The 72089-nt window shown below is 33.3% G+C and overlaps 1 protein-coding gene across 1 annotated transcript; it reads right to left on the minus strand.

Annotated features, from left to right (window-relative positions):
* Window positions 1–15007: 15007 nt before the first annotated feature.
* LOC132716462 (uncharacterized) lies at window positions 15008–43625 on the minus strand. The gene is made up of 9 exons (XM_060699745.1): window positions 43472–43625; window positions 39407–40316; window positions 38896–39064; window positions 37792–37929; window positions 35376–35486; window positions 33678–33881; window positions 25825–26060; window positions 22780–22943; window positions 15008–17423 (listed from the first exon to the last, which is right to left on the minus strand). Exons 2-9 carry the CDS (start codon window positions 40301–40303, stop codon window positions 17264–17266), a joined length of 2079 nt encoding a protein of 692 aa, XP_060555728.1. The 5' UTR covers window positions 40304–40316; window positions 43472–43625; the 3' UTR covers window positions 15008–17263.
* Window positions 43626–72089: the final 28464 nt, after the last annotated feature.

Genomic DNA, 72089 nt, shown 5'->3' on the forward strand with positions numbered 1-72089 from the left:
GTGTTTGTATATTTTACGCCTTTCCCAACAGTGTTTCAGTCATATAGGCGGTAGTTTCCTAACCATCGTTCCTGGAGAGTAACACCAGTACTAGACTACACTCCTCTGTGCTAAACGACAAAGCATCTCCCGAGGATCGAACCACGCCAGAGAGGTAACTGGATTAGAAGTCATAGACTCTAACCCCTCGACCACGGAGGCGGTTCTGACACTTCTGAAAGTAAAGGTGTTAGAACACCTATAAAACAATGACTTTGCAATGACAATGTGACCGGCAAGTCTGAAACAAAAACAAGCAAACTTTCAAAGACACAGATAGCTGAACTTGACAAAAATTGGTCTAAATGCACTGTTATTCATCCTAGAGGAAGAAATGCAGAATTCAAAACAGAATTCCTAAAAACAGGATAAAAAAATTCTCTGAGAAAAACTGTCATCAAACCAAAGCCAAAAAAAAATAGTGAAACCATCAGAGATGATATATCAGATATAAAGAAGAAAATTCAGATTTCATATTGATTCCTGAAATTTTAAGGAAACAAACAGAAAAATTACCATCAAATGCCGATATGTATCAACTATACAGTGAAGTGAGGTATATAAAAAATGCACAGCAAACCTTACAAACCTCTAAACAAATACAGAGCAATGCAGCCTCAGCTACAGAGACAACTGTCATATATATCAGCATGCAAGAAAAGTAAGTACAGACTTGTGTACAAAATACAGAAAAACAAAAAACGAGACCAATAGGCATTTAAAAACCCAGCAAGATATGAAACAAGTATTGATCCTTGGTGACTCTGTGACAAAAGGATTACGTAAAGTCAAAATGAGCACAAATTTAATTACAGTAGATACCAAATCAAATCGTGGAGCAACTGTTAAAAGCATGCAGGACCGGGTTGTTCAAAACATTGGTTAAAATTAACCAATGGATAGCTTATCCACTGGCTAAATCCTTAACCAGCGGCCAGCTATCCAGTGGATAAAATTTCATTGTATTGGTACGCGTTTAATATTTGATGCATGGAGGAGCACGTGACCTGTTTTCGGTACCTGGAGGAGCATGTGATCTATTAACCGTACATGATTGGTTAATTGACCTTTCCGAAAACCTAGCTAAATGCCGTTAGCCGGTACGTGATATTTCCAATTTTCTACAATTATCTTACCGTTTACGGTGGAAAAATTTGCATGATGTGTTTGAAAAAAAATATTATCAATGATCAATGTTTCTTTAACATCTATCTCAAATTTTACAAACAATAAATTGTTAATACTGAGTGAAAATCTACAAACATTCGTAGTGGCATCTGCCATAATAAATAGAGATATTTTCTGCGTAAATTTGTGTAAATTTTGCATGGAATTATTCATACAATGGTATTTAATCATTTTCTTAAAAAGAAATACCGTAATTGTTTTATGTTCGACATTCTCTCGGGCCTCCGGTCTTCAACGGTCACCAGTCTCCATAGACCTCCTTCTATTGATCGATTATTTTCAACTATATTCCTGATACAAACGTTTATTTTTTTTTCCCCAAACAATGTTGAAAATAGTTTCATGAAATATCTTTATATCATTAAAAATGTTTCCCGCAGGAAACCATTTATCTTGTTCAATAGTTGGATAGTACACTGGCTACCTAACCATTTATCCACTGGTTAAGTACCACAATGCAACAGGGTTGGTTAGTGATTCTGGAAACAAAATGGCTGATTTTTTGATGAATAATAAATTTATTAGAATCGAAAAGCTCCCAAAAAATAGTTTTGCATGTTTTGTGCTTTCTTGTTTTTGGAATTAAACAAAAAGTATATCAGAGGCCTTAAAGTATTGATAGATTTATTTTTTCCTTAGAACACACATAAGAAAAAAATTCCAAAACAACTTTTTTTTTTAAATTTTGAATTGAAATTACTTCCATTAGATGAGTTATGTTCTTACTAAGAAAATGAGTACTGACACTTGTATGTTTTATTAAAGAATAAGAAAGTTATGACTGTTTAACTGAATTTTCTGAACTACAACAACAACAAATTAACATTGAAAAAGGGTTCTAAAAGCACCTTTTCAGAAATGTTTCAATTTAATCCTATGCATTTTATATGAAATGTTCTAGTGAAAAAGAAACATATATTTGCAACAAAAATCTTGTTTTAAACAAGTTTTAATGATTTTTACTGCTTTAATGGTGATGACTAACCACTGGTTAAGGGCATTATCCGGTGGTCATAGGACTGGTTAAAGTTAACCGCTGGATAACGCATTTTATCCATTGGATAAGTTTTGAGCAACAGAATTTATCCAACAGACAAAATTTAACCAGTGGGTAATGAATTTGACCACTGGTTAACACTAACCAATGTTTTGAACAGCCGGATCCTGGCAGCTACAACAGACCCAAGAATGGAACCCAAAACAATTGAACAATTAAAGATGCAGATATAGTCATCATACATGCTGGTATAGACAATATATCAAATGCAGACAAACCAACTGATATATGTGATGAGTTTCATAACCGTACTCGCACACTTCAAGGAATCAAATCAAAGGCAAAAATAATGATTTCATCAGTTCTACCTTTTGTCCACTGAAAACATATCTGTCACAAACAAGCTTCTACAGATAAAGGGTTTATGGTTATTGACAATGACAGTATTATGCTAAAGGATAGAAAAGTGGATCAAACTCTCTTCTATAGACACTTTCCGTGGTACTCACATAAATGTCATTTAAACAAAGTTATTTTAGTAATAATTGTTATTTATTTAATCTTAGTGCATTAAATGTCGTTGATCATCATAAGAAATAACATATTTGAAAAAAATGCCTTTGTAAATGATTGATTTTGAACAAAAATCCTAAAATTTTAAATCGTCATATCAAAGTCATTTTTTAATTTTTTGTCATCAAATTTTTGGAAAATAACCTTACTTATATTATCTGGGGAACCATGTCTCAAATTTTTTTCTATCTTTTCTCAAAAAAATATTACGTAACGTCAAACATTTTATGCGACTTTTTTCACCATACATATTACGTAATTAAAGATAATTAAGTCGCTGATTGAGCAAACAAAAAATCCCTGACACGGTTCCCTCAGTAATTGAATTTCCTTTCATGTGCTTTAAACCGCATGTTTATTGCTTGATTATTAAAAAAGTTATGCCGATTCAAAGTTAGTCCGACCCGCATCAAACGAAGTGTCATAAATCGGCTGTTCTCTCTCGGACCCCTACGTTTCACGCTAAATAATTGCATAATACACAAATATCGCACCAGAGAGGGTCACAAGTTGCGGTAACATACTCTAACAACATTTTATGACCCAGTGACATCTGATCAATTAAAAAGCTGCTGATTAATATCAGTTTATAGCCGAAATTTCTTCAATTCTTAACGTGATTTACTGTCGCACATGTCACGTGACTATCGGTAAAATTTGAGGCACTCAGTGGGGGGAAATGGAACACATTTACGCACCGCTAGCGGAGTATTTAATTGTTTCCTTTTTGAAGTTTATTATTATTACCATCAGCATTATTATTGTATTATACCAGTGTCACTCTGCCTGTGTATTCGTGTATGAAATTCCGTTAAAATATAAAATAAAATAACAAAAAACTGAGCTTCTGACAGTCTTTTAAAGTCCATGGTAGATGTACAAATAAGAACGGGATATTATATATTTTTTCCTCCAAATTGAAAATGCTTCACATATTTTAATAGAAATAAAAGGTATTACTCGATCATCATGATTTGGCCTTCTTTACTTCTATTATGAATATCATCTATGCACGGCATAAAGATCGAGTTTCTACCGGGATAGACAATAAATTTCATACTTTGTCCCAGATTTATTAGTACTGTGTCCGATTTACTGGCGAACAATTTATTTTCACTGAGAATATATTTTAATATCTTTTTTTATTCATAGAGAAATAATCATCCTTAGACAATCTAAAATTGTTTAGAAATTTGTCAGGGACACCTTACCACAAGTCATATAGGCGTTCACATAAAAATGTTGTCTGTTTTTGTTGATGTTTTACTTGACATTGTTAGGAAAACGAGGTTGAATGTAAAGTAAGCCCTTGAATCCGTACAAAAGTCTATCAACTCAATGTAATATCTATCAGATTAACGGGACAGACAAATTATTTTCACACATTATGGATATTTTAGCAACTACATTTTTAATCAACCACGTGGTCGTGCGATTTGCCGCTATGCTTAATTATTTATGTTTCATACATTATGTTACGTACATTGACCGAAAATTTCTTAATTTATAAAAAAGGCTAAATGTTAAGATATTCATAAAAGATGTACGTTATTGTACGATACATGTATTACGAGAAGTATGGACCAGTATGGACCTGTTATTCACGGATATATGGAACTACCGATTTCCCTCATTGATGCCTCAACAGGGGGCGGAGCGTTATCGATAATCGACAGGTTACGCGAATAGCAGATACAAATAGTAAAGGTACCGTTTTAAAACGTTTAAAAACACATTTTTTGGACTAACTGCTTCCAAAATTAATTCACGAATGTGTTCAGAAAAGGTTGATAAATCTAATTAGCAAAAAATCTCACTTTAGGTATTTTCAGTGATAATTGACTCCGTTGTCACCTTAAAGGATCAGTTGTATAAGGGAAACAATTAATAAAGCTATTCGCACATCTATTGGATTGCCACCGAATTCTTCATGAAACCCCGTAAATTTGCAAAAGGCTTAACATCACCAAAACCTTGATCCAAACCGGTGATACAATACACGCAACAGGGGCTTTCCAGTAGCATTGGCCATGGAATCCCTGGATGTATCCAAAATGGTAGATGACACTGTCAAATATCTCGAAAAATGATAAAACTACATGTGAAAATGTATCGAATAATATTCAATACAGTGTTTACAATGTAGATAATATCAATATGAAAAAGAGACGTTCTAGAATCAATAGTGATGCTTGTAGAAATGCTACAATTGTAGAATTGATCCAAATGCTAAGCAATAAGATATCAATATGGATTCACCATATGTTGATTTGATGCTTAAAGACTTCAAAGGGAATTACCTTTATGCACCTGAACATATATCATTTATCATTAATTAATTCAAAATGCTGAAAATATTACAACACTAACCAGTCTAAATTAATGTATACTCAAAGAAATGTAAAACATCAAATTACCAAAATACACAAAAATTTTATAACAAAGTCATGTCAAACAAGCATATGATTCTTTTGATGTTACAAAAGCTACTGGACTAAATATCATTAATGCATATTTCTAAAAACTGCATCCCCTGTAGATCGATTTCTACTATTATCAATCTGAACATCAAAACAGGTAAGTTTCCCAGAAAAGTAAAACAGTCTGAGGTCACACCATTTTACAAAAAAAGGACACAAAAAAGGAATTTCACAGAAGTACCTTGATTTTTTTGTTTGTTTTGTTTTACGTCACATCGACACAGTACATTGTATAGGTCATATCGCGACGTTCCAGCTTTACTGGTGGAGGAAGACCTCAGGTGCCCTTTCGTGCATTATTTCAGGCACGAACGGGCACCTGAGTAGAACCACCGACGTTCCATAAGCTAGCTGGATAGCTTCCTCACATGAAAAAATCCAAAGTCTCTCCTGATTCGAACCCACAGCGGTGAGGGGCAAGTGGTTTGAAGTCAACGACTTTAACCAATCGGCCACGGACACCCCCATAAGTACCTTGATATAGCATATATGGATTTAGTGTAAAGCTGGAACATACGATACGTTATAGTACATCCCAGTGTAAAGTAAAGTTGTTTTTTTTTGTTTTTTTGTTGTTGTTGTTGTTGTTTCTTTGTTTGTTTTTGTTGTGTTTTTTTTTGTTGTTGTAACCATGATGTAAATTATGTTTAGTTTATGTACATTTATATATATGTGTATGATCCTCTGTGTTCCTTAAATGTTGTTACATACAGTTTTGGTGACACTTTTGTTTGTGTCTCTTGTTGTTTTCTCGTCTACGGTAAGTATCTTCCCTTTTGCCCCTTGTTTTTTTTTTAATTTTACCCCTCCCTTCCCCGAATCTTGTTTACCCCTTCCCTTGAGCCCTTTTACTTTGTGTGCCTATTAATTAATTAATTATTTGTTTTCTTTAATTTCCTTAATTGTCGGTTACTATTATTTACTTTTAAGATTATGCTATCCGTGCTCGCCCTGCCTTGCGTTCTGTCCTATTTTCGTTTGGGTTCCTCCTGGGCTCCTTGCCGCTGGTTCTTGTTTGCTGGGTCGTGTGAGGGTTTCGTTCATTTAACGCTGCCTGTCTTTGTTGATCTTGTCTGTCATATTTTGAGGCCCACATGTAAGATTGGTAAGAAAATGTGTAGCCTGAGTAAATAATTAAAGAATACAATTTGTTATCTTCATGTTTCTCTAAATAATGGAAGAAGTAGGCATGCAAACGATCACAAGGCGAAAAATAATTGAAAATGAGGGTAAATAATAAAAAAATGTCAACAACAACAAATATATCAAGAAATACATTTATCCCTCCATGCAGATGGAAGATAAGCTCTGGACAAAACAATAATTGATTGTTAAACGTATGGCATGTGGGCTACAGATGAATGTTGTCTGTATTTGCTGTCTTTTTCAGGGGCAAAAATGAATTTACAGCTCACTAAAATTGCACTGCCTTATTGCCGACTTATACTTCAATAAGAGACACAATATTTATTATTTATAAAGTTGAAGCCCCTGCTTGGCAGTTTTGTCAATTTAATTCCATTCAGGGGCAATAACTGCAGTACAAGACAGATATAAAAAAAATCACTAAAATGTGAACACAAATGATTTCAATGTGGTTGGTCACATGTACAACCAATTTTGGGGGAAAACTAAATTTGTTACCATTTGCAATTCTAATGGAGGGACATCTGAAATTTTCTCAAAGGAATCATGGTGCTATCAAGGCTCTTCGACTGGAAAATTGTTTTATCATCATAATCCTCAAAAGCCAAAAGCTTCCATTCTTCTGAAATGAAACTGGTGATTTATGGGATTGAATGAACCAGTGTTAACAGCTGGTTAAATTTTAACATAGTGTTAACTAACACTCCTGTTAAATTATTTTGAGCAACAAATTTTAACAGACTTTTAAGTAACAGTTGATAAGCTATTTTAACGGACGTTTAAATATAATAGAGCTTTGAGCAACTGATCCCAGTTTTCAATTTTATCAATATCAATTATGGACAACAATAGGACAAGTGTTTTATTTTCTTCAAAATGTGCACAAATGCAAAAAAAAATGCATCTAGTATTACAATAAACTGAGGCTGTCTTAAACAGGGACAACACCCTTTGCCTATTTAGGTCCCTGTCTAAATTTATTTTTTAGTTTAATTCACAAAATCACTAGTGTGTTTGCAATTTTCAGAATTTGAAAAACCGTGCTACCTCTGCAGTGGTCCTTTACAACAACATCAATTCTTCAGAAAGTGCAAATTCACAATACACATAACCTCTCTTAGAGAAACACCTGTGTTAAAAACAAAACATTCAATACGGTTAACCCTTAGCTTGCTGAAGGCAATTGAACCTACCTTAAAGTAGCCGGCACATCAGGAACATTTGATTATGGTCTGCACTGTTCACTATTCAGTAAGATAATATTTTGAAATGTTCACACACAAAAAATAATGAACATTAAAAAAAAACTATATGAAATAGTTCATATAAAAATATGACAGAGTTCATTAGAAAACAACAAATTAATTTTATCATGATTTTATTAACATCATATCTAATTCTTAACATTACTAAAAATACAAACTATAAAATCTGAAAATGTATACAGTGTGCGCCAACTTGAAATAAAGTAAATATATATTTGTGAACAAGTGGCATAAAATTACAATAAATAGTAAAAATGATCAAGAGCAATCTGTTATTACATGTGTCACCTCATGAAAGCCATTTGCATGTTGCACTGTAGCAGGAGACACAAAAATCATTAACAGGGCAGAACACGTTTTTTCTTGAATGGCCATACATCAGCCAAAAATCATCCAACCAAAAAACCTGTGTACTATGCACAAGTACTTGAGCTACCGCTCAATCCTATAAAATTTGATTCAAATTGCATCAGTGGTATAAGAAGAGTGGTATGGATAAAAATCATTAAAGGGTCATTACTCAAAAATCATTGAACCAAAAAAATTCCAATGATATGCACAACTAGACTTGGTATTGATCACTGAAGTTTGGATGAAATTGGACCAGTTGTTTCTGAACAGTAGTCTTGACAAGCTTCTGTGTAGCTCGCAACACAAAAAAAACATCTTTTTTATTCAAGGACCATAACCCGGCAATTAAACATTCAAGTGGAAAACCTGTGTTACATGGCAAAGAACTTGAGATACAATCAATCCTGTAAAGTGTTATTAAACTTGGAGAAGTAATCCCTATATGTCACCACTACTTAGTAGATGTGACACAAAAATTACTCTTTTTTACTTTTAACAATGTGAATCCCTTTTGGGATTTAAATCCAAAAAGGTGAGAGGCAAGTGATTTCAAGTCAATGACTTTAATCAGACAGCCACTGGCACACCCAAAACCAAACATAAAATGTTTAAAAATAATTCCAATATTAGCCTAAAACAATATTAGCCTAAAACATAAGAGATTAGTTAGATATATATCTATATGGATCAAAATATATTTAGAGAAGTGCACCTGTAAATTTGTGTCAATGTTAATGGAACCTTGAAGGTTGTTCTTAAAAGTGATGAAAGTGACAATATGCTCTGTATGCAATTTTGCTTTGAGCTTGGACATGTGATACCATATTATGTTCTGGTTTTGATCCACAACTTAAATTAGATTAAACAAGCAATTATCATAGTATTACAAGCAATTCATAAATCCCGTACCAGTTAGAACCCCAGCAACATTCTGAAGGGTCATAATGGCCATTCAATTATGCCACTGAATGAATGAATAACATGAATGACCTTAAATATTTTGAGTTCTTAGTTTGTTTGTACCAAAGTAATGCGTTATAATTCCCTGCCTAGTACTGAAATTATGTGATAATCAAAGGTCCAATTTTCTCAATATAACTAATGTTTCAACCTTTCTCTATTTTAAATAAATTTGTTGGAAAAGTTCCAATTTTTTTAAAGTGATCTCAGGAAAAAGTTTTTAGGAACAGACAGACAGACGGCCTGAAGGATACTTAAGATAATTCTTTAAACATCCCTGGTTTTTGCCAAAATATAACATGCTTCAAAGAAAATTCTTAAAAAGGAGATAACTCTTGAAATAAAGATGCTAGACTGATGAACATTGTCATTCATGATGTGAGTGTAACAAAGAACAATTATCTTAAGTTTAAAGAAGATACCATTTGTAGTCACAAAGAAGGAAAGTGAAAAAATAACAATGTTCAAATATTATAACCATTTAAATGTATAGTAACAAAGACGAAAATTTTTTTTTTAAAAAAGTAAAAATTTCAAATAAATTTCAAATTCAAAATGAAAATAATGATGGAAACCCATGACACATATAATGTAGGTGTTAATAATGAAAGTTTATTTTAAATTTGAAGTAAATCTATGAAAAAATAAGGAAGTTTAAGAATGAATAAGGAAAATTGAAAGTTTAAGGCAATAATTCTATACTAATTTCTCGAGAAAAAAAATTCAAGGACATAATTCTTGAAATAGTCTTGCTAGAGTATTGAACCTTCTCACAAATGATTTAAGTGATGATAAGAAACATACATGTATATATGGATACATTAAGAAATAAAGAATAACAATTTTTTTTCATGAAAATTCTTAGTTCAAGGGAGGTAATTCTGATCATTTTTGTGCTTAAGTGGTAAACCTTATCACATATTAGGTATCACATATGATGTGGTTGATGACCAGAAACTTATATTTATAGTTTGAAGTAAATACTTTCAGAAATATTAGGAACCTTTAGTGAAAATCGTGACAAATAGAATAAAAAATCTTGACAAGGTCGCCAACGGTCGGTAAGTTTGTCAGGTCTCAATATACCCCTATAGTCAGGATTAAAATGATGTGTATAACCTCCATACTGACATCTATCCATATTGTTATCATAAAAATGTTTTCAGTTCTGTTTGACTAATCACAAATATTGTTATATTTGCCATGTTTTAAGCCTATTTATTGTCATAGCAGCCAATTTTTTCAACAAAGGAAGAAAAGAAAAATAGTGCATAATTTTCAGACTGCCATCTTCCCATATTTCAAGTTTCATAAAAAAATATTTTAGTTCTGTTTGACTTATCACAAATATTGTTATATTTGAAATGTTTTAAGCCTATTTATTGTCATAGCAGCCAATTTTTTCAACAAAGGAAGAAAAGAAAAATAGTTCATAATTTCCAGACTGCCATCTTCCCATATTTCAAGTTTCATAAAAAAATATTTTAGTTCTGTTTGACTTATCACAAATATTGTTATATTTGCCATGTTTTAAGCCTATTTATTGTCATAGCAGCCAATTTTTTCAACAAAGGAAGAAAAGAAAAATAGTGCATAATTTCTAGACTACCATCTTCCCATATTTCAAGTTTCATAAAAAAATATTTTCAGTACTTTATGCGGTATCGCTGGATCCAGTATATGTGTTAAATATGCATTATTTCCATTCTATTTGCTGCCAAAGCAACCAGAATTTTCAACATGGAAGCAAAAGAAAAAGAAGTGCATAATTTCCTTACTGCCATCTATCCACATATCAAGTTTCATAAAAATAATTTCAGTACTTTTGTGTTATCATGGGATTCAGTTTTGTGGACAGACGGAAGGACGGATGGACAGACGGACGGAAGGTAAACCTAAAATCCCCTCCAGTTAAACCGGTAGGGGACTAAAAGCAAAATAAATATCAATAAATAGTAACAATGTACAATTAATACTAAAAAAGTAAAAAAATATATTAAGCATCAAGTAATAAGTATCAAGTGAAAAAGAAGATTACAAAATAATTGAATTACTGGCTTTCAATTGAGCTTTAAACTAGAAATGTGTCCACGGATGCCCCCACACGCCACTGTTCTGTCAATCTTATGACTCTAGGTCAAATATTTTTGGGACAACATGTGCCACAAGTTGAAAACTAAAAATCAACAAAGGGCCATAATTCTGTTAAATTTGTTCGCAGCAAAAATTCCTTCCTTTACTACCATCTACACATTAAGGTTGTTCATCCCTGGAAGTTTAAGCAAAATCTGCCATCTGGTTTAAGAGGAGTTGCGTTCACAAAATTTCTACATAGTATATAGTGAAAAAATCAACAAAGGGCCATAATTCTGTTAAATTTGGTCGCAGCAAAAATTCCTTTCTTTACTACCATCTACACATTAAGGTTGTTCATCCCTGGAAGTTTAAGCAAAATCTGCCATCTGGTTTAAGAGGAGTTGCGTTCACAAAATTTCTACATAGTATATAGTGAAAAAATCAACAAAGGGCCATAATTCTGTTAAATTTGGTCGCAGCAAAAATTCCTTTCTTTACTACCATCTACACATTAAGGTTGTTCATCCCTGGAAGTTTAAGCAAAATCTGCCATCTGGTTTAAGAGGAGTTGCGTTCACAAAATTTCTACATAGTATATAGTGAAAAAATCAACAAAGGGCCATAATTCTGATAAATTTGGTCGCAGCAAAAATTCCTTCCTTTACTACCATCTACACATTAAGGTTGTTCATCCCTGGAAGTTTAAGCAAAGTCTGCCATCCGGTTTAAGAGGAGTTGCGTTCACAAGATTTCGGGACGTAAGGACGGTCAGACGGACGGACGGATGGACATTCGGACGGACAAATGCAACGCTATATGCTTCCACTCTGTGGGAGCATAAAAATCATGTAAAACAAAACAATTTATAGATTAATATCATAACAAATATATGTATATGTAATAAATTTTACTAGCTTATTTCAGCCTCAACAGAGGCAGGCCTGCCTACATTCAGTTAGTCATACTTGCCCAGACCTAAAAGAAATTTTCTTTTAAAATTCAATTTTAACTTTAAACTTCTTGTTGTGTGAAGTATAAGTAATAACAGACAATGTGATAGAACATGTCATAAAAAACAATGTGATAATAACAGACAATGTAATTGAACATGTCATAAAAAACAATGTGATAATAACAGACAATGTGATAATAACAGTCAATGTGATAATAACAGTCAATGTGACAATAACATATAATGTGATAATAACAGAAAATGTGATAATAACAGTCAATGTGATAATAACAGACAATGTGATAATAACAGTCAATGTGATAATAACAGTCAATGTAATTTTACATGTTATAACAGACAATGTGACAATAACATATAATGTGATAATAATAGAAAATGTGATAATAACAGTCAATGTGATAATAACAGACAATGTGATAATAACAGTCAATGTGATAATAACAGTCAATGTAATTTTACATGTTATAACAGACAATGTGACAATAACATATAATGTGATAATAATAGAAAATGTGATAATAACAGTCAATGTGATAATAACAGACAATGTGATAATAACAGTCAATGTGATAATAACAGTCAATGTAATTTTACATGTTATAACAGACAATGTGACAATAACATATAATGTGATGATAATAGAAAATGTGATAATAACAGAGAATGTGATAGAACATGTAACAACATACAATGTGATAGAGTCTGTAAAAATAAACACTGTTATAGAACATGAAATAACATACTATTTGATAGAGCATGTATTAGCAGACAATGTTTTAGAACATGTTATAACAGACAATGTGCTGTAAAAACAGACAGTATGTTCTAACAGACAATGTTATAAATTGGTAATAATTACATATTTAATCACATTGTCAGTTATAACATGTTTCATATAAATTGTTGACAATTTGATAGAATGTGCTAGAACAAACAATGAAATAAAGTGTTTTAAAACAGAAAATGTAAAGGAGCATATAGTATTAGAAAATGAGACTGAATATGTAATAATATATATTATTATATGATCTAAATATAGCTGCAATCTCATTGGTCCAAACAGTAGTCAACAGAATTTCTTATAGAATCATATTCACTGGGTGTAGTATCATATTCACTTTTCCCAGTCTAACAAGAGCTGTCGGTAGGACAGCAACGCTCGACTATTCTAAGTGCTTGATAGTAAAAAAATGCTTGATACAGTTACCTCCTCCTGTTTACAGGTTGGGGTAATGATGGTGAACAAGTGTGCAAAGTTTCAAAGCCATATGTCAATGGACTTTGAAAATATTTTAACTATTACAAAAACTTTAACGTAAATTCTAAGTCGAAAAAGGGGCATAATTCTGTCAAAATGCTTGGTAGAGTTACCTCCTCCTGTCTACAGGTTGGGGTCATGATGGTGAACAAGTGTGCAAAGTTTCAAAGCCATATGTCAATGGACTTTGAAAATATTTTAACTATTACAAAAACTTTAACGTAAATTCTAAGTCGAAAAAGGGGCATAATTCTGTCAAAACGCTTGATAGAGTTACCTCCTCCTGTCTACAGATTGGGGTCATGATGGTGAACAAGGTGCAAAGTTTCAAAGCCATATGTCAATGGACTTGGAAAATATTTGAACTATTACAAAAACTTTAACGTAAATTCTAAGTCGAAAAAAGGGCATAATTCTGTCAAAATGCTTGATAGAGTTACCTCCTCCTGTCTACAGATTGGGGTCATGATGGTGAACAAGTGTGCAAAGTTTCAAAGCCATATGTCAATGGACTTTGAAAATATTTTAACTATTACAAAAACTTTAACGTAAATTCTAAGTCGAAAAAGGGGCATAATTCTGTCAAAATGCTTGATAGAGTTACCTCCTCCTGTCTACAGATTGGGGTCATGATGGTGAACAAGTGTGCAAAGTTTCAAAGCCATATGTCAATGGACTTTGAAAATATTTGAACTATTACAAAAACTTTAACATAAGTGGTTACGCTGACGCCGACGCTCGGGTGACTGCAATAGCTCTACTTATTCTTATCGAATAGTCAAGCTAAAAATAGATTGAGACTCTTATTCAATGACTATGTGTGATTATTAAAAAATAATTGTTGCGTTTTGTTCTTTATGGTATACCTCGATTGAAATATCACTATTTTACTATTATAGTTAAAAGTTACACTGCCATGATGAGTATAAACTTGAATTACTTTTGTATGCGCAGCGTTCGCATAGTTGTTGCACGCCTTCCATGTATGTCTTTTTTCCCGCGCTTCAACAAAACAGACAAAAGTTGTACATGTATAAGGTTGTACTTTCTGTGAATTTTCCTATTCATATAATAAAATAATTATTGACTAGTGTGCCATTAAATATGATGTGGTATTCACCAGCAGAAAGTCATATTGACCTCGGTCAATATGTCATCTGCCGGTGAATATCACATCATATTCAATGGCATACTATTCAATAATTGTATAATATAAGACAACCCAATATAATGTAACAGAACATGTAATCAATGACATTGAACGGGAAATAACAGACAATGATATTGGACACGATATAACAGACAATAAGACTTATAACATGTTATAACAGAAAATGGTACTTAACATATTATGACAGACAATGATACTTGTCATGTTATAAGAGACAATGTGATTGGGACATGTTATAACAGACAATGAGACTGAGCATGATATAACAGACAATGTGATTGGACATATAATGACAGACAATGTGATTGAACAAGTTATATCAGACAATGTGATTGGACATGTGATAACAGACAATGTGATTGGACATGTTATAACAGACAATGTAATTGGACATGTGATAACAATGTAATTGGACATGTGATAACAATGTGATTGGACATGTGATAACAATGTAATTGGACATGTGATAACAATGTGATTGGACATGTGATAACAATGTAATTGAACATGTTATAACAGACAATGTGATTGAACAAGTTATAACAGACAATGTGATTGAACAAGTTATATCAGACAATGTGACTGAACATGTTATAACAGACAATGTAATTGGACATGTTATAACAGACAATGTGATTGAACAAGTTATATCAGACAATGTGACTGAACATGTTATAACAGACAATGTAATTGGACATGATATAACAGACAATGTGATTGAACATGTTATAACAGACAATGTGACTGAACATGTTATAACAGACAATGTGATTGAACATGTTATAACAGACAATGTGATTGGACATGTTATAACAGACAATGTAATTGGACATGTTATAACAGACAATGTAATTGGACATTTTATAACAGACAATGTGATTGGACATGTGATAACAGACAATGTGGTTGAACATGATATAACAGACAATGTGATTGAACATGTTATAACAGACAATGTGATTGAACATGTTATAACAATGTGATTGGACATGTGATAACAATGTGATTGAACATGATATAACAGACAATGTGATTGAACATGTTATAACAGACAATGATACTGAACAAGTAATAACAAGGCAGTTTGACAGACAGCGCAATTCCTTCTGCTGTGTTTTATAATTGTCACAGTGACACAAAAATGCCAACTTAACTATTGGCAACAACACAGCTGGAGCTTAGGCACACAGTTTGAGTTTGAACACAGTTTTAGCTTTCAAGAAAATCAAAATTAAATATAAGATGTTCAATTTTAAAAATAGCCTATGACAATAGCCTAAAACTATCACAGCTCCCACATAAGGTATACACATCTTCTCTATGTGGTGAAATAAGCATACACTTAACAGCAAATCTTGTAAAAGACATAAGTTATGACACAATGTATGGTGAATTGGACTGTTGAACTTACTGTATTAGTATCTGAGTATGAAGTTGTATCACAAGGTATTTTAATAGTGTTATGTACATCAGGGAAATATATATCCACCCAGTGACGGCAAACTAAAACAGAAAAAAACATACAGCATATTGAGCTAATTACCATGCTAATAAATATAGTTTTTCGTTCTCCATTGTTTGCTTGTTAATTTGTTGGGTTTTTTTACCCTGATTACAATACATTATATAATTGTGGTCATATCTTGCCGCTCAGTCCACCCAACTGACTTTACTGAATAACTAACCAGTCCTTGCCAATTTCTACGCAAGTGACTGACTATTTATCCAATATGATTTCTAAATCAACCAACAACCCATTGATTACAAATCTGATGCTCTCTTTATTGCACTAATCAGGTAAACAAGTCCAAATTTAGATACCTGTATTGTACATAACACTATTTTACAATCTCTATATTGTATACATATTTATTGATTGAAATAAATGCAGAAATATAAAGTATGAAAGATTGTGCCAATATAGATTGTTTACAACATGATTGACATGTTTATGTTAACATTTATAAAGATTTTTTTTGACAGGTTATATGACCAAGTATAAATGATTGTAATCTTATATAACCAAAGCAGCTAGACAAGTTATATTGCAAACAAACATTTATATATGGCCATATAACCTGTCAAAAAAAAAATTTATTACAAATTGACAATACAAGTTTAACAACATGATTTTTTTATCAAAATAGAAATTATATGCAGTTCATAAATTCACAAAAATTATGTATAAAGATATATAAACGTCATTGATTATCCAATGAAAACTGACGATACAAATGTGTAGACTGAAGTATTATATAAATGCAAACTAAAGTGAGATCATGACTGGAAAAAAATCTTTCACAAAATAATTAATAAAGAGTATAAACATGACTGGAAAGGTCAAACCTGAAGTTGATAGCTACAAGATTTTTATCATTACAATGAGAATTTAGTCTTTAATTCAGAATTATGTTCTTATGAGAGTTCATATACAAGATTAGTTTAAAGTAGTAACTGAAGGTTCTTAAACATATTGTTTGACCATTAATTATACAAAATGATTTGAATAGACTGTAGTCATAAAATATATGCTGTGATAATTAAATATCCACAACTAAGACCATCCTGCAATTAAGACCACTTTAATCTAGTCCCATTGGTGGTCTTAATTGAGGGCTTTCAATCTAATTCTGGATCATGAAAATATTGACATAAAGGACAGAAAATTATGTTGTTTTAAAAAATGGTCTTAATATCGGAATGGTCTTATTCCAGGGTGGTCTTAAGTAGGGATTCTACAAAGGGTTAAAAATGATGAAAACTAAATATGTAAGCCCATGCAATATCTAAGATAAATCATGTAATGCCCAGACTATTTTTGACATTGTTAACAAATCTTTAACCCTGAGCATATCTTGAAGGCACTTGTAGAAAAAATCGGGACATTCTACTCGCATAGTAGCCAGGAGTGCGATCTCTCCACCTGTTAAACTGCTGATTCCACACCTGTAACAACATATTGCAATGGTGTTAGAGTGTTACAACTTACAGGAAAACATATTATTAACTTCTCTTTTCTGTCCAATGACAAACATCCATTATAAGAGAAATATATATTAAAAGAAGTTACAATGGCTGTTGATATAGTCAGGTTGTTCTTGCTGAGGGTAAATTAACAGCTAAGTTTCTCCTATATAAGTTATTCAAGTGCACAATGTTCCCACCTGTGAGAGCCAGTGTTTGATCTTTTTTTTTTTTTTTTTTTTTTTGCAGCATATGACATATTGATTATAAATCAAAAAGCAAAAAGAACAATAGCTGTCTGTGAAACGGCAATCTTGACGGTGCATGACAGAAAAAACAAGAGCTGTCACAGGAGACAGCCAAGCTCGACTAATAAAATACTGGACGCAGTAAGGAGGACAAAACTATGAAAGAACAAGGGTGCAATAGTCACAAAATACGCCCGTTTACGAAAGCTTTAGATGGAGATGGGGGCATTATGGATAAGTGTTATCTAGCAAGCAAGTTTTTATTCTTGGCACTGTGTTGTTAAATGAACCTTAAAACAAATCAGTAGGGAAGATATGCACAGGATGTGTGACCTTGACCTTGGTCGCAGGGACCTGAATTTTATGCACGGCACTCAGCCTCACAATGATGAACATTTGTGCCAAATTATTTTGAAATCCCTCTATGCATGTAGAAGTTTTGCTCCAGACAAGCGTTTTTCTATGAGCTCTAACTGTGACCTTCACCTTTGACCTAGAGACTTGGTTCATGTGCAGGGCACTACGTCTCATGGTGGTGAACAATTCTATTAAGTAACATTAAAAATCCTCCATGCATGTAGAAAATATGCTCCGGACAACATCTGGATATTTAATCATCTCCAGTGACCTTGACCTTGCAAATATTAAGTTAATTAAGTTAAATGTGTCACACCTGTAGTCATGATAGTTACCATTTGTGCTACAATCCATCTATAAATGATGACTAAATGGTCCCTATACACATCTTCAAATTTTTATCTGAACTTTGACCTCTATGTGTAACCTTGACTTTGGTCGCAGGGATCTGAATTTTGTGTGCCACACTCAGCCTCACAATGGAGAACATTTGTGCCAAGTTATATTGAAATCCCCCCATGAATGTAGAAGTTTTGCTCCGGACAAGCGTTTTTCAATGAGCTCTAAGTGTGACCTTGACCTTTGACCTGGAGACCTGGATCATGCATGGAGCAATACATATCATGGTGGTGAACATTTCCATAAAGTATTATAAAAATTCTTCCATACATGTAGGAGATATGCTCCAGACAAAATCTGGATATTTCACCATCTTTAGTGACCTTGACCTTGCATATATTGACCTAAAGTACATGTGTCACAGCCGTAGTCATGATAATGACCATTTGTGTTACAATCCCTCAATAAATGATGATTAAATCGTCCCTATACACATCTTCATATTTTTATCTAAACTTTGACCTCTATGTGTGACCTTGACCTTGGCTGCAGGGACCTGAATTTTGTGCGCGACAATCCGCCTCACAATGGTGAACATTTGTGCCAAGTTATATTGAAATCTCTCTATGCATGTGGAAGTTTTGCTCCGGACAAGCGTTTTTCAATGAGCTCTAAGTGTGACCTTGACCTTTGACCTAGAGACCTAGTTCATGTGCGTGACATGGCTTCTCATAATGGTGAACATTTCTATGAAATTTCATTAAAATCCCTCCATGCGTGTAGGAGATATGCTCCGGACAAAATCTGGATATTTCATCATCTTTAGTGACCTTGACCTTGTATATATTGACCTAAATTATATGTATCACAGCCATAGTCTTGATAATGACCATTTGTGTTACAATCCCTCAATAAATGATGACTAAATGGTCCATATACACATCTTCATATTTTTATCTGAACTTTGACCTCTATGTGTGACCTTGACCTTGGCCGCAAGGACCTGAATCTTGCGCGCGACAGTCCGCCTCACAATGGTGAACATTTGTGCCAAGTAATATTGAAATCCCTCTATACATGTGGAAGTTTTGCTCCGGACAAGCATTTTTCAATGAGCTCTAAGTGTGACCTTGACCTTTGACCTAGAGACCTGGTTCTTGTGCGGGACACTGCTCCTCATAGTGGTGAACATTTCTATGAAGTTTCATTAAAATCCCTCCATACATGTACGAAATATGCTCCGGACAAAATTGGACGCCGCCCGCCCGCCAGGGGCGTTCCCATAATACGTCCCGTTTTTCAAACGGGCGTATAAAAATCAATTATGTATAATTATGTATTAAGTTATAGTAAAAAAATAACATTTGTTAACATAAATTCCAAGATCAAGAGAAATAATTCTAGAAAAAGTCATGCTAGAGTTATGAACCTTTTCACACAACATGTGTGTAATGATAAGAAATATATATTTGAAGTTTGAAGTAGATACCTTAAAAAGTAAAGAAGTTATAATATTTCTTAAAGAAAATCCTAAGTTCAAAGAGAGATAAATCTGTAAATATTGCTTCAAAAGTTATGAACATTGTCACATAAAATGTAATTGATGATAAGGAATAAGTATTTGAAGTTTGAGGTACCTTTAAAACTTAAAAAGTTATAGTACAAATAACATTTTTCTTGTAAAAAAAAATCTAGTTTATGGGGAGATAATTCTTGCAATATTGGTGCTAGAGTTATGAACCTTGTCACATAAGATGTGAATGATGATAAGGTACATATATTTGAAGTATGAAGTTGATCCCTTTAGAAATAAATAAGTTACAGTAAAAATAATATTTTTTAAGGAAAAGAGATAAATCTGAAAATATTGGTGCTAAAGTTATGAACCTCAAGACATAAGATGGAGATGTTGATAAGGTACATATATTTGAAGTATGAGGTTGATCCCTTAAGAAATAAAGAAGTAACAGTAAAAAATAGTATTTTTTAAGGAAAATTCTAAGTTCAAGGGGAGATAAATCTGAAAATATTGGTGCTAGAGTTATGAACCTTGTCACATAAAATGGGGATGATGATAAGGTACATATATTTGAAGTATTGAGGTTGATCCCTTCAGAAATAAAGAAGAAACAGTAAACAAGAGGGCCATGATGGCCCTGAGGTCGCTCACCTGTATATAGGCCCCCCCCCAACACCCCCCACCCCCCAATGTTGCAGGGCCAATTTAACCCAAGGGCTTTTATTTGCATAAACTTGGTAGACACGTATAAGAAGATGTTTCATGCTAAACATCTAAGCTCTAGCTCATTGGGCTTTTTAAAAGAAGATTTTTTTTAAAGTTTTTACTATACACATACAGTTAAAAACAATGAAACAATGACACCCCTGGGGCCGGGCCAGGGCTTTTATTTGAACAAACTTTGTAGACACTTACTAGAAGATGCTTCATGCTTAATATCTAAACTCTAGCTATTTGGGCTTTCATCAAAGAAGATTTTAAGTTTTTGCTATACACATATAAAGAAAATCAATGACCCCCGGGGCGGGGCCAATTTTGACCCCAGGTCTTTTATTTGAACAAACTTTGTAGACACTCACTAAAAGATGTTTCATGCTTAATATCTTAACTCTAGCTATTTGGGTTTTTTCAAAGAAGATTTTTTAAGTTTTTGCTATACACATATAAGGAAAATCAATGACCCCCGGGGCGGGGCCAATTTTGACCTCAGGTCTTTTATTTGAACAAACTTTGTAGACACTCACTAAAAGATGTTTCATGCTTAATATCTTAACTCTAGCTATTTGGGTTTTTTCAAAGAAGATTTTTTAAGTTTTTGCTATACACATATAAGGAAAATCAATGACCCCCGGGGCTGTGCCAATTTTGACCCCAGGGCTTTTATTTGAACAAACTTGGTAGACACCTATTAGAACATGTTTGATGCTAAATATCTATGCCATAGCTCTTTGAGTTCTTTAAAAGAAGATTTTTAAGTTTTTACTATATGCATATAGGGAAAATCAATGACCCCCCGGGGCGGGGCCAATTTTGACCCCAGGGCTTTTATTTGAACAAACTTGGTAGACAATTATTAGAACATGTTTCATGCTAAATATCTTAGCTCTAACTCTTTTGGTTCCTTAAAAGAAGATTTTTTAAGTTTTTACTATATGCATATAGGGAAAAATCAATGACCCCCGGGGCGGGGCCAATTTTGACCCGAGGGCTTTTATTTGAACAAACTTGGTAGACACCTATTAGAACATGTTTGATGCTCAATATCTTAGCCATAGCTCTTTGAGTTCTTTAAAAGAAGATTTTTTAAGTTTTTACTATATGCATAAAGGAAATCAATAACCCCCCGGGGCGGGGCCAATTTTGACCCCAGGGCTTTTATTTGAACAAACTTGGTAGACACCCATTAGAACATATTTCATGCTAAATATCTTAGCTCTAGCTCTTTGGGTTCTTTAAAAGAAGATTTTTTAAGTTTTTACTATATGCATATAGGGAAAAGCAATGACCCCCCGGGGCGGGGCCAATTTTGACCCCAGGGCTTTTAGTTGAACAAACTTGGTAGACACTCACTAGAAGATGTTTCATGCCAAATATCTAAGCTCTAGCTCTTATGGTTTTTTAAAAGAAGATATTTAAAGTTTTTTCTTTTGGTTGCCATGGCAACCAGAGTTCTGCATGGAATTAAATTCTTTGAACAATTTTTAAAGGTGACCACCGAAGGAACATTCCTGTGAAGTTTGGATGAAATTGGCTTAGTGGTTTATGAGGAGATGTCATTTAAAGTAAAAGTTTACGGACGGACGACGGACGGACGACGGACGGACGACGGACGAAAAGCGATCACAAAAGCTCACCCTGTCACTTTGTGACAGGTGAGCTAAAAATAGTATTTTTTAAGGAAAATTCTAAGTTCAAGGGGAGATAAATCTGAAAATATTGGTGCTAGAGTTATGAACCTTGTCACATAAGATGTGGTTAATGATAAGGAGCATATATTTGAAGTTTGAAGTTGATACCTTAAGAAATGGCAAAGATATAGTGAAAAATATTTTACTGCACAAAAACTTTAATCTGAAATCTAGACGCGGACGCCGACGCCGGGGCGAGTAGGACAGCTCTCCATATACTTCGTATAGTCGAGCTAAAAAGGCATAACTCTAAAAAGGTGACTCAGATATATTGGACCTGTAATCAGTAATTTCCTCCCTTTTGCACTCATAAATTTTCTATTCTTAGCTAAGCTTAAGTATGACATGACTCAGGTGCTTAAAACAACTGCCAAACGAAACAGTTCTCAGACTGCATTAATATTAAATTATTGTAAAATACATGTATTATTGGAATTTAAAACGTGTACCCATTTTAATGTACTTACTTCTCCAGCCCATTCTTGACAATCCATTTTTTAACATCGTCTACCGTCCACTTTCTCACATTATCAATGGTTGTCTTAGAAACTGATATCCTAGCAACTGTATTACTCGCAGAAGAAGCTGTGTCTGCATAATCTACAGAATGGGCACCTGCTGCCTCCGTCACCTACAAGAATAATTGACATCCTCTACAGAATAGCTTTTGGAAGCATATTAACCTCTTAACAAAAGTTTGTCTCAATGTAAGATTTCACAATAAATTTAACCACTCCAGGGAAAAAAACATCTCAGCAATAGCTTTTTGTTTCCCAAAGGGTGTTGCACTGCAGGGGTTGTAGTATAATATTACAACATGAATGACAACAAACATTTAAGAAATAATATATCCCTAACAGAGATTTTATCAATCTAAAATCACTGCTTGGGATATATAGTTTTGATTCTAACGCATCAACAATTAAGGGCTGTCATACCTGATATCAAGTTTAATTGTGCGTGATATGATTCCATACTTATTTTCAGCATGTTTACTTTTTTCAATGGTTTTGTCACATGTCTAAATATAGATTGTCAACAGTGATTTTATTACATATTTACACACACTTTCGTTCTTTCTATGTTCAATAGGGAAAACTGCTGGTCCTATTAGAATTAGTTTCTATGTTAAATAGGGAAAACTGCTGGTCCTATTATAATTAGTTTCTATGTTCAATAGGGAAAACTGCTGGTCCTATTAGAATTAGTCATAATAATCTTTGATATCTAGTGAAATAAATTATTTGTCAAAAGTGTTTTTATATAGGTAAGGGAAGAGGCTGTTAATTTAAGGGAAATTTTTTTTTCAATATTCCATTGCATGTTCATTTAGTTTATACAAATTTATTTAATTTGTGTCGGAAGCTATAAGCTTATTGAAACACTCTCGAATCCGTTCCCTGAACCAAGCAGTACTTAGCAATGAATGTAAAGTTTCTTGCTCAAGAAAACAACAGTTGCCCCTGACAGGGTTTGAACATATGCAGTCAGCAATCCTTAAATGACTATTCAAAGACGTTAACCACTCTGCCACACCGCCACTTAATTTAAATATTGTAATTTTTTTCAGACACATAATTGCATGTATGTTACTATTGGAATTCATCATAATTTTTGATAAAATGTTTGTAAATTCATCATACATTTTTTGTTTTTATAATTTATATACAAGATTGATGTAGATTTATCAATTAATGTTCAGTTCTCTTTAAATAAAGGAATTCACAGTGCTGTATTTAGATTGTATGGACGTGTAAACGGCCATGTATAACAGCTGTTTACAAAATAACCACCATATACCCTTACAGTCATTCATACTTGATCATACAACCTGTAAAAACTATTTATGTCTTAAAACATTATAATACTGCATTCATAATTAGATTATCAAGAGGTTTATGTTATTAGTTATAAATTTTTTTTGACAGGTTATATGGCACTCTGTAAACAGCTGTTTGGAAATATAACCCAAGCCACTAGGCGGGTGTTATATAACAAACAACTGTTTATATAGTCATTTAACCTGTCATGAATATTTGTAACAAATTTATAAAACAGAAAACTTCCTTTTTTTTTTAAAGTGAGATTTCTTAGACAATTGACAGTAAGCAGTATATAAAACTATATAAACGTTACGAAATTTAATGAAACATTTTATATACACTGCTGCTGTCATTCATAAACAAGGGCAGTCTGAAGGACAGCTAAATACGTTTCCGCAGTGAACATAAATGTGTACTTCTTGGACCTTTTACCAACCATGACCTTGATGTTGTGCCATGTATATCATAAACACATAGTCCTCATGATAGTGTTTATTTGTGCCAAGTTATTTAAAAATCTTCCATAAAGTCAAATCGTTATGATCGAGAACAAATAACTTTGACCTTTGGGGTGGCAACCTGGATGTTAAGCTGTGCAGATTGTGTCATGGTGGGCATCATTTGTGCCAAGTAATTTAAAACCTTTAAATTGTCAATAAGTTATAAACTGGACATCAAAATTAGATGTTTTTACATTGGACCTTTGAGTTTGACGATTGGTCACCTAATGGTGATCATTTCTACACTTTCTTAAAAACATTGCAGCGGTATAAATGTTATGGACAGACACAAAATGTAGACTTTTAACACGTGACCTTTAGTGTGGCCTTGATCATGGTGGTAGCAACCCAATTATTGTGCTGTGCATTTCGTCTCATAATGGTGAACATTTTTGTCAAGTCATTCAAAAAAATTTCTGCGGTTTAAAAGAACATTTTTGACAAGTCATTCAAAAGATTTTCTGCGGTTTAAAAGTTATTAAGTGGAAATGAAATGTAGACCTTCTAACACTTGACCTTTAAGTGTGACCTTGACCTTGGGGGTAGCAACCAAATAATGGCGCTCTGCACATGTTCTTATAATGGCGATCAATTGTGTCATGTTATTTTTTAAAAATTTCAGTGGTTAAAATTATGGAGTGGACACAAAATGTAGACTTTTTATTATGAAATGGAAAGTTTTTTACATTTGACTTTTAAGTGTGACCTTGACCTTAGGGGAAGCAATCCAATTATTGCGTTCTGCATATAGTCTCTTTATGGTGATCACTTGTGCCAAGTTATTTCAAAATTTGTTCACAGTTTAAAGGTTATGGAGCAGACACGAAGGTGTTACAGACTGACAGACGGAAGGACAGAATGGATGGACTAACAGACAGAGGCCATTCCTGTAATCCCCTTTCCGCTATGCCGAAGGGGATCAATAAATCACATTATTATTTTTCCTCTAAAAAAAGTAAGTTTGTTGTTTATAAATTCGTCTAGCAGCTCAAGTTATACCTACAAACCACCATTTTTTTAAGACAATGTAACCTGAGAAAAATCTCTAAAACTAACGATACAGACTAACACATAACTACACATGTGCCAATGCCACGGACACAATTGTCCAAACATTCAATTGATTTGTCAGTCTACCAACAGAGTGACAGTAGGATGTACAAGGGACCTATAAATCCTAGAAACTTACAGAAGCAACCTGAGGTTTAATTATCTCCCCTGAATCAGGAATATCTCCTGAACCTCCGAGTACACCATCTATCTCCCTTAGCAAGGCCTTCATTTTGTCTTCAAATGGATACTTTGGACTGAACTCAAAGAACAACTTGGCGCCCACTATAAAACCGAGCCACCCATCAGGAGTATACCCTCTCTCCATCTTTAATGGAATAACCTTTTTACGTAGTTGAAATGCATATTCTGCCTCTGAAATGAAAAAGAAACAAAACATTCCGTACATCAGCGTGCTTGACTATCCTCAGTGAATGATAGTAAAAGAGCCTATGTTGAATTCTAGTTAAAAAAGGCCATAAATCTATGCTATCAAATCCATTCCTGAGTATGGCTGACATTGACTCCTTTCAGCACAAGAATGTGTAAGTTTCAACCTCTCCCTTCAAGTTTCAGTAGTTGGAGATCAAAAACTTGGCTCAATAAACATAAAATTCCATAGTAAGAGCTAAAACGCAAATCAGAAGAGATAATGCACCGTCCAAAATAACAATATAGTGTGGTGTTATCATAATTCCATAGCAGTAGCATTAGCTTCATACTTTGGCCAATAGAAAAATAGCCGGTTTAAAATAGTTGTAAAACATGCAATAACTAACCTGCCCTCAAGCAGGACTAGTTGTAACTTGTTGCATAACACATGAGGAAGCACATCAGCACCTTCCACAGCCCTGCCAAATGCTGAAAGTGGATCTCCCATCTGTCATATCGCATCCAAACCTAATTAACTGAAGCAGCATTCTGTCCAAAACATTACTGCAAACCGCTTTGCTAAAACCACCTCCAAAAAATATCACCCCTGTAAATAAGGCAACTCTTGACCAACCATCATGATCCTAAATAAAGAGGTTACCCGTCCCTCAAGCGGACTTTTTTTTACTTTTATCTAGAGGCAAACAAATGCAAACAAATAAACAGTTTAAACAAACTGTAAAGTAAAAAGTTAAGTTTTCCTTTTACAGCAGGGGCAACAGCAACGCCGACATGACTATAACAATACCTTTACATTTTTTACAAAAAATGCTGAGCTAAAAAAACAATCTTACATAGATAAAGGCCCTGTTACTGTTAGAAAAAAAACATGTAACTCCTAATAAGGACAGTTAGTCTTGATGGCATAGAAAGGGGACTTTTTCTTGATTATATATTAAGACACTAAGGCTTGATAACAAAGTGAGGATGGTAGAGTGAGGACACTAAGTCTTGATGGAATATTGAGGACATTTAGTGTTGATGACATAATAAGGGCACTGAAATAGTGAGAACACTTACTGTTGATGGCATAGCAAGGACACATAGTCTTGATGACATAGAGGGGACACTTAGTGTTTATGACATAGTGAGGACACATAGTCTTGATGACATAGAGGGGACACTTAGTGTTGATGACATAGAGGGGACACTTAGTGTTGATGACATAGTGAGGACACATAGTGTTGATAGCATAGTGAGGACACTTAGTGTTGATGACATAGTGAGGACACTTAGTGTTGATGACATAGTGAGGACACACTTAGCTGTGAGACATAGTGAAGGACACTTAGTGTGATCGGACATAGTGAGGACACATAGTCTTTGATTAACATAGGGGGACACTTAGTGTTGATGACATAGTGAGAGGACATTAGTGTTGAATGACATAGAGGAGAACACTTAGTTGTTGATGAACAAGTGAGGACAAAATAGTCTGATGACATAGAGGGACACTTAGTGTTGATGACATAGTGAGCGACACATAGTCTTATGGACATAGAGGGGAACACTTAGTGTTGATGACATAGAGGGGACACAAGTTGTTGATGACATAGTGAGGACAAATAGTCTTGATGACAATAGAGGACACTAGTGTTGATGACATTAGAGGGGACACTTAGTGTTGATGACATAGAGGGACACTTAGTGTGAATGACATAGAAGGGGACAAAATATGTCTTGATGACAAGGTGAGGCACACTTAGTGTTGATGACATAGAGGACACACTGTAGTGTTGATGACATAGAGGGAAACAAATAGTCGCTGATGAACCATAGTGACGGACACATATGTCTGAATGACAATAGTGAGACACTGTAGTGTGATGACATAGTGAGGACACTTAGTGTGATGCATAGTGAGGACACTCATGGATGACATAGTGAGGACCACTTAGTGTTGATGAAACAATAGTGAGGGACCACTTAAGTCTTGATGACAAGAGGGACACTAAGTGGTTGAATGACATAGTGAGGACACTATGTGTTGACAATGAACATAGTGAGACACTTAGTGTTGATGACCAAAGTGAGGACACTTAGTGTTGATGACATAGTGAGGACACATAGTCTTGACACTTGATGTTGATGACATAGTGAGGACACTTAGTGTTGATGACATAGTGAGGACACTTAGTCTTGACACTTGATGTTGATGACATAGTGAGGACACTTAGTCTTGACACTTGATGTTGATGACATAGTACATTTAAGTCTTTATACAAGTGAGGACACTTTTTTTTGGGATGACATATCGGGAAACAAAAATTGTTTTTGATACATATTTTGGGTAAAAATTTAATTTGAAGGCAATAGAAAAAAGACACCTTTTCAAAATATATTTGGTAAAATTGAGCTATAAGGGGCAAAAGGGAACCCTTTTCCAAACTTTTTCCCTGGTTTTTCAAGTTTTTTTGATTATTTTGGCAAATTGAAATTCCACACCATACTTTTGAAATTGAAATTTTGTAAGCATCCCTTTATACCCCCTTTTTTTGGGATGTTTTTCTCGTACTTTTTTAAGAAACCTGCGGGTCTGCCCTTTGGTAAAAATTCATACATGACCTCAATATACCTTCTCCTTTTCCCGATGTGGCGAATTTCTACCGAAAAAATTTCTGCCCTTTTATTTTTGTTACCCAAACTGTTCCCCCTTTTTCAAAATAAGGGCAATGTTAAATTTTACCCGCTGAATTGGGAAGGGGGACTTCCCAGTTTTTAAATTTTGGGGAACAGCCCTTTTTCCCCACCCATTTTTTAAAATATTTCAATTTTTAAATTAAAAAAAAACACATAAAACTGAGATTCAATTTTTAAAAATTTGGGTCATTTTTGCGGAATTGCGGGCGGGGGCCAGCTCTATACTTGTGGCAAAGGCTTATCACTTACGTTTCCAGAAAGATTAAAACTTAGAGTTTATATGGTTTTACTTATTTATTTTAATAAATAAAGCCTTAGGCAAAATATAAGCTCTGTTTCAGATTCTGGTTCAGTGTTATGTTATATAGAATATATATAAATGGTTAAATGTTCTAGTGGAATAAACATAAACCAAATACTTTCAATCTAGCTAATGTGTGGGAAAGTAAAACAATATGTTTCGAAAAGTAAAAAACAATTCAATGTTCATCCTGAAATATATTCTTGTTCTAAAAGCATTTGAGACGCGTCATTACAAGTAAGAAACTGATACAACAGCATTTGGATCCAATCAGACTGCGCCGAGCACAGGCTGGTCTGGATTCCATGCTGGTCGCAAACTCACATGTTGGGTTTGTCGTGACACGGCTCAAATATGTTCATTGTGATAGAAAATATTATGTCTTTGGGTTTTACATAGCGGCTAACATAGTAAAGTTAATATTTCAATATTCCCCAGCTTCACTTGTGGTTTCAGGCACAAAGTGGACACCTGAATAAACCATCAACTTTCTGTAAGCTAACTGGAAAGTCCCCTCATGAAAGAATCGAAAGTCTAAATGCTATGACATTTGGTTTTTATTTCATACAGTTATTATGTTAACTTTTTGTACAATATATTTTTCTTTTTTGGTTTAGTGTAACACCAACACCTTGTATAAATCATACAACAACATCCCAGCTTTCCTGGTGGAGGAGGACCTCAGGTGTCCCTCTGTACCTGAGTCTCACCACTGGCATGCAAAGTTAGCTGGGAACCTTTCTCACATGAAAAATTCCAAAGTCTTTGGCAGGATGCCAACCAACAGCAGTGAGAGACATGTCATTGGAAATCCACAACCTTTACTAAATTACTACTCTGTTATAGAATCTCCAACCTCACATAAACTTATCACATTTTTGACAGGTGAGAGGGTGTTTTTTCACTGTAATGTCTTATTTTAGAAAATATCAGTACTGCAGCTCACACACAGTTATGTTAATAAGATTCTGTCCCTCTTAATGTTAAGCAGTAGTTTTAAGTTGTTAGTTTTATAAAAAAAAATATATATATATTTTATAAGCTAACTTTTACACAAACATTTATACAAAGCGTGCAAGATCAGCAAAAGTGTGAGATAAAAGAAAAACAAAGCTTGTGCCTATTGCATACAAGGTCTATCTTCTACCAGACATTATTAATTAATTAATATTATAGTTAACCCCTAACCTGCTGAATTTCTTAAATGGACTTGTCCAGTGTTTTTATTTTGGCTACGTCCATAACTAATTTTGGGGGTATCGGGATGAAAAATTAAAATCTCATTAGCCAACAGAATACAGCCTGGTCGGACTAAACCTAATTATAAACAGGCCGGCCTGGCTGAATACTGTTGGCAAAGGCTAATCACTTTAAATTTAAGCAGATTAAGAGCATAAGGGTGTAAACTTAAAGTGGCAATATCTACTAAATCTTGATAACTTCATATTGAAAGAATAAATTTTGTAAATTTCTGATTTCTAAAGAAGATGGCAGTCAAGTAGACTTCATTGTTAAACCTGTCAAAAAACGTAGGGATGCTGCCCCCTTCTGTTTGGGGGTTTGAAGGGGGCGGAGTCCCCCTCATCGCCAAGAAAATTTTGGACTTGTGAGAGGCTTAAAATGACCCCAGGTCGATCATAAGGTAACATGTAACCAACGCTGAAAAGCCTTTGACTCTATCTCAATCCCTTGAGAAGTTGCAGCACTTGAAATAAATTTTATGGAAAAAATTGAGGCAAAATAGTGCATTTTTTGGCAAATTTGAGATGCTCCCCTCATTGCCATGGTAAACAGTAAAATTTAAGACTGAGCATGTCGTTACAAATGCAATGGTCCAGTCAACATTTGTGCCAAGTTTGATTAGTATTGAAGCATTTTTCATAGTTTCATAGCAGTTTGAACTTGTAAGAGGAGGCTTTTCAGTGAAAATGGCCATTTTTCACAATATGCTCACGGGGGAAAGGGGTAAAGGATGTTTAATTTTAACGCACATAAATAGAAATTATTTCTGCTTTTTCTCTCTCCAGATAAGATCATGACAATATGAACCAAGAGGGCCATGATGGCCCTGAGTCGCTCACCAGAAACAACTGCTTTTTCAGTGTTGGAAATTATCCATTGTCAATATTATCTAATATTAATTTGAGCATAGACTATGTTTAAACAAAAAATTTCAGAAATGCCATGACCTGGCGCATTTAAACTTTAGCTTAAACAGGGCCAATCAAATTAATATGAGCAAACTTGATAAAAGACTACCTAAGAATGCTACAGACAAAGTTTGGTTATTATCCATCAATTAGTTTTGTAGAAAATAATAGACGTTTAAAGGTATTTCTATTTTTTAGCTTTAGCGACCCCTAAAAGGGGCCAATCAAATTAATATGAGCAACTTGATAAAAGACTACCAAAGCATGTTACAGACAAAGTTTGGTGATCATCCATCAATTAGTTCTGTAGTAGAAGATAATTAACGGGTTTTCTGTTTTTACCCCTACAGACCCCTATAAGGGGCCAATCAAATTAATATGAGCAAACTTAATAAAAGACTGCCTAAGAATGCTACAAAGTTTAATGATCATCCATCAATTAGTTTTGTAGCATTAGAGGCTTAAAGGTATTTCTATTTTAAACTTTAGCGGCCCTAAAAGGGGCCAATCAAATTAATATGAGCAAACTCGATAAAAGACTACCCAAGAATGCTACAAAGTTTGGTGATTATCCATCAATTAGTTCTGTTGTGGAAGATGTATAAAGGTTTTTCATTTTTTAGTTCTGTTGACCCCTAAAAGGGGCCATTTGAAATGACATGAGCAAATTCAAGTGTGACTGTCACAAGGATGCTACAGCCCAAATATGAAGTAAATCTGCCAAGCAGTTTCAGAGAAGAAGACTATTGTTGATGCATGAGGACGGACGCTGGAGCATCCCCCTTTGATACTTTTGATACTTATAGCTCACCCTGAATCTTCTGTTCTGGTGAGCTAACAATGTGACAGTACAATTTTTTGTGCGGCACTACACACTTTAGTATGAATAACTTCGGTCCGTGTTTTTTTTGTTTTTTTTCTGAGCACTTTTCTGATGTGTTACAGTGTATAAAGCAAGGTGTACAATACAAATTTCTAAATTGGAGGGAAAAAGAACATCTTATACATTGAGCATTTTACCTGTTTCATAAGATTTTCCTGGTGCAAAAGATATAAACAATTCTTATTATTCTCACATTGATGTTAAAATAACAAAAATGTTGTGGAAATATGATATTAACTGACTAAAAAAAATTAAAATGTTCTGGAAAAAAATGAATTTTAATGGACAGTTATATTACAGATTGATACTTTCACTGTGAAATAATCAAAATATAATTTCACTGTGGAAAAGTTAAAAGTTATATTTGAATGAGAATGAAAATATTCTAGTTAAAAAAATAAATGATGTTTTGTCCATAGTAAAATGTATATTTTGCATGAAAGCATATAAATATTTGTAAGCATCATGTTACATTGTAACCAGTTTTGAGTCAATTTTAGAGACTTAATTTTTCAATATTTAAATTGTAACTTCATGATTTGATAACTAAATGAAGGACAGCTATGACAAAAGAGCTGTCAGTAGGACAGCAACGCTCGACTATTCTTAGTGCTTGATAGTAAAAAAATGCTTGATACAGTTACCTCCTCCTGTTTACAGGTTGGGGTCATGATGGTGAACAAGTGTGCAAAGTTTCAAAGCCATATGTCAATGGACTTTGAAAATATTTGAACTATTACAAAAACTTTAACATAAATTCTAAGTCAAAAAAGGGGCATAATTCTGTCAAAATGCTTGATAGAGTTACCTCCTCCTGTCTACAGGTTGGGGTCATGATGGTGAACAAGTGTGCAAAGTTTCAAAGCCATATGTCAATGGACTTTGAAAATATTTGAACTATTACAAAAACTTTAACATAAGTGGTTACGCCGACACCGACGCTCGGGTGACTGCAATAGCTCTACTTATTCTTATCGAATAGTCGAGCTAAAAATTACTTCAAGCCATCAAATAAATACATGCTGTGTTAAAGGCACATCAAGCCTCAGAAATAAATATTGGCTCTTTCTGTAGAAAGGGCATACTTGTACTTTATTATGTTGTAATAATTGATTTAGAACATTTTAGATGCTCATCACAAGAAGATAATAGCATGGAATGTTAAATAAGTTTTGATAAAGGTAGCAAACTGCAAACAAAGTGGTCTTTGGACTTCTATACAAAATACTATATTTTTCTGTATGCTTTTGCCAAAACCCAAAGGATGCAAAATATGACAACGTCATTTTGTCAATAAGTAACATATATAAAGTCATATATCAAACAGGAAATCAAATTTTGAAATATGAAAATGTTACCATTTTTTAGGCTTAATGTGCCTTTAAGTTTGGTTTATAGATTCAAACAGAGAACGGGGGCTTTCAACAACATGAATAGCTTAAAAACTTTCACCCATGCATTAAAAATATTAAAAATTTTGCCGTCATATACCAACATTTAAATCACCCTCTTGGCATAGTTACAACTATTTACTTGCCAGTGTTTAATGCATTACTATAAGCTAAAACATAAAAACATAAATATACCTATTTTCTTGTATTTTTCAACAACTGTTTTCTTTAATGCATCTCTGAGTGTCCATAATGCACCATTGCATGCTTTCTTGATTTTCTCATTTTCCGAGGATTTCAAATCTACTAGTAAATCAACAACCCCGAGCTCCGGTTTTCCGGTAATAAGTGACTGGTTATCTTCGTCAAAACACAGCGCCCATAGCGCAGAAACACTCTCTACAAAAGTAAAAGTTGTGATTTATATTTCAAATAACAACATATTTATATCATATATAAATTTGTTAAAATCAGTGGCGTTATTGAAGTTAAGGCCTTTATAATTGTTGTTGTTTTTTTTTGGTTTGATTTAACATCAAATAGGTCATATGGCTTTCCAGCTTCACTGGTGAAGGAAGACCCGGGCAGGTGCCCGTCTGTAAATAACTTCAAAGTCACAAGTCACAAACAGGCACTTAAATAGAACCACAGACGTTCTGTAAGCTTTCTCACATGAGGATTCCAAAGATGCTGGAGTGGTTTGAACCTACAGTGGTGAGAGGCCAGTCTTTAAAGTTGTGACTAAAGACAGGAATAAAATCAGACTCGTAGAATGATTGTGATGACTCCATGACCAAGTGATTAAGTCAATAACTACCATTCACTACCCTCTCAACCCCAAAAGGAGTTTTAATTCTTTTTTTTTTTTAGAAAGCTATAGAGCTGACCATCTTGTGCTTAAATGACCTAAACCAAAGAAAGTTTAATAAGTGAATGCTTGTGGCTTTTGACAGGGGAGGTTATTACAGTCAAATGTTAAGACTACATTTAAAATGCAAACTGAACTGACTTGTGTAAATATACAAGCTTAGCTTAGTCGGTAGAGCTGTAGAATGGTGTTCAAATGGTCCTGGGTTGAGACGAGTCTGGGTCCACTATTTTCTCACCATAAATTTTGTCTCACCCTGTGACACATGTAACAGGACTAGTAAAGTGAGCTAAGGTGAACTTTATGCACTGTAAAAAAATTCAGAGGCAAGGTCCATGTAGGTCTATGAAATGACAGTAAATGTAAGATTCTCTTTATCACATTATAATAAATCCAGACAAGGCCATAAATTTGTGAGATTTATGTTTGACAGGACTTTTATTTTAAACATGTGAAGATGCAAAGAAAAATTAAAGGTTATACAAAGTCATGTACAGTTTTTGTCCGATTCAAACCTTTATAATGGCTTAGAGCTACTATCCTAGACATTGTAGTTTTGAGCCCTATTTTAAATAAAATGTAATCAAAAGATAAAATTTCACCACAGACTTGTATATATATATATGGGACAAGATGATTAATACATGCCTTGTTAGACAAAAGTAAACCATCTAAGTAAAGTATTTGAGATGTTTATCCTACTTTAATTTTAATCGGTTGCAATGTTTTACTTTGTGTTATATCTGTATAAAATAAAACAAGCTACAGTTATGTCATGGAAAATGCACACTTTACTCCTATGCATATTTTATACCTGTAAACAAATGTGTTGATTTTTTATAGACCCATTTTGTGTGGGAGAGTAGCTATGTTATCATGACATTTCGTTGCCTTGATCTTTTTGAAGGTCTCGTTGACTTTGAGATAATGAGAGTCGACTGTATTACACAGAAAACAAATAAATTCATAGGATAACAAAATTTCAAAACTCTTTACCATTCTTTTCTGCCTGTTCAAAAACTTACCAAATTGTTCACCATCATCGCCAATCTTGGCCATCTCCACAAGTAATTCAAGAGCTCCAAGATCTACCAGAGTCTTCATATTAGCATCATTTCTTGCCAGTAACTTGACAGCTGGTATAGAAATGTAACATGGAACCATAACAATTGCTGTTATATTTAGATTTTGTTATTTTTTTAGTCACAATATTTAATGAAATAAGACAGCTTTTTTCAAACCCCTGACTAGAATATATCTTCCCCACATCACTTTCACTTTTACCTTTAATGAATTTTTACTACTTTTTTTTTCTTACATTTGTTAAAACTTGCTATAATAGTGCTCTTATTATTCTTTAATGCAACAAAACATCATTAAATTTTAATAAGAGTAAAAATACAATACAAAGTCTGCACAACAAATTGTAGAAAAATTCCTTTATACTAGTAGCTACCTTGACCATACACACATATTTCATGATTCTATGGGCTGCAAAAAGCTAGTTATATTATCTTCACAATTGTTTGGGAATTTTCATTAATAGAATCAAAATTTCCAATAGTTTTGTCAATTTGGAAAAGACCTATATTGGTAAATATTCTATGCAATAAAATCACAGAACACTACAGTAAATACCCAGACAACCAGATCTTCACTTAAACCGAATCCCTAGTAAACCAGACTTTTTGAAAGGTCTCGAATTCTTTCCTTCTTCTTACATTGTATAAAAATCTTCGTTAAACCATATAAAAAGCCTACTTAAGATTATGCACAAAAATTCAAAAAGCCTACTTAAGATGATGCACAGAAATTCAACAAGAGGGCCATGATGGCCCTGAGGTCGCTCACCTGTATATAGCCCCCCCCCCCCACACCCATAAGAAGATGTTTCATGCTAAACATCTAAGCTCTAGCTCATTGGGCTTTTAAAAGAAGATTTTTTAAAGTTTTTACTATACACATAATTATAGTTAAAAACAATGACACCCCTTGGGCGGGGCCAGTTTTGACCCCAGGGCTTTTATTTGAACAAACTTTGTTGACACTAACTAGAAGATGTGTCATGCTTAATATCTAAACTCTAGCTATTTGGGTTTATTCAAAGAAGATTTTAAGTTTTTGCTATACACATATAAGGAAAATCAATGACCCCCGGGGCGGGCCAATTTTGACCCCAGGGCTTTTATTTGAACAAACTTGGTAGACACCTATTAGAACATGTTTGATGCTAAATATCTTAGCTCTAGCTCTTTGAGTTCTTTAAAAGAAGATTTTTAAGTTTTTACTATGTGAATATAAGGAAAATCAATGACCCCCTGGGGCGGGGCCAATTTTGACCCGAAGGCTTTTATTTGAACAAACTTGGTAGACACCCATAAGAAGATGTTTCATGCTAATTATCTAAGCTCTAGCTCATTGGGCTTTTTAAAAGAAGATTTTTTTAAGTTTTTACTATACACATATAGTTAAAAACAATGACACCCCTGGGGCAGGGCCAGTTTTGACCCCAGGGCTTTTATTTGAACAAACTTTGTAGACACTTACTAGAAGATGTTTCATGCTTAATATCTAAACTCTAGGTATTTGGGTTATTTCAAAGAAGATTTTTTTAAGTTTTTGCTATACACATATAAGGAAAATCAATGACCCCCGGGGCGGGGCCAATTTTGACCCCAGGTCTTTTATTTGAACAAACTTTGTAGACACTCACTAGAAGATGTTTCATGCTTAATATCTTAACTCTAGCTATTTGGGATTTTTCAAAGAAGATTTTTTAAGTTTTTGCTATACACATATAAGGAAAATCAATGACCCCCGGATCGGGCCAATTTTGACCCCAGGGCTTTTATTTGAACAAACTTGGTAGACACCTATTAGAATATGTTTCATGCTAAATATCTTAGCTCTAGCTCTTAGTGTTTTTTAAAAGAAGATTTTTAAGTTTTTACTTTATAAATAAAGGGAAAATCAATGACCCTTTGGCAGCGCATATTTTGACCCCAGGGCTTTTATTTAAACAAACTTGGTAGACACCCAATAGAAGATGTTTCATGCTTAATATCTAAGCTCTAGCTCTTAGGGTTTTTTAAAAGAAGATTTTTAAAGTTTTTTCTTTCGGTTGCCATGGCAACCAGAGTTCTGCATGGAATTAAATTCTCTGAACAATTTTTAAAGGATACCACCAAAGGAACATTCCTGTGAAGTTTGGATGAAATTGGCCTCGTGGTTTATGAGGAGATGTCATTTAAAGTAAAAGTTTACGGACGATGGACGGACGACGGACGGACTACGGACGCCGGACGAAAAGCGATCACAAAAGCTCACCCTGTCACTTTGTGACAGGTGAGCTAAAAAGCCTACTGAAGATAATGCACAAAAATTCAAGAGAATTTATCAATTGTTTACAGAAATTTTTCCTTGCATAAAAAAAGAACTTACTGAAAACAGATTCTTGACAGGACCATCCTTTACATCTTCGCATTTTATCTTTCATCCCTTTCCTGATACAGTCTAACAATATCATTACAATCTCCTTGTTACTGTTGATGACATCACATTCTTCTTCATTGATTAAACCTACAATATATATATATTATATTTGCAATTACCGAAATGAAACAAAAAATGAAAGACCATTACCCAACTCAATCCCCCACAAACATCTTTTATTCCTTTAACAAGTGGGAAGCAGTTGTTTCCATGAGCAGGAAACTTTTCACTCAATGGTCAGAACTGGTTTTTTGCAGGAACATGCATTTATATAAATATATATATACAGTTAAACTTCCTAGCAAGGTCCCAGCAAAATCCCTATATAATATACATTGTTCTTTCACAGAGCCCTCTGCTTTTAAACGAACAATGTTCGACTGTATTAGCAATTTCTAAAATAAAACAAACACAGATCAACATCCCCTAAAACAAGAGGCAAGCCCTTAATTCTGTCAATTTGTTGCTTAGTAATGGTTGGTTCCAGGAACAGATTTGAGATTGTTTCAATATACATGTACCTTATAGCTTCCAACACAATCAAAATAATACAATTAATTTGTATACACTTAACTAAAACAAATCAGTTACAAATAGCAAGGACCACACTCTTTCTTATTACAATAAGCAGAAACACTGATAGAGGCTTTAATTGTATCTAGTTTTTCAATCAATGGGTCATGGTCATACATTTGTATTTGAATGACTCAAAGATTATTGGCCTGAATATTATAGTAATAGCAATATTCTAAAGTACAAAAAAGACCATAAAGATCATTTAAAATGGTACATCATATTAAATTGAGGTATTATGATGCTGCTGTTTAACATGCCATTTCATTCATATATTATTCAGATCAGTGCATAAGCAATTCTAATGATATCAAGGGTCCATTCCCCTTTCTGGCACTGAAAGTCAGAATTTGAAAAAGTATTGTCAACACCAATGCCGACAAGAGGGTCATGTTGACAATACTTCCACTTTTTTTCTTCAAAAGTAGAACTAAAAGTTCTGGTTATGGTTTCAGAAAAGAACACATTTAGATCACATACCTGCCAAACTGGCCAATGCATTCAATGCATACATTTCGTTGGGTGACTTGAGATAGGGTTTCAAACAAGAGATCATGTCAGCATCACGCAACTTTGATATATTGGATTCTCTCATGGACATATTGTGAACAATACTTAGAGAATGTTTCATCAACTTTTCCTCAATTCCCTGAATAAAAAAAAACAATTCTTCAAGCTGTCCGGTTAAACATTGTATATGCTGTAAACTATGTCAAGTAAATTATTGAAATAACAGAGGGTATATTTACCTGTCTTGATCTGTGGATTTATGAAATCAAAATTATAACTTTGTTTATTCCTATGAGCTGTTTTGTTTTTTTAATATGTTGATTATCTCTCCAGTGGTTTTGGAGGAAAAATAACTTGAAGAAATTGTAGTTAACAATTAACAACAAACAAAAACAAATCCACTTAAATAAAATGAGTATTGGAACAGTGTTGTGAAAAAATCAACTGCATGTATTAACAAACATTTTTAAATTCCACTAACCGACAGTTTTGGTTCCCCTTCCTTTGCAAAATATTTTGGCAGTGAATCTCCTAGTATTTGTTTGAGTGTATCAAGAAATCCAGGCTCATTTGCAAGGCCAATTGCATACTCATCACAGCCATCACTAAAATTAAGCAGGGTAATAAGGCTATTTGTTAACGGTACAGTCTTACTTTTTTCCTCCTTCCCATCTTTACCGCACCACCCATTCTTGTATATTTCCATTACAATTTCACAGCTCAAATTGAAATATTTTGTTTCCATCATTAATTCTGCTATGTCTTTTCTGAATTTGTGTATATTTTCTCGAACTGTTTTTTTCAAAGCAAAGTAAATCTGATTAAATCTTATTGTGGCATTATAGATCTTGGTAACAAATGCTCCCCCGCTTTCGTGGCGAGTCTTAAGTGCCACTACCTCATTTGCTGTATCTCTCAGGTAATCAAATGTCTTCTTTCTAAATTCTTCAAGTTCTTCATCTGTCATCCATTCATTTTCAACTTTCTTCTCTCCATTTTCAGCCTCTCCCTTGTCCTTACTATTCTCTGTCCCAGCATCTTTGTCATCACCATTTTCTTTCTGCTTGTTGGACGTTGACATGGTAACAGAAGGTGCTGGAGGAGGAGCTACAATATCATTTAAAGTAGGTGCTTCAATTTGGTCACCAGGAGGCGGAGCTAAAATATTGTTGGAAGGAGGAGCTTCAATAGGGTCACAAGGAGGAGGAGCTGAACTATTGTTGGAAGGAAGAGCTTCAATAGGATCACTTTTTAGACAGTGAGAAGAGGATTTAACTGTCTCTGTACAGTCTTCAATTTTTCTTTCAGACTTTTCTTGCTTTTCAAATGCTGTATCAATAACTTTTGTATTGCTAGTGCAAGACACTGAAGATCCCATAGAAATGTCCTTTCTGAAATATGAAGCATAAAATAATATTACAGATTATAACCAGAATTTTAAATGTAAATTTCACTTTAAAACAACAGATTTGAATATGGAAAAAAAAACAGCAGACATTTTTGACTAATAATCACCCAACCCCTTTCCCTTATTGGAGAAAATCCCTTAGATATTTCAAATTACATTTGTATTTGACAAGTTAATGAAATCATGCAGTTATATAATATATAAACACTTCATGTTGAAATAACATTTTCAAGTAAATGTTTTCCTTTTGTCAAATGCAAACGTTGTATTTAATCTCCAAATTGTTTTTTCACAAATGATGTTGTTGTTCTGTTTTGTTTTGTTTTTTGTTTTTCTTTTTTTTTGGGGGGGGGGGGGGTTTACGTCACATCAACACAGTTTAGGTCATAATTATTGCGACATTCCAGCTTTTACTGGTGAAGGAAGACCTCAGGTGCCCTTCCATGCATCATTTCAGGCACAAACGGGCACCTGAGTAGAACCACCAACGTTCCATAAGCTAGCTGGATAGCTTCCTCACATGAAAGAATCCAAAGTCCCTGTCGGGATTCAAACCCACAGCGGTGAGGGGCAAGTGGTTTGAAGTCAACGACCTTAACCACTCGGACACAAATGATATCAATACCTTGAAAATTAAACACTACAGACTTAATACTCTTTACAATTTCAAGGAAAATGGCACCTGTCTTTCACAATTAAGTTAGGTACTCCTGAGACCTTTTACAATTAGGGGAAGGGATAATGATGCACTTTACCAGTATGTAGAAATATACTGGTTTCTGAAACTAGTATGCTTAAAAAAGCTATGGCTAATCACTTGCAAATTTGTAAGGCTATTCATTTTTTTGTAAATCTGTTTCATATCTGGGGCTACTGGCCCAAAAAACCCACTTAAATTGATTCAATCAAAAATGCCCGCCATATTTTGATCATAGTCAATGATCATCATCATCAATGTACTGGTATTTCAGTGTTTTTATTCTTTATATAACTACTACCCTAAAACGGTACTACATGTTTTCAATAGAAAATAGACATTAAAATTCCCAATTTTCAATGTTTAAATTGCCAAAATGGCTGTTCAAAATTTCCACAAGGCCAAGTGATTTCTCTGAAATCATTTAAATCCAACATATTCATATAAATTATCACTCAATAGTTCTACCTGGACAGTGGAAGCTGTTAGCTATCTTTATTCATGATGACTAATCTTATTTGTAGCTGAAAAAATGCATAAAAATAAATTCCCAATTTAAGTAAAAAGAACGCATTTTTTCCCAATCAGTCTGGTACTGGCACCATTCCCAAAGTAGAGAAAAACTAGAAAATGTGTCCATAAGCCACGGGTGCCCCCACCGCGCCACTGTTCTGTCAATCTTATGACCCTAGGTCAAATATTTTTTGAAAACAAAAAACCTGTTACTAAGTAAAGGGCAAGAACTTTACAAACACTGAATAAATCCACAAGCAAACCCAAAGTTGAAAATTGCAAATTTATACTACTGTAAGTCAAGGGCAATAACTCTAACAAAACTGAAAAAAATCCACATGCAAAGTTCCAGGTGCATAGCTTCACAGTGATGTGAATCATTATTCCTGTAATTTAGTGATGTTGATCATTATTCCTGTAAAGTTGGTTGATTCTAACTCAAGCACTCTAGCACTCGAGGAACAGATAACAACATAATGAAACAGTTTTTACTAAGTCAAGGGAAATAACTCTACAAATACTGGATAAATCCACAAGCGAAACCCCAGGTGCAAAACTAAATATGCTGAGCAACCTTCCCATAAGGTTTAATGACTCTATGTCAAAGCCTTTTTGAGTTACATGCGACACAAGTTGAAAATTGCAAAATTTTACTAGGTCAAGGGCAATAACTCTAAAAATACTAAAAATATCCAGACGAAATAACCCAGGTGCACAACTACACATGCTGATCAACATTCCTGTAAAGTTTCATGACTCTAGGTCAAATACTTTTTTGAGTTACGTGCGACACAAAAGAAAACGGAGGGAAGGACGGACAGAAGGAAGGACAAGGGTAAATCTAAATGCCCGCCACTAAAGTGGGGGCACAAAAATGCTGTATTTAAAGTGCATTCTACCCAAAAAAGCACTTGTTGGGAATGCTATCTTTGTTTATCACATAAACTAGTCGGTGTAGGAGTGTAATAATGCCATTAAATAAAAACAATATTGCACTTTTGTTATAACATTTTAACATAGCCTTAAAGCCTACTAATATATTAGTGTTACACAAATTAAACTTACATTACAGGGGTGCCAATACAAAAAGACAATTTTAAACTGAAAACTGTTCTAATTCTTTTTGCATGTACGTAATAATTAAACAGAAATTTTTTTCCTATGCGAATTAAAATGCCCATGCAATCCAATATGGAGTTTTGTGGACCTATTCTCCCTCTGCAAAGCTTGCTGGTGGTTGCCTAAAATGTTGTTTTACAGGCTTTGCATTCCCAGAATCTATGTTATTATATTATTATGTAAATTTCATATTACTGGAGTTACCAATGTTGAATTTACCTTTGGTGCAAACACTGGAGTTTAATTAGCAGTTGCACCAACTGAACTTGTTGGTCTTCATCAAGTTTACAACGAAAGTTACACCTCTCAATACTGTGGTGGCATTATGGTATTTTTTTGATAATTAAAATAAATAACTATCAACAATTTCTGGCATTTAAACCATAGAAAAATATTTATTAATTAATTAATACCTGCGCATACACAAGATCGATGGTATGAATGGGAAGTTTATAAAAACTGAAACCCGACATCTAAGTTTTTGTAAAAATTGAGACCCGGCATGTAAACTATGCCTAAATTAAAGACACATAAAAAGTTATTGGGATGAATAGATGATGAAATGGGAATGATAAATAGGATATGGTGGCTTGCATATCAAACTGTAAAGAATTATAACACAAAAGTAGCAAGACATTACACAAGATATATACAAATATGGGGACAAAATGATATATTTAACAGTGTTTAATGATATTCGTAATAAAACAAATATCGACCAGATGACAATCACACCAATTTACCAGTTTACAGGGTATCCTAATGATGTATCGATATATTTAATGAAAATAAAACCATGAACAACTTACTGCGAATTCTTTCACGGGAAATAATTAGGGCTTCATTAGTAAAGAATATTTATTGATATAGATACGTGCATATATAAACCTGACAAGCTTTATTCATTCGGAAACAGAGCATGACAACTTTTGAAGAGCATCTTGCATGTCTGGTTACCATTTGTAAACATGTAAACAGTGGAATGGTTCTCCATTTAAATCAGTTAACTTCAGGTGAGAATACAAAATGCTTGAAACTTAGAACTAGTCTGATCAATCCAGGTTGAACATAACTAATTTCTTTCCTTTTTCGATAAAATGTTGAGAGAAGGCTTCGAGGTAACAAATCTATATTTTGCCATACAAGACCTGTGACACTTAGTCAATGGATATTTTAAATACATATTTTTCTCGTTCCTAAATTAATAGTGTTTTGATAATTTTAATATATTGAGTATCAGAAAAAAGACAAAAACCAACATTTATTATCAAAAATCAAAAATAATTTATAGATAATTTGCTTGTTTCATATTTCATTATGTTGGTCTCCTTTAATGATATCTACAGGTACCTTACCTTCTCCATCCCGACATCCACCATGTATTTTCTATTTTTTTTCATTTTTATGTTTCTTTGAATGCCTTATCTATAAAAGAAGGATCTGCAATAATTGTATTATCTTAGATGTATTGCCTTTTTAAGATTCATATGTTATAGAGAATACATGGTTAATGTCGGGATGGAAAAGGTTTATCCGGTGAGCGAGAAAGTTTATCTTGGCGAGCTTTAGCGAGCCAAGATTCACTTTCGCAGCGAACCGGATAAACCTTCTCTATTGATCTTACATCAACCATGTATTTGATTTATCCTGCTTTTAATCATGTTTTAAGAATAATTAAATGGTTTCATTCTTACTTTTCCCCGATAAAATAGCATCTCTATATAGTTTTGTTTTGCTGCTAACCATGTGACGTCATCATATGACGTAATGACTGGAGATTGAATTAAGTTTATCCGGCCACAGACACTTGGAGTATAGACCCCGCCCTTCTCCGCCCCTGAATGTAACAAAGTAAAAGTATTATCTATTACAAGAATAAGTTTTAAATTTTTGCTTATATTAGTATGAGACGGTTAAGTGTCTAACACGTGAACAAGTTTCAACCGAATTTCATAACGTTTTAAAAAAGTCAATTTTTTTACCAACGCTTCAATTTCCTGTGTGTATGAATTGAAATTATGATATTTTAGGGACTTTTTTAAACGTTGTCAAAATAGCGGAAAACAAGTTTTATGTTCAAGACATGTGACCAGGTCGTAATAATATGCAAAAATATTTGGACGTACGGTTTGCACGATAAAAATACACAAGGTGTATACAAGTGCGGATCAAGGAGGGGAGCCACGCACATAACCCCAAGTGTCTGTGTATCCGGCAAGGCTTTTTGCACACGTAATTTATTCTTTATGTCTACCTGCCTGCTGGCATTCAACAATCTAATAACCAGTATATTTTCTAAAGCTTGATGAAAAAGAGAAAGCTACATGTAGATGACAGATATGTTCCAGCACCTTAATCATTGCATACTAGACCTCAATTGTACAGATGCTAGATTATTTTTTTCATTTTTACAAGATTTACAATGATCATGAATGCAGGTTGCTATGCAAATAAAAAATAACCCCTTCCCGAACACCACGCCATGGTTATCCCCTGAGCTACAGGTTATTTACAGCAATGTCATACTATTTTGAATTCCCATTCTTTTCTATAACTTATATTGCGGTAACATTACCCCGTCAGGGGACCTACTTCCATGTCTCACTCTACAGGTTTATCTCCGTCCACTAGCCCCACCCCTACAGTTTCTTTATCTTCTATGATCAATTCTTTTCTATCTCCACCCGACCCACCTCACCTCTACACTTTCTTCTTTTATCCCTTCTTAACAATATTGTTTTCATCTTTTTGCAATATGTTTTCAAACACGCATACATCTTCCATTAAAAATGTACTTACGGGCACAGATATAATTGTTAATTTAGCAGCTTACAACCTTTTGAATTTTAGTTGAGTTGCATCCCCTTGACTATAGTTTCAAAGGCGCGAATAAAATGTGTGCACGTGAGAAAATTTAAATTATTTTTGTTTCTTTGCAGGAGCAATAATTGCAGCAACAACGATGAGTTGATTATAAAAATCTAGTACAGTTCATAAAATTGTTAATTTAGATCTATACAGTATTTTTATAATTTTATTGAGCAAATCAACACAATTCGATTTTTGGTATTCTTATACAGTACTAAGGTGTTTCTTGAGTAGAGCAATGTCGGGTATCATCGACAGGTTTAACATCATTTGTTAATAAATAAACCGATTTTCCCGTTTAGACCCTAGGTTTATTTTAGATGATTCAGTTTGCCTTTAATCTAAAACAAATTCATATGTTTGTATACTGACTTTGTTTATTAGATGCAAATAACTTTTTCTAAACAGTACAAAGACTATGTGCAGGCAGTTACCGACTACTGGAGGCATTTATCGACAGGTGAAGTAAATTTTAAAAAAAATATGTTAAACCTGAAAATGATCATATCATTATAGTTTATTTATTACTTATTACGATCTGTAAAAAAAAAAACAAGTAAGTGACATTACTTTATTTCGACATAATTTTCCCTTTAAATACAGTACTCGCAAATAGAAAGGATAGTTTGCAAAGCTGATTTGCTGGAATTTCAAGAAGCACGGCAATCCCCGGTACAAAGCACGTGCCACTGTCGTGGCAATTTTAGGCACTTGACCCATTCATCATCATCATCAACGCTTTCTGATGTTTTACAATCCGGGACAGAGTTTAGATTCGTCAAAGGCGTCATCAGAATCCATGAATGCACTCGCACTGTATCCACTATCGGATGAACTACTTTCTCTTCTTGAACGTTTCTGTTTTTGTTTAGAAATTTTCTTTCCATCTTCCTTTTTTGTTTGGCTTCTTTCTCTTTGTAATCTTTTTCTTTCTTTCATTTTCTCCTTTTCTAGTTTTTTCTTTCTTTTTCTTCTCTCCTTTTAACATTTTCAACCAATTTCGGCAGCCCTTTTAGCCTCTCTTTCCTCGAACATTTTCAGTGCCGCAGATCCAGAAATAGCCTTAGGTAATTTTTCTGAAAATCGATTTACTACTTTCCGTTGCTTTGGCTCTGGAACAGTAGACACTGAAAAGCTGGCGAAACAAAATTTGCCTACAAGGAACCGTATTTGGTAAGTGAGCAGAGGATAAAACTATTAATGAACGCAGTTTTGCCAATTATTCGTAGTTGAGCCATTTGCAGAAGAGGCTGCTCAGTGCAAGTTTCACTTGTTGGTACATGTTAAGTGGTTGCCAGCAGAAACTGTTGCAGCATCTCCCCAGCGGTGTTCAGGGAGGATTAAGCTTTACCTTTGACGGCTCCAATTTAGAAATATCTATTGCCGTTTGGATTTCAATGGAAATAATCCGGAACCGTCCGAAAACCATGTGCAGCATTGTCAAAAGTGGGTGACACCCCTGTGAAATGAATGCTTACAGTTCATGAATAATCATGAAGTATTCATTCTAGTTCATGACCTAGATTCCATGAATAGTTTCATGGGGAATGTACATGAAGAACCAAAATGGCAGCAAAATTCTTGAAAAGTTCATGAGGACACCTAGTTCTTGAACTGTCCCATGTTCTGATCAGTTCATGACTCAATAAAACATGAACATTTCATTGAAACTGTTCTTGAACAAAATGCAATGAAAATGCTCATGAAACTGTTCACTTACAGTAAATTAATGAACTGTTCATGAATTTACCTCTACATGGAACTTTTCTGGCACTTTTTCCAGTGCAAATTCATTGCTGCCATTTTATCTTCACGGAAAAGTACAAGAACAGTTCAAGAACTACAGTTCATAAAACAGTTCCTAAACTACATTTACATTATTTCACATCATGAAAAATGCAAGACAGAGCAGACAGATGATACCAATCAAAATTTGCGGACTAACAAGTCTAAACAATATGCTTACTCAACATAAGCTCTAAGTTATATTGTTCAAAAAGTAAAACCACAAACATGTAAAACTGCTTGTAAATTTAAAAACTACACATCTTTGTTTAACAAGAACTAAAGAAATAGTTTTTTCTTCAATACAGCTTGCTGATTTTCAAAAGTTGCAAAATCAAGAACTTGAAATCTAGAACATTTCCAATGTTTCACTTATTTTATGATTTATTTCCTTCTGATGACCTTTCTGCAAAGTCTCTAGTTTGTTTTATTAAATACTTCTTTTGATACACCGGTTTTTCCTCCTCACTAGTCTTTCAAGATTGCTGAGTTTCGAGGGTTCAAGTGGTCGGTCTCGGGGAATCCTTACACTTATTGGTCATCTTTCCAGTCCTAGAGTGGGTTCTAAGTTCCTCCACAGTGAAGATAGTCTTTGCTATTGTAACCAAGACTTCTTGAGTATCACTAAGATGTTTCCACAGCTTATAATTTCGGGGTCCTCCACTTTTGTATTCTGACTCTCTAAAGCAGTAATTGGCTCCTCGCATGCCGTCGAATCTTTCTACGCAGGCTTCTGCACTCATCCTTCCCATCTAGTTTGGAAAATAACAACAAAAAAAACACAATATAACGTCTTGCTGTTTGAAATGACAGTTTTAAACATCACACAAATGTTACGAAAAAATGCGTTTCCATAGTACCCTTCAAACCTAATTTTTATACCCGATGATCAGGGTATATAAGTTTTTCATTAATATTTAAGTAGAAAATGCTATTATGCGGAATTTAATAAACTAGATTGAAATTAGACTGAATTAAAAATTCTAGGAATTTTGCCAGTGCAAAAAATATCTGGTTTCTACTGTAGACAATTGTAAAATTGGGTCTTGTAACCTCAACTATATTGCTTACCCGTCAGAATTCTAGCCTCAAACCACAACAATCCCCCAGCAGTTCCTGCATTTTACGATTCACTTTCACATTTGACACTGTCAGCACGGACCTATAATGTTATTATATATAGAGAGATTAAATCCAACACACCCAAAAAAACAACAACAACAAAAAAACAAAAAAAAAAAACAACAGAAAACGTGGATTTCTGTTCCAATAAAAATTTTGGAGTATCTTATTTGCCTTTTAAAAATACAGTCAGTCATGTGTTATTTTCCTTTGTTGATCATATTCCATTATAAAAAACTAACATAAATAATGGTGATATAAAAGATATTGTCTCTTTATGAAAAAACTTTTTTCTGATATAAAGGAAAATTGGCTAAGGTAGTCAAACTGTCAGCATACCAGGGATGTTGGAACTGTCTGGGGATAAAAAAGACTTGCTGCCATGCATTTTTTTCAAAAAAACTATTTTAAACTAGATTCTATCTTTTAGAAGGCATTAGCAAATAAGTTTCCTGCAGGGAAGCAGAACCATGTTCAATCTTCAACGATTGGCTTGTTTTTTATTCATTTTTTATATTGATCCTGTTCAACAATAAAGAAATAAAATAAAAAACGTTGGTCGCGAAAATATGTGACCAAATGTCCGTTTACCGCATATTTCCGTAAGGTTGAAGTATCTTAAACTGTAACTTAAGAATGAGCTGGAAATACAATTAGTTATTTGCTATTGTTACAGTCGGCAAATTGGTTACAAATAATGCTTTTAGAAGTGAAGAAAGTTCATTAAATAATTTATAAGACTCTTCATTTTTTTCTTGGAGGAGGTCATAAACACGCCGGCTCTGTTTGAAAAAAAATCAAACGGGTGCATTTATGTTCATGATAATACTCACAGTGAATTTCACGATTGCAGCTTTGAATGTCTTCTTCTGATAATTTGCTTGAGCAATTTCACCTCTTTCTCGTTGTATGTTCTTTATTGGGGAGATGATATAGATATTGAGACGAATTTTTGCCGTCTTTTGAATATTGAATATTGCGCGCTTAATAGACCTGAATGTAACTACGTAATAAAATCTGTGTACTACGCAATAAACCAGTGCTACTACGTCAGCAACATCGTGCTCGATTCTCATCATTTTCGTGTTATTCCGTTGTTTTTGCCGTCAATACAATGACCATACATGCCATAATTTTTAGACTCATTTCCGAGACACTTTTTATTTGAAGGTGGGGCATTGATCAGCAAACGTATTTTTTTTCAATTTACATAGTGGCATACAGCCTATAGGCCCTATTACCGGTAATTACAACTTGCAAATTTAATGACACCATAAACAAAGTCAGAATGTCAATAATTATTAACAGTTTTTCTATCTTTTAAAGTACTTAGCATCGTTAAATTCAATCAGACACAGAATAGAATGAAAGATATGTTACAGTAATGAACAATTGAGCAGATGTCCTTTACTTGAAACATTCACTGAAATCTTGTAGATTTTATCACCTCATATTTAGCGCGTATTTTTCACGGTGTTTGACCACTAATAAAAATTTATTTATAATGGCCAGTTGGCCAGTGTAGACACCTTCACTGGGGTAATTATCTTTTATTTGATCAAAAATTATTGCCGATAATTTGTTATTTGGAAGGGGCACGTTGATATTACCAATCAAAGGATAAGTGTCACACATTGCAAAGCTGTTAGGCCACTTAGGGATAATCGTTCCTTATTTAGCGTTCTAGATAAGTTTACAAAAAAACTTTGACATTGAAAAATTATATAAAAAAAGTAAAATTTTCTTGCTTCAATGTAGATTATTTTAGATTTTTTACCGGGACATAAATCATCTCCGGGACAGACACCTTATTTCCGGATTGTCCCGGACATGGGACGTTATGGCATGTATGACAATGACTGAATAATTTCAATTTAAAACATTGAGGCCTACAAATTTTATTCAACAAACCTAATATGAAATTAGTCAAAGCCTATGAACGGAGAAGTCGTAAAAATTCCTTTCATTCTTTCCGTTTTAAAGGTGTCATTCGGTATTACATGCACCGCTTCCGTTTTCACTCGGGAATACTCGACGATTATTCTTTTATACCGAAAAGTTTAGATTTGTTTCGTTATCGGATACCCCGCCCTATTATCATTGAGTAACATTGTAAATGGCGGGGCGCGACTAGAACTGACACTGACAATTTCATTGATAGGTATAGAATTCTATACAGTATATTTTTTATGTTTTTTTATTCGATTTTTCTTTTAAAATATACCACGTGTAGTCTATAGCCGGGCAAGCCAAAGCCTGGACCCGCTTCGCGGGCCCGGTCTTTGACTTTCCCGTATTATTTTAAGCCCAACAGGCACTTGAATTTCAAACAAAGCTACCATAGTTTCCAAAAAATTTGTGGTTGCTACGTCAGTATAAGTATCCAATATTATAGATAGATGAGTTGGTTGAGGTAAAAAATGGGGAATTTTATTAAAGAAGTGACTGATTGAATTTCCATGGTCAAGCAATAAAAAAAAATACTGATGTCTTTATTTTTATGCAAAAAAATGTTTTGGGCCTGTGCTAATCTACCCAGGTCTATATCTTTTCTTGACCAGTTATCATTCTATTTCTGTAGTTATTTAATAACAATTAAAATCATGAACACATGGTCTTCATCAAAAGTTCTTCAGTAAATTCATTAACCAATGTATTTAGGTCATCAAGTGTTCTTGAGCAGTAATCATTTCTATTTCATCAATTATTAAAGGACAAATCATGAACTCATGGTTTTCATCAAAAGTTCTTCAAAAGTTTGTGACATTATTAAAGGACAAATCATGAACTCATGGTTTTCATCAAAAGTTCTTCAATAATTCATGATCCTAAGTTCATGAACCTTTAAAGAATTCGGTTTTGTTCTTTTTATGTCAATGAACAGTTCATGAACAAGCTTGAAGAACTGTTCATGAACATAAGTTCTTGAACCATCATTATGAACTGTTTAGGACCAGTTCATGAACTGTTCTTAAATGTATTGAAAAGTTCATGATTTCAAGAACACTATTTCACAGGGGCAGAGTCCCACGCGGATTTGAACACTCCCGGGAAATTCTTTTTCGTAAGCGCTTCTCCGATGTGGTCAAGTTGCCAAAGTTTAACCTGCCTTTTCCACGACGATTTCATGGGTGAGAAGAAGCCAACATCGCACGGTTGCAAAATATGTCGTCGCGTTTGGCAAAAGACAATATAATATTATCCCGCTGTTTGCGCAGAATGTTGCTGCAGCACGAGATATTGCGTGGAGTGTCCGTCCACAAACAAGAGAACTGGTTTAGTGATTACACTTAGCATCAATGAAAGCAGAGAAGTGTTGCAGGTATGCAACAAATAAGTCTGTGTCCATCCAGCCATTCGCGCTGTTGCCATAAATAGCTTCTGGAAACTGATGAATACCAGTGTCTCGCAGACGTTCGCCTGGGAAATACAATCAAAATGGCGGAACATAGTCGCCAAAAAAGCGTTAAAAACAAACCATGACCGTGAGTTGTGTTTTGTTGCTGGTTGTTACATTATATACGTGACGAGCACCTTTTTCGGCAAGAACCTTTCCCGTTTTGAAACCACTCTCGTCTGCATTGAATATGCGACGCGGGTCATTCTTAAGAACCTCATGATCGGGTATTTTTTTGCCAGATATCGGAATAATCCTGCGAACCACCATCAATCATGGGCCTTGTTAACGATTGCTCTCTGATGACCAAGAGTCATTGCCTGGCGTTCACGTAACTCTGGGTGTCGCCTCTTGAACGCATAGAACCAGTCTTTGCCTGGTTTTTTATTCTTAAAAGGATTCTGGCGGCCGTCAATATCCATAATGACCTTGACCTCATTCAAAAGTTCATTCCGGGTCAGAGGGTAACCAAATTGATGCCATGAGTATTGTTTATGTACAAGGACGTCTTCCTCCGCTGACGTGAGGACAGTCGATGGACCCGGACGTACCACCCCCTCCGCCGTTCGTCCAGACAACTTGTCAATCAACGTTGTTCTTGGTATGCCGTACATTTTAGAAGCTTTATTTTTAGACATTGCTCCTGTCTTAACCATGGTAAGAGCTGTTGCCAATTTCGTAGGAGAATATTGACGCCTCTTCTTACTAAACAGTTGGCCAGACATTCTGAAATAAGTCAAAAAACATATGTATATACACAAAAAAAAGATATTAAATTGAAGTAAAAAGGTATTTATCTATAATTATCCGTTATTTGATTTTTATTTTATTAGCATAAATTAATCTTTATTTGTCTTAATAACAATGAAAAACAAAGTTACAGCTTTAATTAACACTAATAATAAGGACATTCCATTAGATAGGCATATTTAATGATTAACTTGGATGCACATACACAACTTGTCGATATTTGCCTTAACGGTCATTTTTTGTCCGGTATTCATCGACAACCCCGCTTATAATGACACACATAATCGAAACAGTATCTTTTCACTACATGTCAAAGGATAAAACGTTCATGCAATCAAATAAAATGGCATTTATTGTTATTTTTAACACTTTAAAAGTAACGTGCAAGAAATAAATAGATTATACCCGTTTTTAAAAACTGCGCGGGTAAGGCATGTTTTTTAAATAAATAACGTATACGGTACCTTTTTTTGGCTCGCTTCGTTTTAGAATGTGTTTTAGGTTCTGCAGAAAAAAATGGCATCGCAGACTTCCAGGATACTTGATGACATCATAAGTGACGTAAAATAACTATTTTGTACTAAATAATGGACATGATAATACATTATAATTATTACTGTCCATAACTACCGATAGTCGGTAATACCCGACGTTGCTCTAGAATGATTGGTGTCACTTTGTCCAGTAGAAACACTTTCAGGTTTTCATTTTCTTTCACAGATACTATTAATGCGGTAATTAAAATGTAACATTAATACAGGGATCATTCTGGTCAGGATTTTTAGTGAGAGATTTTCTCTCATTTGAGAAATTTTAATGAGAGAAATTAGATTTTCTTGAGAGATTTAATTTTCATGATGGGCAAGGTTAAAAATATGGAAATTTCTAACTTTTTTAAATCACTGTACATATAAACATTGTTTATCTAATGAGGATAAAGATGTTACAGCTCTGTTTATTAGATCTACAGTGATTTTTGTTTTCACTTTTTTGATTCACCCTATGCCTTTTCTTTTGTGAATTTTTAAACATAATAAAATTCTAATTGTGAAAAATAAATATAACACTTTCATTCTGAAATATAAAAGAATTATACATGGATATCTACTACAACTATTATTTGCAGCCAATGTTCCTAATGGACAACACTGTACTATACAGAAGTGATTGTTGCGATTTGAAGAATATTTTTTATAACCTTACATTTTGTTTCCTTTATGGATTCTCTTCACACACCTCCCTCCATTAAAAAATATTCATTGAATATGTGACCGACTGTACCTGTTTAAACGGTTAAACATGACAATTCCCTACTCATGGTTTTCTCAGTACAATGTTATGAGACAGTTTTTCATTTGTATGCTGTCATTTTTGCTAAATAGATTTTCAAAGTGGAAGTGTGCATTTTTCTTTTTTTATAATCTATTAATCTATAAATCACAAAATTTATGTGTTTCTCATTTGAGAAAATTTAGCATTTAAACTATATAGAGATAAGGGCTTTTATAAGTTTTTTAAAGCAATATATAAGTGCTATATTTGATTATAGATCTAAATATATTTTAGTATCAAGTTCCTGTGACTAGATCTATTATTTTTGTTGGAAGAATTATAGTCTACAGATTAAGGTCTGTTTAAAATATGTGACTCCCAGTCCCAAGGAAATTTCTTAGAAATTGTGCAGTTTTTCCCAAAACTTAATATATCACAGACATAAAAAACATATACATGGCTTTAATAGTTTATTGAATTTATATCCAGTCTTCGCTCTGGCTTCTTTGCAATAATATTTTGATATTTTTCCAAAAATTTAAGGCTTGGATATACTATAACACGACAAGCAACTGGAGATCAAAGACGCGTCATCTATTCATTTAACATTGTCCAAGCGCTTCCTGATTATGGGGACACTGGGATTACATTTTTCTTAACACATTTGGTGGTATAGCAAGAAACTAATAAAATATAAAAAAAAAGATTGAAGCCTCCGGTCAAGGAGTAAAGGAAGCTTACTCACTGACATACTTCAAATCACTTTCCCCTCACCACTGTGGATGTGAATCCTGTAAGGAATTTCAGATTCTTGCATGTGAAAAAGCTAATTCCAGCTAGCTTACAGAAGGTTGGAGGTTCTACTCTGGTGCCTGCTTGTGCCTAAAATATTAACAGGGGCACCTGGGGTCTTATCCTTTGCCATGTAACCTAAAAAGATCTTTAAAACAGTGTCAGTGTCATTTAAAAGCCAACAAGAAAAAAAACCCCTTATAACTTGAACTTAAGTCACAAACCTTATAATGGTTAGATTATATCATTAAATTAAATTATTTTGAATACATGTGCAGCTCTTAGGTGTTTTTTTTGCTCTAATTTTTTACTCTTATTTAGTTGCATGGCCCATTTGTACCTGTACTATAATGCAGGGTTAAAATGTTTTTCTTAGATGGTCCACTTTGAATTTGAGTTGGTCATTTTGGTTTTATCACATTTTACAAAGAGTGTTTTCTAAGTTTTGAGGTGGCGCAAAATGCATTTGAGACAAGTCATGCATGTTCTGTCTATAATATAAATATTATGGTTGAATCTTGTAAGAGATGTAAGTGAATTAATTTCTGTTATTTAACTGACACATGAAAACATAATTGTCCTAGAACAAGATATCATGTTACTATTTAAAGTAGGTTTAGGTTACCTTTTATCAATGATTTTATGCATGTGCCATTTACTAAAAATGAAATTTATACAGGCATTTTGGTATTCATTCTTTTTAATATTGAATTCAAACACAAAATTTATAAACTGCAGGCAGCAGAGATAAAGCTTCATACCATGATAGGCTTTAATGACAACCCTGAACTGCTGAGAAATCTTCCTCAACTATTTCAAGTACTAAGTAGCAACCAGGGATTCACATCACTTTCAATTTAAAGGTGTAAAAGTAGTAGTGGAAATTAGTAGGCGTCCAACCACAAATTCAAGGGGTCCATTTAATTTGTAACGCCTGCAACATCTTGTTAAAGCAGTCTGACTCCTATAGGAAATTACTTATTGTATCTTACAAGATTTAAATGTAGTATACACTTATAATACTGCAAGGTTAATTTTTATGATGTTAAGCAATATTATTTAAGCATGATTTAGCTAGTATTATTTTTTTCAACGCCCATTTAGATGCAAGAGGTAAAGAACTGTATATGTGTATCTAAATAGGCATTTAATGGGTATATGGATGTGCATGATCTTGCATTTGGTAAATCCCTTTTAAGTTAGCAACTTTTAATTCAAATTATAATGAAAGTGGCTAGATTGATTTTCACTAAATATAGAATCATTTAGAGACATACTGAGTGTTTTGTTTGAAATTTGTAGGAAGAACTAGATTCTATTTTCACTTAAAATTTTTAGCCGGTTAAATCTATAGCAGAATATCTAATTTGCTTTCCTGGGAATGAAAAAACCCCATATATTTCTCCTAAAAAGTAATTGATAAAAGGCTAATCAATGATTTATATATAGATATTGTAAGTACTCCCTGTAGGTACCAGGTCCCCTTGCATATCATGGAAATCTGAATATGTACATGTATTTATTTGTATATATGTTACTGTTACATTAATCATTGACCTAATTAAATTGTTATGAACATGTGTACTTCAAAGTAATGATGCAACTTACTTTAAAGGCTATAAATCTATATCTTATGAACAATTTAAATAAAATTTATCAGCAGTAAAATTACATTGGTTTCATTATTATATGGTTGATTAATTCCTGAAAAAGTTGTAACATAGCATATCTCTGTTATTTAATAACACATGAATAATGTACATAAACAGAATAAAATGTTCTGGAACAAAATATTATTTTGCTATTTTAAGTAGGGTTTTATCCGTTTAGCAATGATTTTGTGTGTGCGCCATTTGCTTTTAAAGCAATAAATTACCATTTTTATTTCATACAAGCATTTGGTAACTAGTATTCTTTTTTTAAATTCAAAAAGTAATTTTTGCATCAGATATATAGCTTAATACACTTTAAAGTTGATGAAAATAAGACCATTTTAATAAAGTATTAAGTACCGCATTTCCCATGGGCACCTTCTTGTTTCAACACTTGAATGCATTTTTTTGCATTTGAATACCGCGGGGTATTCATTGTGTGACACATATTTTAAATATTTATCATAATTTTCTAGAATTCATTATCTTTCACAAAAAAAGCCATTAAATTTAGCACAAATTGCAGCATTGTGTATGCAGTTTAATATTTAAAAATGCACAGCCTGCCTCTCAGTTGATTGTGCATACTCATTGTGCATTTTTTGTACTTATTAATATAAAAATTTAAAACAAACTGATGAAACTTGTGCAATGGTTTTCTTTTGATCTCTAACAGTGACATGTGTTTTTGACATAAATATTTTATTGTGTTTCGAGTTAAGGTTAATGGATATCATCCAAGCGAAACAAAAAGGTGCTGTTTATATAATATTGCATAAGAAATATGCCTGGGCTGATTAAAAAGTGGGTGATGGGGCAGGGATTTTTTTTGGGCTTTGATTCAGTGATTTTTTTCCCTGTATTTTACAGCCGAGCAAAGGCTGTTTCCCCTAGCTCAAAAAAGGTATATTTTCCCCTAAAAAAGCTAATATTTTCCCCTGAACACTTCTTCACCAGAACCACTTAACAGCATCTGACTTATTATATCAGCTTGAAGACAGAAAGCTGTCCCTATAGCCTCTGCTATGTACCATGCATGTTAAATTGAATTGAAATTAAAAATTTTATAAAATGTGTGGGTAAATTCCATTCTCAGTTGCTGGAATTTGATTTTCCCCTTTTCTGATTTATGGCGCAATATTTTCCCCTTCAGAAAGCCATAGTTTGTTTTGAAAATTGGAAAAAAAATCACTGTTATTTTATAGTCGATATTCGGTCATATTTCCAATTGAACTATTTTCCCAATCCACAGGAAAAAAATTCCCAAATGAAAGTTGCAAAATAAAAATATTAAATAAAGTATTCTAAAATCTTTGAAAATAAGGGTTTCTACACTGTTATAGTGCTTAAATGTTTGAAGATGCCATCCTAGACAGCGCTTGTTTGCATTCATTTAAAATCACTTTAGAATTTCAGTCATGCATTTTTATCCAATTTTTCACAAAAAATCACTGAAATTCCCAATTCTATGGGTATGGGTCATGTTCCCAAAATCCTGTGGGGGTAGGGGGGGTTGAAGCTAGAATATCCAAAGCCACCCTCCATTCAATTTCACACCACCCGACACTGGGACCCTTAAGTCCTTCAAGTATAATTTAAATTACTTATAAATGTATATAATGAATTAATATAACAAATAAGTATGTAGTGAAATTGTCTCTTATTGACAAATGCTCAGGTTTGGGAATGGGAAGAATCTTTCACTTTTTATAGCGATATTTCTTGATTTAATATTAATTGTTGTACAGATTTACCACTGGGAAGGTTTGTGCTTTTATGTAGCTTTACTCCCTAATCTAACGTGAAAGATAGGCTTTAAATTTCAGCTAGCATACTTGCATAATGTGAGCTGATTTTTTGCAAAATTTTGCGCTTAAATTTGTAAAATGAAAGTCGAGAGCACCTGTTATGCAGTGTGCACATGTTAAAATTTTGACTACTACATGTGAACTGTCACTTAAAAAGTATGAAATATAAGGAATATGTAAGTGGCAAATCAAGCACTAAAGTTTTACAAGTTAAAATCTTTGTGACATCTTCCCTTGACCCCACACTTAACAGATGCCTGGCAAAATTGTAGATTCCCCTTCCCCTTTGTGGGCCTATTATTATTTTCTTTGAATTCCTAATCAGTTCCAAATTATTTATCATTTAATGATTAACCTGTCCATGCTCTGTCTTTGCCCTGTCCTGTTTTTGTTCGGGGTCCGCCTGGGCTCCTTGCCGTTGGTTCTTGTTGCTGGGTCACATGGGGGTTGCGTTCATTGAACGCCGCCTTTCCTTGTTGATCTTGTTTATCATATTTGATGTTTTGATGAATCAAACTCATACTGAATGTTATTGACAATTAGTGCATCATTTTGAACCTTTATCAAACAGGTTCATGAACAATGCAGGCCAAAATTAAAACCCTGTAAATTAAATTTTGCGAATTACTTCTCATTTTGCAATTACTCGCAAAAAAAATGCTAGTGAAAAAAAATTCTTGCCCGGAAAGACACTTTTCTCATTTTATGAGTTCATTAGGTAAGTCACTAAAAAAAATTGCTAGATGCACAAAAATGCAAAATTCTTCCCAGGAATGTTTCTACTTTTAATAAATCATTCTTTTCAGATTCATCTGTACTGCACTAAGTGAGCTGTGGTTATTGCATCCAAAGCTCACGTTATCTGTCAATTTTCTTACAAAAGATAAGTAGGTACAAATGTGAATTTTGTTCTAGTTAATGTTCTATAAAGGTTATGCAAGTGCTCTTGTACTCGCATATTGGTATCAGCCCAGTTCTTATGTACTTCAAGCAATGTCTGCAGAAAGACGATTACAGTCAATTTGTATTGACTTTGTATTTTAGTGGTACACTTGCACTCCACAGTGCAATATGTTATTACTGTTTTGCTGATAAAATTGTCTTTGCAACAGATGCTAGGGTTCACCGAAGCTTGCACCACATGTTGTTTGAAGCCAGCAATAAAACAAAGATCAAATATATTCCCTTTTATATATATAAAGCCAAACAAAAAACAAGAATAAAAAAGGTTAGAAATTCGTTGGTCTGTTAGAAAGAAGCAGCTTTGATTTTAGCTTGACTATTTGAAAAATCAGGAGAGCTATAATAATTGTACCCACCCAGGTGTCGAAGTCACACTTTGATTAAGTTTTTGTGTGTAAGTTGGAATCTCTAAAACTGTTGGGGAGAAACACAGTTATTTTTAGAGCAAATAGGTGGTCACTATCCAAGGCCCATAACTCTATATTTGAATTTTGACAGAACTTATTGTGGCCCTTTTTGAACATAAACAATTGTACACTCTCGTTTTTGTATCAAGCACAAGAAGTGCTGTCTTACTGACAGCTCTTAATTAAGCTGATTTTAATTCATTTTATTTTTTTGTCATATTTTGGCACTAAATGATAAAGTACATTGTACTCTAAACTGGTTTTCCTGGATTACAATCTTAACCAGTAAGTCAGGAAAACCCCAAACATGTGTCATTGAATCAATATTTCAATTTTGGACATTTAGCATACTTTAGATTTGGAATTCTTGCAGATCAATATTGGAAACATTGAAACAAGAGTTGTATATAGGACAGTATGCTCAACTATACTCAATGGTTGATAGTACATTAAATGCCTGGATAATGTAAGAATTAACAAAGAGGAAGATTTCATTCACAAATACAAATAGTGTACATGACATAGTTAGGTGTCATGGATATTGACCTAAGATATTTTTTAAGTTCACAAAGGGTCTTATTTCCTTCAAAATCCATACCAGAGTTATGGGTAATGAATTGTAATTAAAAAACATGAATTAAGTTTCAAGTAAATACAATCAGTATTTTTATAAGATTTATGTTGCAAGAAAAACTTTAACCCAATATTTTCTTAATTCACAAGAGGCCATAAATTCAGTCAAAATCTGTTTCTTTAGAGTTATGGACCTTGTGTAGTGATCTCCAATAATGATCCCAAAGAGATGTAACTAACAATTTCTAAGTTCAGAAAGGACAATAATTCTGTCAAAATCTATGCTAGAGTTATGGGCCTTGGATAAAGACCTCTGGTTATGATCCTGAAGTGATGAATTAAGTTTCAAGTGAATACCTTCAGTAATTTTGAAGTGAGACAGATCTGATGTTGCATGTAAAACTGTAACCAAGAAAATCAAAAAGGGCTGTAATTCTGTCTAAAAAAGTGATGGCCCTTGGATAGTGACCTATTATGCACTCAAATATGTATGTGAAGTTTGAAGCAAATATCATTAAGTTGATGAGATATAAATAAAAATGTTGCATGCAAAACCAAAGTGTTAATTCTGCCAATGCTGAAGCTTAGGTGATGAGTAAGATAGCCATTGTCTGTTGGTCTGTTTTTTGGTTTGACAAAACAGTGGAATGTGGGGCCTCAAATGTCATTATGGACACATTTCAAGTTAAATCTACATAAATGTTGAGCATGTTTGTCTGCTTAAATAAGCCCATAAAAAAGTTTTATGTCTGAAGAAAGGTCTCCTTTTTATATCTGTACATTAAATAAAATATATAAGAAAATTGAGCCGTGCCATGACAAAACCAACATAATGCGTTTGCGACCAGCATGGATCCAGACCAGCCTGCGCAGTCTGATCAGGATCCATGCTGTTCGCTTACCAACCCTATTACAAGTAGAGAAACTGATAGCGAACAGCCTGAATCCTGATCAGACTGCGCGGATGCTCAGGCTGGACTGGATCCATGCTGGTCGCAAACGCATTATGTTGGTTTTCTCATGGCGCAGCTCAATTTTCTTATATATTTTATTTATGGAAAACTGCACATAAGTTAATTAAAGGAATGTTAATACATTGTTGTTCTGTTTGTTGCTTAGAATAGTTATATATTTTACTGATAAATACTGGTTTATCTAAAAGATTGCTAATTCAGAAACATGAGAGTTTCTTCTTTAATAAATATAACTGCTGAAACCAAAAGTGATTAGACTTCACTAACATTAAAGTTCCTCAGGCACTTCAGTGCCATTCATCTTGACTATAGGCTGTCTAAAGTTTAAATGCTGACCAACTATAAAAAAAATCATCTTAAAGTACTCAAAACTGATAATGGACAGTACCAAAAATTGAAACTGTACAAGTACATTATAGATCAAAGTGCTGCAGCACTGAATGCGACGGACATGCAACCGGAGAGACATTAAGGCTTCTTTTAGAAAAAAAAAACAACAAAAAAAAAAACAACAAAACACAAAATATATAACAGAGAAAATTTGTTCCATACAAGTTCGAGATTTGTAGAGCAATATATTTTGTGTCCCAAATTGATATAATTCAGATTTTCTACTTTCAAGCACTTAAATACAGAATGAAATTTATGCCTAAAAACTCTGGTCAAACTTGTAAATCAGTGTCCTTATCGATTTATTCTAAGAAATGATATGTAAATAGAAAAAAAAACTATCCACGAAATATTTCTAGAATAAATCCAGGCAAATAAACTTCAAACATAATACATTATACATTTGAGAATGCTATTTAGAATTGCTTCGTGTTATATCATAGTGGGCATACAGACAATAAAATATAAGTCATTTGTATATTTATTTCTCTTGGATATGTCTCATTAAAAAAATTGGTTAAAATCATCCGCAATTAATAGTGTATTTCTTAGATTTTTTTATTTACAAGGTAAAGATGTAGAGGCCAGAGCACATCGTTTTTATTTTAATTTAAATGTCACTTAAGCACTACAGTGTTTAGTTGTCCTTTTCAACTTCACACTAAATTCCATTTTCAACTTGTTTGCTTCTTACAATTGTATAGAATTTCAAAAAGTATTGCATGTAATCCGCTGGTTTATTAATTACATGTTTAATGTGTACTTCCTAATCGCCTGTCCAAAAATCAGAAGAGGTGAAGCAGAATCTATTTTTAGAATAGCGAAGGTTAACTCATATCATGACCTAGTAAAATATGTAAACAAACCACAAGAATCGGAAGTAGAACTGATATTATAACTTCCTTACCATGAAAGACTACATGGCGGTAAAGTGTTGTAAAACTCTCTTCTTACATGCATTTTCAAAAATAGATATTTATACTAACCATTGTACTGTATCTAATATATTAATACCTGCTGAATATTCAGCTAAACCCGCGGTATGAGTCACGAAAATAGTTTTTCTTTTATTAATGCGCGAGTTATCCTAGAGTCACGAAAAACTTTTGATTTGTTAATAATAATGTTTTGTATAATGTAGAAATATTTATTTCCTACTAATAATGTCTTGGAACTCAGAGGTTACACCTTTATTGTAGTATAATTTGCTGTCCTACTTTTTCGACAGCGGTAAATCGTTTCAGCAGTAATTTGCATATTGCGCAATAATACTACGGTACTACAACGCTTTTATCAATAATATACGTTCATATTTTAACTTGGATAACTTAATTTGAAATTGAAAAGGCTAAATATGGAAGACATTAAGATATCCAGACAAAGTATGGGAGTTTTGAAGGATCAAATTCATGTACTATTTGTTGGGCTGTTAATTGGTTTAGGACACATTGCGCGATTGTAGCCAACGAAATCCCATGTGTAGATGACTTAGCTCTGAACGCGCCTGAGGGCGCGTCCGTCGCAAAAATTAGCAGGTTAAAAATATGACCACATTAAACAGTTGTGAAGGAGACCTGCTATTTGACAAATTCCATTTTTCAAATCCCAAGAAAAACAATGTTTCAGAAATTACTTCCAGAGGGATTGTTTTTCAAATTATTTGAATCTGTTTTTCAGATATTGATGACATTTTCGAGCAAATCTGACAGTTGTGAGGAGGAATTTCAAAAATCAAATTTCATACATGCTAAGGGAATTCGACGTCGTGGAAAAATCAATTGGGTAATGATTTTTAAATATTTTGTTATCTGGACAGTGGACATCAATTTTGTTGACGGTTGAGTTACCATTTTACCACTGATACGGATGTTTACAAAACAAGCAGCGTGGCCCCTCCTGACCCCTAATGAGTGGTTTGCGAGTATCCCGTGTAACAATGAAAAGGGAAGCAGCTGTCCCCTACTGATTTCACTTTTTCTTGCTCCCTGTAATAAAATTGTACAACAAAAATAAGGCGATTTCTGCGATCTTCTTAAGGTGAGGTAACTGGCCCTTTTTATAAACCAAGGTCAAGGGTCATTTAAATCACTTAAGGGACATCCGTCTCAGGAAGTAATATGAAACTGATTTCTAGGGTTATTTGAGGTAACATTGGGCTAGGGTTCATGCCAGGTAATGAATGAATGCAAAATGTTGAAGAAAAAAAAAGAAAGAAAGTAAATGCAATCCATGAGATTTATTCATAATAACATCTTCTTCATTTTGAAAATATGTATTTTCCTTTTACCAAAACCAAATATCTTTGACCACTTATCAACAACTTTTTTGCTTGATCAGAAAGGAGATCCCTGACTAATAAGCTTACAAGCTTATTCAATTAACAAGTTGTTTTAAGTTTATTTAAAATGTACACTTTTGTCAATATCATAAGAATATATTAAGGAGATAACATTATACAAGATAATATACCATTTTATTATTATCAATTATCAATAACAACAATATTCATTTCTCACAGTATGACATTTATAAGGACAACTGGAATTTTAATAGATTATAACAAGCAAGGTATATAATCCAATATTTATAATCAAAACAGTCATGCAAATGAAACAAATCATTTTTTATTCCCAACTTTTCTTTGTAAACATGAGGCTTTGGTTTTTTCATGTCAGTCCAGTATATATCATAATAAATGTGTTTAGCGGCTAATGAAGTCAGAAATGATGAAAAATATAATTGAATTAATAATTTTTCCAAAAAATGGAAGAATGATAAAAAGGGATTTTTTTCACAAGAGAATCTCTTTTTATATTAAAACTATGCATTATAAAAATCATTGTTAAAGTTCTATCTTAAAAGTTCTATTTACCCTTATTTCTCAATTAAATCAATGCAACCTTCATTGTAAAACTTCTATTTTTTCTTATTTCTCAATTATATTATGAAACCATCATTAAAGTTCTGCTTACTCTTATTTCTACATTTAATTAATGCAACTTTTATTAAAGTTCTGTTTACCCTTATTTCTCCATTAAATTAATGCAGCCATTGTAAAGGTTCTGTCTACTTAAATAAATGCAACTATCATTGTATAACTTCTGTTGACTCTTCATAATTTCTCAATCAATTCAATAGAAAAGACAATTAATGGCATCATATCATACATATATTTCCTATAATTCTTCCTTACAGAAAAATATTTGACTTGGTTCTCAAATAATTACAGTTGAATTTTTTTCCTAATTTTGTGCTTTTGCTTAGAGGGTATTTGTCATATGACTGGAGGTCAGAGATTAATTGCAAGCTTTTCATGACATGGATGGAAATTTATAAAAATCACATGCTTAACCAAATACAGTACACCTTTGATCTGGATTCTTGCAAGAAAATTATCATAGGTTTTTAATTTATCACCTGTGCTCTGATGGAAAAATTCATCATTTATTGATACTTTGTAAACTGACCCATCCCTATTTTAAGAATGGCTCTTTGATGTAATATTAGCTCATTATGCAAATTTTTACTGTCATCGTTTCACCTTACAATTTTTCTTTGAAAAAAATTATTTTCTGCCTTTAAGAAAGTGTTTGCTTGGTGGCGGCAGTTGAGAAATGTTACATGTCCCTTTGTTCCCTTTATAGGACCATTTACCGACCTTTGACACTATAATAGAGGTGTGTCCAGCGTCCACTCAGTCTGATTGAATCATTATACTTTCATCACTGTGTAATAAGGTACCTGATGCTAAATTCTACCCGCCCTTTTTTCAGCTTTTTATGTGGCGTTTTATTACAATTGTCCGCATGACTTTCAATTTTCTTTTCAAACAACAGTGTACAGTTTCAATACCCTAATTTGGTGATAGGAAAATTGGTACAAATATGTGTGGTCATTCTTTAAACCTCTTTGCGTTTTTCTTAAAGGGACTTCACTGAGGTTTTTTGACATGAAAGAGACTGGAATTATTTTTTTGAGATTTGTATACAATAAGACTGAATCAATAACTTGGTTGCAAAATTTCAAATCATGGCTTACTGCATTTTTCCCAGAATAATGATTTTAATTGTGCAAAATAATTGATTTTTTTTTTTTTTTTGGTTAGGTTTAACATAACAACAACACACTGTAAAGGTTACACTATGGTGATTTTCCAGCTTTTTTTGGAGAAAGACCTCCGGTGCCCCTGAATGCACATGCAGGCTCCTAATTAGAACCACCAACATTCTATAAGCTAAGGGAATTTATAAAAGAATTATATTTATAAACTTTTAATCTGTAAAGAAGTCCTTCAAAATTGAAAAAAAAAAAGTCCTGGAAAAGTGCTTCAATTTTAAGATGTCCAAGAGTGTGAACCCTGAATTTTTCTTACTGATAATTTATATTTCTGTATCTTATTAGCATGTTTTTAACCAAGTCCACTTTGCATGATTTTAACCAAGTCTTTTCAATAATCTGTCATTTTTGCCCATTTTTACAGAGTCTGATTTTGTAACTGGCCATTTTTCTCATTTTGCTTTGGTTTCAACCAATGTTACTGTCATCCAACATTTCTTTCCCTTTTGCATTCTTGGTTATTATTTTGAGAATGCGTTGATGTTGATTGTATTATTTCAAACAAAACTCCCCTTATGCTGAGAGGTTGCCTTTAAGGATTGAGGCATCAGAATTGCAGCCACGATTTATCCATGTGTGATTGTAGGAGGTAGTGATGTTCCGATTGTCGCAAGTCGCCGATGATCAGTTACTGTTATGTAAAACGACAATAATCGATTCACAAAAATTTGTTCCGCGACGTTGTCGAAAATGTTTGAAGTATCAAAGGGAATCAATTCTGACGGTAATTTTCTTTTAGGAACACCTCGCCGATTGCAAAAATTAACTCAGAGACAATTTGGAGTTGAACAGGATCAATAAGTGATGTAAACAATAGTGATATAATTTGATGTTAATTATATTATTTGATTTTCATTGAAAAATAAAATCTATTTTGTAAATTTATGACTATATAAGGTTAAAACTGTGTTGAAAAGTGCTAAATGAAGTTCATGTTACTAAATATAATCAAGTGCCTTGGTAAGAAATGTTACTTCCCTATTTCTTTTTAACGCGACTTTATTCGAAAGTTATCGATTATGTCCCAACCGACTGAACCGATGATCGATTGGGACAAATTTCATCCGATGAATCCATCACTAGTAGGAGGCAACTAATTGGGTTTGAATTACTGGAGTCAGTGTATTTCTTTAAGCTCCAGCAGTTGAGGTGTTTTTGACCCCAAGTGTTGCTTTAAGTTTGTAAAACCCAGAATTAGCCAAAATCATTTTTTCTGTTTCCGTGCCCTTTGATCTATACTGTTATGGTGCACCATGAAACCAAACAAAAACAGAATTTTAAACAAAAGAAAAACAATGAATGTCTTTCTTATTATAAGACACTGTTTTGTTTTCAATGCAAAATTCAATACTTACAAGGCTGACCAAACAATTGAAACAGTTGTCTATAGGGAACAAAATATACTTTTTTTGTCAATTGATAATGATCGATTTTCAACACCCTTTTATCCCTTCTCTGTTAGCATTTCAAAACGTTGAAGTATTCAGAACAAAAAAAAAAGATAATGCAAATATAAATAACACTTGACAAGTGTATAGTAAATGAAAAATTACAACAAATAAAATGCCATTCATTCAGAATCTCGTTTTTGAAAACTTTTCATTAAAAACCCAACCTTTAATGAATGAGTTTTATAATTGCAGAATATATTGTAGAAGTTGGCTAGAAGTTTCCTGTTTCTGTGAAAAGATTTAAAATAAAAGTATTTTACATTTCCGGATATTTTGACATTTCCTGGCATTCTGGTGCCCTTGAATGTCATTGATTTAATAGTTGATTAAAAGCTTCAAAAAAATGTTTTCAATATAACACAGGTTCTTTAGAAAAGAATTTATTGAAGTTTCATTCAGGAAAATTTTGCTCTTTCAATTTTGTCCTTAAATCAATGAGTTTCTGACATACTTTTGTTTATCTATTTGTGTGTTGATTACTGACAACCATATAAATCATTATTGCACAGGGCAATTATTAAAGCGCCATTCCTGATCAAATATTTTTTTCCCCAATTTTAAAAACATCAATCTGTTTCTAAAACTGAAAAATTGAACTGGTGAACTGTTTTTACTTGATATAGGTTATAATTTACCTTAAAACATGTTTGTAATGGTTCTGTACATTTATGTGTTTATTGTACTGACAAATGAAGAAACAGTCCAATATTTGCTAAATAAATATCCAATATTGAAATATTTGATATCTTTCCATTTTTATTTTTTTTTTTAAAATGGATAGTAAATTTTTTGTACTTGCAGAAGTGAGAATGTAATTTCTCAGTAGGAGACATGATAAAACAATGCACCGAGAGACATTACATTAACACATTGGCTATAAAATACCTTAGTGTTAACTTCTGTTAATTAACATAATACGAGGGATGATCAAAAATAAACCAGACTGTGACTGTCATTTGAAGAATTTACAACCTATCACATATTATTATAATTATATAACACTTAATCGGAAAACAATACCAGTCCTGTAAACTGATGCTTTTTCTAATCTGATAACGCAAAAAGCTCGTCCGCAACAGCGAATTCAAAAACCATGGTAACGTACACCCGGTGCAGTGCGTAAATTCGCCTTGACATCAGGCACTTTAAGCTGAGTATATTTTACAATATGGCACATTTACATTTCAAAATACGCAAAAATCGTCATGAACCATATCTTTGACGTTGTAAGTAAAAATGACTTAACTTAAACGATATTTATATTTGCAATCACAATTCAAACGTCACATGTTAATGAAATACTCCCGTTAAAACTATGTTGTCGGAATGTCTCGAAAATCGATCAATAAAAAAAATTGTCAAAAGTTAGACAAGAAACTGTTTAAAACGTAGAAAAACACTATGGCTATCAAGGGAAAAGTTCCAGAAAGCCACAGCATATTTTTTTTATTAGCAGAAAGAATTAAGACAGGGTTATAGAGAAATAGAAAACAAGTAAGGGAGAGACAGAAAAAATAAATTTTCAAGGACGTTGGTGACGTCAATCGCCAAGACGTTGAAAAATGACAGTCGATTGACTGCGGACATTGTCAACGATGTTCGACAGTAGCTACAGGACGGTGCAGTCAACTCTAAGGATTTTAAAATGATAATAGTTAATGCATTAATTACATATATTGTATTCTTGGTTTACAATTGTATCAATTATTTTCTTACTTTACGCAGTAGTTTTATGGAGAAATTGTGTCAACAATTAGACAGTCACTGTTCAAATTCGGCTATGCGTTTTATTTATTTTAATATAATGACAATTTTGTTCATTTTTGTATTATTCTTTTATTTTATCTTATGTATAATACATTATCATTCAGCACAATTATTTTACATTATTTGTAATACATAATATAGTTAATTGCATGTGCGATTTTTCCAACAATCAAGTTCCAGAAGGAAAGAACAGAAGTTTGTGTCATTACAGGAGCTCTTTATCATCTTCCATTCTTTTACAATACAATACAAGAAAAGCATTGATGCAAAGCATCAAAGGGCGTCCAAACAGCAGGTGCAGATGAACTAGTAGATATATGATGACAAGATATTCTTATAAACTTTTCAATGGTTCATTGGGTTTTACCAGAATTGTATATCACTTTTGAATGAACGGACGAAAGACATTGTTCATTATTTATAACTTTGATCGGCATGCTAGAAATTAGAATATTACTTGTTATTTCTTTATGATCGTGGTTATTAATAGCAACGGATATACATGTATACAATCATTTATAATCCATATGTGTAACGCATGATCAACACCATACTTGTGTAATTGTCCCTTATTATGTTATTGCTATTAACGAGGACCCCCTCTTAAGGTATCTGTTCACACTAAGTAACAATATGACACTTGTTATATTACCATGTTGATCATGTTGAGCATAATTGTTTATTATACAATAAATGTAATTTCTATTTTAATAAAAAAAAATACAGATTTTATGAATATTGTTTTTTTTTCTGTTTTTGTGTGTGTTTTATGTGCTATTTTAATACTGAGTTTTTACGTTTACTACTATTTTAAGAATTTAATTGTCATAATGATCGACGATTATAAGTCAAAACTTAACTGGAAAAAGTCAGTAAATCATGGTTAATCTTTCAATTTATAATATTGTTTATTCTTAAACCATTTACATGTACATTTGTATTTTTCTTTATCATTTTTTAAATTATCAATCAATTGAATAATTCATAAAATCTGATTTGTAACTTTGAATAATTCCTCGGAATCTTTACTAAACACGAATAACAAATTATATAAAATGTTTTAAAGTTGATAGTGTCATATTAATGCCATAAAAATGTACATTTTTTCTCAATTATTGTACATATTTATTGTTTTTATCTTATATAGATAAAATATAACATGCGATTTGTGTTGTTGGTTTTTTTTTTTCGAATTGTATGTTTATGTATAATAATAATCAATCAATTCGAGAGTTGATCTGTGTTTATTAATTATTGTAACCAAACTAAGTGACAAACATTCATTTTGAAAAAAAAGCTTATTTATCTGTAAAATATTTGTTCTGTTCTGTAACGATATCTACTCCAAAACCGGGAGAGACCGGACAATAAACGTGTGGTACTATTCGCCGGTCATTAGTAAATCCCGGGAGAGACCGGGAATTACCTAGGAGTACATCCCTCTATAAATAGATTTTCGGAATATTAAGGTCATCAACTCATCATTCTATTAACAGCTGTCGGAATAACATACCATAATAACCCACTGTGTACTACAAAATGATAAGCAAAAATACCCCGAAGAGCGCGATTTATTGACGGAAAAGGTTATTTCATTTGAAAATGTTTGCATTGCGAAATTCTCCAGTTCGCCATTCATTGTACATATCGCGACTTATTAACAATCAAGCACCCTCATAAAGATCGTAATGATCAGCTTTTATTATTGGCAACTATAAAAGGCTCGAGAAGTTGCTGTCGCCCTTTCACAAAATCTCATTTCATTCCAATAGGCGATCATCCCTCGTATATTATTATATTCCATGTTGAAATACATTTTAACCTTTGAATTTGAAAATAAATAAAATTGATGTATGATATTGATTTATACATGTATCATAGAAATGCTTCTATAATTTATTTAATATTAGGACTTTAGTTTCTTAAATTCTTAGCAAAACCGTATTCTTCTTTATTTGCCGGGCTGGAAACGATTGTTCCTTCACCCTCCCTTTGACAGACAAGAAAACTTTATTAATAACATTAGTTTGTGAGTGATTTAATCCACAGATGGGCATTGATTGGTCACCTTCGCAGATCATATGTTTGACCCATTAATCAAGCAAAATTACTCGTATGTTTAATTACACCTGTAAGATGACTTGTGATTATTTGTTATTTTGAATGTAGATGTGACATTTGGCAAAATCTGTTCTGGTCCCAGAGGTTAATTTTAGAGTAAAATAAGAACAAAAATTGAAAAAATCGTCCAGAATTTGGAGTAGACAAGTTTTGGAGCCAAAAGATATTTTAGTCCCCTACCAGTTTAACCAGAGGGAACTTTAGGTTAACCCTCCGTCCATCTGTCTGTCCGTCCGTCCGTCTGTCCACAAAACTGGATCCCGCGATAACGCAAAAAGGACTGAAAATATTTTTATGAAACTTGATATATGGATAGATGGCAGTATGGAGATTATGCACGTCTTTTTCTTTTCTTCCTATGTTGAAAATTCTGGTTGCTATGGCAACAAATAGACTGAAAATATAGCAAATTTAACACATAAACTGGATCCATTGATAACTCAAAAAGAACTGAAATTTTTTTTATGAAACTTGAAATATGGGTAGATGGCAGTCGGGAGATTATGCACATCTTTTTCTTTTCTTCCTATGTTGAAAATTCAAGATTTCTGATTTGAAGTTTTACGCTTTTTCACTATAAGTTCTTTATTTCTTAAGGTGTTTACTTCAACCTTTAAATATAAGTTTCTGGTCATCAACCACATCATATGTGACAAGGTTTACAACTCTAGCACACAAATTATCGGAATTACCGCCCTTGAACTTGAAAAATGTTGTCTTTTTTAAATTATGAACTTCTTTATTTCTTAATGTATCTACTTCAAACTTCATATATATGTTTCTTATTATCACTCAACATTTGTGAAAAGGTTTAATACTCTAGCAAGACTATTTCCAGAATTATGTCCCCCTTGAACTTAGATTTTTTTCGAGAAATTGGTATTTTTTACTCTAACTTCATTCCTTATAGGATTTACTTTAAAATCCCACATCGTATTAATATGACAAGGTTTATAAATCTAGAATCCATATTTCCAGAATTATCTCCTCCTTAAACTTTGAATTTTTCTTATTCATTCTTTAACTTTCTAATTTTACTTCATGGATTTTCTTCATATTCAAAATAAACATTCATTATCAACACCTACATTATATTTTATTTTTATTTTCATCCTTATTACTTACTATACATTATAGTTGATGCTATATTTGAAAATTGTTTTTTTTTTCTTATCTTCTTTGTGACTATAAAAGGTATCATTAATCTTAAAGTAAAACT

The sequence above is a fragment of the Ruditapes philippinarum genome, unplaced genomic scaffold (genome assembly GCF_026571515.1).
Source record: "Ruditapes philippinarum isolate M1 unplaced genomic scaffold, ASM2657151v2 ctg937_1_1_1_1, whole genome shotgun sequence".
NCBI classification, from domain to species: domain Eukaryota; kingdom Metazoa; phylum Mollusca; class Bivalvia; order Venerida; family Veneridae; genus Ruditapes; species Ruditapes philippinarum.

Coding starts and splice junctions, on each gene's coding strand:
- LOC132716462 (XM_060699745.1), bottom strand. CDS start 40,303: ATGGGATCTTCAGTGTCTTGCACTAGCAATACAAAAGTTATTGATACA. Junction 35,487..37,791: donor CTGTCAAGAATCTGTTTTCA/GTAAGTTCTTTT, acceptor TTTCTATACCAG/CTGTCAAGTTACTGGCAAGA. Junction 26,061..33,677: donor TGAAAAATACAAGAAAATAG/GTATATTTATGT, acceptor TTTTCATTTCAG/AGGCAGAATATGCATTTCAA.